General features: G+C 42.9%; 1 protein-coding gene across 1 annotated transcript; it reads left to right on the forward strand.

Annotated features, from left to right (window-relative positions):
* Positions 1-6,300: 6,300 nt before the first annotated feature.
* On the forward strand, positions 6,301-57,043 carry LOC124021903 (neurotensin receptor type 1-like). Its single transcript, XM_046337036.1, has 4 exons — positions 6,301-7,118; positions 40,580-40,781; positions 54,463-54,544; positions 55,772-57,043. The coding sequence occupies exons 1-4, from the start codon at positions 6,345-6,347 to the stop codon at positions 56,019-56,021; spliced, it is 1,308 nt and encodes a 435-aa protein (XP_046192992.1). The 5' UTR covers positions 6,301-6,344; the 3' UTR covers positions 56,022-57,043.
* Positions 57,044-72,089: the final 15,046 nt, after the last annotated feature.

Here is a 72,089-nt window from a genome sequence, read left to right on the forward strand (position 1 = left end):
AAGCATTGGCCAATCAAAACCTAATATAAATGTGACTAACCATACAATTATTACATCTAGGCTAATTAGATCAAGATCTGTCTTTCTCATCCACAAAATCCTTGAGCCATGAATAGCTGTTAAGAAGGGCTCTTCTGCCTCTGAAGAGAAGCCATACTGTAGATAAGTACACTGGTAAATATTAACATAGGTGGTTGTGACAGACTGGGACTAGAGCCTGCAGACAGAGCAGAGCAGCCCTCCAGCGTAGCCAGGCCCTTTGATTAGCCTGGCCTGAGGACAGAAAGTCAAGAAAGACCCCCATCTCCCTCAGCAGACAACTGTCAGTTTACAGGGGTATAAGATAAGAATCCCTCATTGACAGATAGAGAGAACGTCTCAGTTTGACAAATGTGTCAATGTTAAAATTACGTCAAGCATCCATCCAGCTGAGAGCCAGCACACAATGAATGCTACAGTGTTGAATCCACACGATATAGCTCACTGCGCACTGAAGCAGATAAACAAGGATGGATTCTGAGAATTATATTTTTTAAATGCTGTATTAAAAACAACTTATGGAGATGTGTCTGAAGTGAACTGTGTGCAACGTCAGACTTGCCTGCCTCAGTGGGCTCTAAAGCAGCAGATACGACATCCCCTCGCCTTTCAGAGGCTTAGCGACATTCTTTTATTTTCTTTGAGTTTGGGTCATCATCACCAGGCGACTCACTATGTGCAATCTACCGTTTATGGTTTCCAGCTGTGAAAAAAAGTTGTTCTTTTAACCTCTGCACACAATGGGGAGAGTGTGTGTGTTATGCACCTGTAACAACATGTGTGGAGCATACCAGCGCCCACTCCTTCCCACCTATGTCATCATCAACTTTGCAACAAGATCTCACGGTTTTACCAATTTGAATTTAGATTCAGACTTTTATCCACGTTTCTCGAAAGGTTACATTTTTAAGTTGCTCCAAATGGCAAATTTGTATGTTTTTTTTCACACCCTGGGTTGCTCCTCCGCATCATTCAGAATGGCTGAGAGAGAGAGAGAGAGAGAGAGAGAGAGAGAGAGAGAGAGAGAGAGAGAGAGAGAGAGAGAGAGAGAGAGAGAGAGAGAGAGAGAGAGAGAGAGAGAGAGAGAGAGAGAGAGAGAGAGAGAGAGAGAGAGAGAGAGAGAGAGAGAGAGAGAGAGAGAGAGAGAGAGAGAGAGAGAGACTTTTGTTCTTTCTTTAATGAAACATTCTTTAATGAAACATTCTCATTTCATCAAAGCACCCCCCCCTAAAATAAAACAGCAAAATGTATCCTTTAGAGAGAGCTATCATCTACACACAACCCACTGGGCACACACTGCTTGAATCAACGTTGTTTACATGTCATTTCAATTCAATTATGTTGAACCGACGTGGAATATCAAATAAAATTGTATTTGTCAATACATCGAATACAACAGGTGTAGGTAGACTTTACCTTGAAATGCTTACTTACGAGGCCCTAACCAACAATGCAGTTTAAACAAATATGGATAAGAATAAGAAATAAAAGTAACAAATAATTAAAGAGTAGCAGTAAAATAGCAATAGCGAGACTACATACAGGGGGGTACAGATACATAGTCAATGTGCGGGGGCACAGGTTAGTTGAGGTAGAGTTATTAAAGTGACTTTGCATAGATGATAACAACAGAGAGTAGCAGCGGTGTAAAAGAGGGGGAGGGGGGATGCAAATAGTCCATAACCATTTGATTAGATGTTTGGGAGTCTTATGGCTTGGGGGTAGAAGCTGTTTAGAAGCCTCTTGGACCTAGACTTGGCACTCCGGTACCGCTTGCCGTGTGGTAACAGAGAGAACAGTCTATGACTAGGGTGGCTGGAGTCTTTGACAATTTTTAGGGCCTTCCTCTGACACCGCCTGGTATAGAGGGCCTTTCGCACTACCCTCTGTAGTGTCTTGCGGTCGGAGGCCTAGCAGTTGCCATATCAGGCAGTGATGCAACCATGCTCTCAATGGTGCAGCGGTAGAACCTTATGAGGACCCATGCCAAATCTTTTCAGTCTCCTGAGGGGGAATATATTTTGTCATGCCCGCTTCATGATTGTCTTGGTGTGCTTGGATCATGTTAGTTTGTTGGTGATGTGGACACCAAGAAACTTGAAGCTCTCAACCTGCTTCACTGCAGCCCTGTCGATGAGAATGGGGGTGTGTTCGGTCCTCTTTTTCCTGTAGTCCACAATCATCTCCTTTGTCTTAATCACGTTGAGGGAGAGGTTGTTGTCCTGGTACCACACGGCCAGGTCTTTGACCTCCTCCCTACAGGCTGTCTCATCATTGTCGGTGATCAGGCCTACCACTGTTGTGTCATTGGCAAACTTAATGATGCTGTTGGAGTCGTGCCTGGCCGTGTAGTCATGAGTGAACAGGGAGTACAGGAGAGGACTGAGCACGCACCCCTGAGGGGCCCCTGTGTTGAGGATCAGCATGGTGGATGTGTTGTTACCTACCCTTACCACCATGACCAGCCTTTCAAAGCACTTCATGGCTACAGACATGAGTGCAATGGGTCGGTAATCATTTAGGCAGGTTGCCTTAGTGTTCTTGGGCACAGGCATTATGGTGGTCTGCTTAAAACATGTTGGTATTACAGACTCGGACAGGGAGAGGTTGAAAATGTCACTTGCCAGTTGGTCAACCTAAATACAATTAACAATGGTGTGTGTAGTCAGTAATCAGCAGTGTAAGTGAGTGGTTGCGTGCATAGATGTGATAGTGAGGGGTGTTGAAAGGTGTCAAAGCAAACAAACAAAACGGCCAAACAACCAAACTCTAACAGTGTGTCTGCATGGAGAGAGTCTCAATGAATGGGGAAGAGGTGTATTTATCCCAGGACACACCCGATCCCAGGTGTGTCCCATTTCGCTGACAACCCTCCCGGCTCCGCCCACCGGTCGAACAGGCGGTCGAACAAGGCTTGAATACGGACAGATATTCCTCCCAAGTATCTACATCGTCCAGATCAACAGTGCACCCGGCCAGACTGGAGACAACCCTGTTCATTAGTCGCTGAAAAGTGTCAGGTGCATTACGCAGGCTGAAACTCATAACCGAATATGAGTACAGACCAGAGATTTCATGTGCCCTACTCATCAGTGGCATCTGCCAGTAGCCCTTTAACAGGTCAAATTTTCTTACTAACTTAGCCGCTCCGACTTGATCAACGTAGTCCTCCATCCGACGAAGAGGAAATTAATCTGTTTTAGTGACACTGTTTGCCTTACCGTAGTCTGTAGAAAATCTGTTTATCTCATCTGGTTTACTGACCAAGATACAGGGAGAAGCCCAACTGGAGAAAGAAAGCGCTGCTATATCACTCTCCAGCATGTACCTGACCTCAGCATCCAGACAAAGCAGTTACTCTGAAGAAACTCTATAGAACCACGGACGAATGGGGTCAGCATCCCCAACGTCAATATCGTGTTGTATTAAGTTTGTACGTGTAGGTGTATCAGAAAACAAACCTTGAAATCTCTGAATCAAACCAACCATCTCTTCCCGCCCATCAACATGTAGGTGAGCGCGAAGGCTGTCTAAAACATCCAGTGTCTCTGAATTGTTCAACCTACAGGTACTTTGTTTTCATCTTTTGTTACAGCTTTTGAGTTGTAAATGTTTGGTAGGCCCAGTGTTAGTTGCCTTTGTCTGTTTGGTAAACTTGCCATTGTGGTGGATAGCTTGTTCTGTGCTGCGTTGGAGAGAGTACATTGGTTAGTTTCCAGGCTCCTGCCCAGGCTGGAAGCTCTTTCTCTACTCGCTGTTGGGACATTGGTCTGAGGTGAGTACAATCCTCTGTGTACCTCAGTGGGAGATTTGGGTAGGGTACTGACACTTGCTACCTGGAGCTATAGCCTTTCTTTTTCCCCTGTTAGGTTTAGCGACGTGTTTCATTTTGGAATACGTTGGACATGGTAATTTTGTTTGTTATTTTTGTGTGGTGTCCGTGGACTGAACAATTGTCTCGGGGGAACATCCATGCCTTTGGGGAATCTGCCAGCGTGCTGGGTGTTTTTTTCCTTGCCAGCGGGCTACAGTGCGTAATTACCCACCGCAAATCCGCACAAAGACTAGGGCTCCGCCCACTGACATCCTCTTAAGGAAAACAAGCAAAGAGAAAGCTATATATATTTTGTTACCTTTATTTAACTGGGCAAGTCAGTTAAGAACAAACTCTTATTTTCAATGACGGCCAAGGAACAGTGGGTTAACTGCCTGTTCAGGGGTAGAACGACAGATTTGTACCTTGTCAGCTCAGGGATCATCGATGCACTTATTGTTGAATTCCAGTCTGTGCTAGCAAAACAGTCCTGTAGCTTAGCATCAGCTTCATCTGAACACTTTTTTATTGATCTAGTCACTGGTCCATCCTGCTTTAATTTTTGCTTGTAAGTAGGAATCAGGAGGATAGAGTTATGGTCAGATTTGCCAAAAGGAGGGAGAGGGAGAGCTTTGTACACATCTAGGCGTGGAGTAAATGTGGTCTAGAATTATTTTCCCTCTGGTTGCACATTTAACACGCTGATAGAAATTAGGTAAAACTGATTTAAGTTTCCCTGCATTAAAGTCTCCGTCCACTAGGAGCATCGCCTCTGGATGAGCATTTTCCTGTTTGCTTATGGCGGAATACAGCTCATTCAATTCTGTCTTAGTGCCAGCCTCTGTCTGTGGTGGTATGTAAACAGCTACGAAAAATACAGAAACTCTCTAGGTAGAAAGTGTGGTCTACACCTTATCATGAGATACTCTACCTCAGGCGAGCAATAGCTCGAGACTTCCTTAGATATTGTGCACCAGCTGTTAGTTACAAAAATACATAGTCCGCCGCCACTTGTCTTACCAGACGCTGCTGTTCTATCCTGCCGATACAGCGTAAAACCAGCCAGCTGTATGTTGATAGTGTCGTCGCTCAGCCACGATGCTGTGAAGCATAAGATATTACAGTTTTGAATGTCCCATTGGTAGTTTAATCTTCCGCGAAGGTAATCTATTTTATTCTTGCACATTTGATAGCAGAATGGAAGGGAGGATTATTCGATCGCCTACGAATTCTGAGAAGGTAGCCCGCCCTCTGGCCCCTTTTTTTCCACCTCCTCTTCATGCAAATCACAGGGATCTAGGCCTGTTCCCGAGAAAGCAGTATATAATTCGCGTCGGGCTCGTTAAAGGAAAACAAGGATTCTGCCAGTCCGTGGGGAGTAATCGTAGTCCTGATGTCCAGAAGTTGTTTTCGGTCATAAGAGACAGTAACGGCAACATTATGTACAAAATAAGTAAAGAAATACGTTGCAAATAAATGAACAGAAAACACAATCGGTTGGGGACACGTAAAACGTCAGCCTTCTTCTCCGGCGCCATTGTTACCATAGACACTAAATTGACATCTGTCCCCAGTGGAAAGCTTCTAAGGATGTGGTAGCTTAAATCTTCTCCATGGGGCCCTGTGTAGAAAGATGTAGGAGGAGAGGGAGTCGGCACCTTCTCCAACACAAAATCCATTCAAAAAGATTTAGGTGCTTCTATATCCCATTAGCAATAAGGCTGTACAAAGAACCCTATATAAACTAATGCATGCAATCATTGTCTGCTTAGTTGATTACATTTTTGTTTACATTTTCTTTTTTTGCTGCTGTATATTTCACATTGATTAGGCATTATCCTCTGCTCTGCTGCTCTCCATACAGATGTGTGTTACAGTAACCATTCATCATGAATCTTTCTCTTGGGTGCGCACACACACACACACACACACACACACACACACACACACACACACACACACACACACACACACACACACACACACACACACACACACACACACACACACACACACACACACACACACACACACACACACACACACACACACACACACACACACACACACACACACACACAGTCTGGCTGTCTCTGATACAAAGAGTGGTTAAGCACACCCAAGCACTCTAATTTTCTAAAACTATTACATATCAAAATCCAGAGATCACTTGTCATTTTCATTCCGTCATTTCAATGTAAATTTTTTCCCCCCAAATATGTTTGTCCAATAGCCAATGATATTTCAGTCAACATTTATAGACATAGATGAAGGCTATCTACTTTCTAAAGCCATTAATGGAAATAATCCGTTTATAATGATCAAGTATTTTTTTTACTGAATGCCACTGCGTCATCGTACAAGGTTTCGAGTCAAAGCACGCCTCCTCCTGTGCCAGATATAAAATCATCACAACTTGCCTCCTGGGCTCTAATCCGTACTCTCGCATTGCTGCTTTTACGCGCAAACTCACTTCCCTCACTAACGCTACATGTGTTTTCTCAACAGGATTTTTTATGTTTTGCAGTCTTTAACAAGTGATTCTAAGAGTAAATTATTTACATTACACAATATGGAGGGTAATTTTACACTGACAGGGCGCGACTTTCTAGATTTACGCGCGTTGGCTCGGAAACTTCTGACTCAGGGAAACAACTACTCTCTGCGTCTGGTGAACTACTCTCTGTTTGACAACGGATCGGGGTTCTATGAGGAGGACTCATTGGACGTGAACACTAACATCTACTCGAAAGTCCTGGTCACTGTGATCTATATCGCGCTCTTTGCGGTCGGTTGCTTAGGAAACTCCGTTACGCTGTACACCCTGCTGACCAAGAAGTCATTACAAAATCTCCAAAGCACTGTCCACTACCACCTAGCGAGTCTCGCCGTCTCCGACCTGCTCATACTTGTCCTTAGTATGCCCGTTGAACTCTATAACTTCATCTGGGTCCATCACCCTTGGGCGTTCGGAGGAGTCGTTTGTAAAGGTTACTATTTCATTCGGGATGCTTGCTCTTATGCCACAGCATTCAATATCGCCAGCCTCAGCGTGGAGCGTTATATGGCAATTTGCCACCCTTTCAAGGCGAAGAGCATCATGTCGCGCAGCCGCACCAAGAAGCTGATCAGCGGGATGTGGGTGGCTTCGTTCCTCCTGGCCTCTCCGATGCTCTTCACCATGGGCCAGAAGTACCATGGGCCCCAAAGGGAGAAGATATGCACCACAATCGTGTCACCTGTCTTATTGAAGATAGTGATTCAGGTGGGTTTGAAACGCCTCCTTATTTCACAACAATCAGTTGAGTCGTGCACAGGAGGTTGGCCCGTACCTTAATTGGGGAGGACAGGCTTGTGGTAATGGCTGGAGCAGAATGAGTGGAAAGGTATAAAATACATCAAAGACATGGAAACCATGTGTTTGATGCCATTCCATTTACTCCGTTCCAGCCATTATAATGAGCCATCCTCCCCTCAGCAGCCTCCACTGCACAGCACACACACAGAGAGAGAGAGAGAGGGGGGGAGAAATGGTGCAGGAGAGTAGGATGAGAGAGATACAGAAACAGAGATGAATACCCAATAATCAGAACATTTTCATTAATTTCCCCACTCATGAGAGGCCTGGTGGTATATTTTGGAGATGCAATACGTAATACTGTTGAGGGGTCCTTGGATGGAAGTGGTCTGGTTGTCATGGTGATGGGCTGCTGCAGTTGTTTGTGGAAGTGTGTGACTGGTGATATTGTGGCATCAAGTAGCCTAGTGACTAAAAAAAGCGGCCAGCAACTGGAGGGTTGCTGGTTAGAATCCTAGCTCAGAAGATCTATTGCAGAGGGTTGCTGGCATTATCCCAAATTCTATTACCTGCTGTTGTGCATCTAAACTAGGCACTTAACCACCTATAATTGCTGCACTGTGATTGCTTCCCACCACTTGGCATATGTGTGTGTCTCAGGGGGTTGGGTTGTGCATAAAGATATGTTTCCGATCCCTGTACATTAATGCACTATAAAGTACATATAATCTTGTCCCTCCTTGCAATGTCCCCACACCCCCTACTTCCATCCTCACATATCATTGTCATATACAAAAACTGAGAGAACAGCAAGCAAATACAGGAAATTCTGTCTTCTAAGGGTGCTGTTGCTGCGCAACATATTTCTTCAGAATGAATGGTATAGCAAGGTCGAGCTCGGAGCTTGATGGAATGGCACCATAAATTGTATGAATTTTGCGCTTCCACAGAATTTACCATAATCTCCAAACTCATAAGAATTGCATTACCAGAGCTGTCAGTTTTTTCTTTCCACTTCTCTTTTCCCTACATGACCATTTCTTACATCATGTAATTTCACTTCTTCTCCTCCTCCTACGCATAGGGATGTCATTACACATGCTGCAGGAACACACACTCTCCTCCGCAACAAACCATGTGTAGCCTAGGATACCTGGAGGGCAGCCTCAAATGTCTTCGCTTATTTGATTTTGTTGGGCATAAATACTGACATTGTCAAGCATCAGGATACGGGAGGCAGTTTATCAACCTAAGGAATGGTGATAAAAGGGGAGTCTCCACCACTACACTAGTTGTGTGTGCATGTGTCAGAGATGTATTAGTGACTCCCATTTCAGAAGCAACTGAACTAATAAGTCTGTTGACCTTTCAGTTTAGCTTCCTGCTGTTTGGTAGTGCAGGGCCCTATACCACTTCATCCACCAGTTTGATCACTACAGAGAAAGAAAGAGAGTCAGATATTTGCTCCACCAGCTGCCCACAGATGTTTTTGTGTGTGGAGGAAAAGTAGCCCTCTAAAATTGTTGATATTTGTTTGTCAGTGTATACGTGCATGTTTGTGTGTATGTGTGTCAGTGTTTGTGTGTTTGTGTATGTGGGCGTGTGCAATATTACTTAGTTTTTGGCATAGAGCACCACAGAATAATAGGGGAACTCCGGGATTAACATGAGTGGTGTCCCTCTGTGCAGGGAACTCTCTGGTTGTATTTCTGGAGAAGTCCATGCTGTGTGAAACACTTGGGATTGTGGTCTTTCTTATTCCAACCACCTCAGCCTGCTGTGACGCCACTGGGAAACAAATCAAACTCTAACACTCATGGCTGATGACAGAACCGTGGCACAGCTTTCTGTGCCTTCCAGGTAACACCTCACAAACTCAGCCAAGGCTCGACATGAGTCTTAAAGTGTCTTGCTGCTTTTAGGCAGCCCAATTCTGATCTTTTGCCCAAGTATTGGCCAAAGATCTGATCTGATTGCTCAAAAGACCAATTAGTGAAATTGGTCTGCCTGTGCACTGTATAAAAGTTATTGAGATTCAGTCAAAATGTCTCATCTTATCAAGCCAAGTCAACAAAATTAGGAAAATGTTAAGTTGAATCACTGAGAAAAAAAAAAAATGAATCCAGTTGAGTAAACAAAAACAATGTGTTTACTCAACTTAGAAGTACACAGCCATGAAGTCAAAGAAACTGAAGCAACATACATTTTGTTGACTAAAAATGTGACTGACTGGCTCAAATCAGTCTAATGTAGCAAAAATTTAAATTGTGTTTTTTACATTGGAAAAAAGTAGAGACTCAGAGGTACAAAATGGTATACCATGCACTACAGTTAAGGAACAATGGGGAAGTAATTATGCTTTGAAAGTTGATAAACTTGTGAACTCAGTTTTGAGGAAATGGATTTAAAAATGTTTTGGTACTACTACTGGAGAGCTGTTCTTTATCTACACCCATTCAGCATCGTTCACACCCTCTTAAGCTTTAACCCCACCCATCTCGGTAAGGGTTGATCCCAGCATTCTGTACTAACAGCAGTCAAGCACCCAAGCTAACTTTCTAGCTACGTCCAAACACAAATGAGAGAACATCTCAATTGACATTACTCGCCCTAGCAGAGCTGGTTAGGTTGTCATAATATCTAGAGCGTTGGTGCCTGCAACTGTGCTGTCAGATTGTCCGTTTGTAAATTCAGAGCATTTCACTCTCGGAGCATTCAGAGCGCACACTGGACGCTCTGGTCGATGAGTAGGGTTGATCCGAACGGTCTGACCTCACAATCAATCAAATGTATTTATGAAGCCCTTTTTACATCAGCCAATGTCACAAAGTGCTATACAGAAACCCAGCCTAAAACTCCAAACAGCAAGCAATGCAGATGAAGGAGCGCGGTGGCTAGAAAAAACTCCCTAGAAAGGCAGAAATCTAGGAAGAAACCTATGGCTCTGAGATACGAATAATAAGATCATACGCGAAACAATACACTAACTTGAAATGAAACCATTTTTATTTCAAAATTAGTCATGTGTAATATCTGTAAATGTAGCTAGCTAGACTATCTTACCCATATACATCATTCATAGATTGATGTGTCTCCTGTCGGATGCCATGGTTGCCCTTAGTTTGAAGATGTAATCCCGAGACAGGTGTTTTCTCCAACTCCTTAGCTATCATACTCAAATTCCACTGATTTAAAAAACTTGGTCCTCTAGAATGTGGAAAGTGACACTTATGCAGTTTTACTCCACTATACATTTTTTTAAGCTGCGTTATACAGGATTTACTAGACATACTGACCAACTCAAATAGACATTTTGATATAAAAAAAAGTTTAAGTTCAAATGGCTCTCCTGTGAAGTAGTGACCCACGACATGTGCCTAGTTTCTTGAAAGGGGTCACAAATGTCAAGTTAAAGATGACTTAAATTTGTCTAATTGTCTAGACTTAGGAACTAATTTGAATCAATGAATACAACGTGTTTACTCAACTTAGAAATACACAACCAAAAACTAAAATCCTCTAAAACAACAGAACAGCTCTATTGACAAAAAAATGTCAAGTTCAGGGGATCTCAATTTATTTATTTGGGGGGGGGGTAGCTCATTAGAATAATGCCTAGCAATCTTTGAAACTGTTTAATTTGAACATTTACAAAATGGTCATTTAGCAGATGCTTTTATCCAGAATGACTACAGTTAGTGCATTAAAGTAGAGTTAGAACAATGTATTTAATGTTACTCCACAATGATGCAATAATACAATATATATATATATTTTAAAGAACACATTGTGGACCACTCAAATTGAGTTGAGACACTAGCAACAATCAGTCAAACATCGTACAGGCATCATCTACAGTGCATTCGGAAAGTATTCAGACCCCTTGACTTTTTCCAAATCTTGTTACGTTACATGCTTATTCTAAAATTAATTAAATTGTTGTTTTCCCTCATCAATCTACACACAATATCCCATAATGAAAAAGAAAAAACAGGATTTTAGAAATGTTTGCAAATGTGTGTGTACATACAGTGCCTTGCGAAAGTATTCGGCCCCCTTGAACTTTGCGACCTTTTGCCACATTTCAGGCTTCAAACATAAAGATATAAAACTGTATTTTTTTGTGAAGAATCAACAACAAATGGGACACAATCATGAAGTGGAACGACATTTATTGGAAATTTCAAACTTTTTTAACATATCAAAAACTGAAAAATTGGGCGTGCAAAATTATTCAGCTCCCTTAAGTTAATACTTTGTAGCGCCACCTTTTGCTGCGATTACAGCTGTAACTCGCTTGTGGTATGTCTCTATCAGTTTTACACATCGAGAGACTGAAATTTTTTCCCATTCCTCCTTGCAAAACAGCTCAAGCTCAGTGAGGTTGGATGGAGAGCATTTGTGAACAGCAGTTTTCAGTTCTTTCCACAGATTCTCAATTGGATTCAGGTCTGGACTTTGACTTGGCCATTCTAACACCTGGATATGTTTATTTTTGAACCATTCCATTGTAGATTTTGCTTTATATTTTGGATCATTGTCTTGTTGGAAGACAAATCTCCGTCCCAGTCTCAGGTCTTTTGCAGACTCCATCAGGTTTTCTTCCAGAATGGTCCTGTATTTGTTTCCATCCATCTTCCCATCAATTTTAACCATCTTCCCTGTCCCTGCTGAAGAAAAGCAGGCCCAAACCATGATGCTGCCACCACCATGTTTGACAGTGGGGATAGGGGGTTCAGGGTGATGAGCTGTGTTGCTTTTACGCCAAACATAACGTTTTGCATTGTTGCCAAAAAGTTTAATTTTGGTTTCATCTGACCAGAGCACCTTCTTCCACACGTTTGGTGTGTCTCCCAGGTGGCTTGTGGCAAACTTTAAACAACACTTTTTATTGATATCTTTAAGAAATGGCTTTCTTCTTGCCACTCTTGCATAAAGGCCAGATTTGTGCAATATACGACTGATTGTTGTCCTATGGACAGAGTCTCCCACCTCAGCTGTAGATCTCTGCAGTTCATCCTGAGTGATCATGGGCCTCTTGGCTGCATCTCCGATCAAATCAAATCAAATCAAATGTATTTATATAGCCCTTCGTACATCAGCTGATATCTCAAAGTGCTGTACAGAAACCCAGCCTAAAACCCCAAACAGCAAGCAATGCAGGTGTAGAAGCACGGTGGCTAGGAAAAACTCCCTAGAAAGGCCAAAACTTAGGAAGAAACCTAGAGAGGAACCAGGCTATGTGGGGTGGCCAGTCCTCTTCTGGCTGTGCCAGGTGGAGATTATAACAGAACATGGCCAAGATTTGTAAGTCGCTCTGGATAAGAGCGTCTGCTAAATGACTTAAATGTAAATGTAAATGTTCAAATGTTCATGAATGACCAGCATAGTCGAATAATAACAAGGCAGAACAGTTGAAACTCAAAATCAAATCAAATTTTATTTGTCACATACACATGGTTAGCAGATGTTAATGCGAGTGTAGCGAAATGCTTGTGCTTCTAGTTCCGACAATGCAGTGATAACCAACAAGTAATCTAACTAACAATTCCAAAACTACTGTCTTATACACAGTGTAAGGGGATAAGGAACATGTACATAAGGATATATGAATGAGTGATGGTACAGAGCAGCATACAGTAGATGGTATCGAGTACAGTATATACATATGAGATGAGTGTGTAGACAAAGTAAACAAAGTGGCATAGTTAAAGTGGCTAGTGATACATGTGTTACATAAGGATGCAGTCGATGGTGTAGAGTACAGTATATACATATGCATATGAGATGAATAATGTAGGGTAAGTAACATTATATACGGTAGCATTGTTTAAAGTGGCTAGTGATATATTTACATCATTTCCCATCAATTCCCATTATTAAAATGGCTGGAGTTGGGTCAGTGTCAATGACAGTGTGTTGGCAGCAGCCACTCAGTGTTAGTGGTGGCTGTTTAACAGTCTGATGGCCTTGAGATAGAAGCTGTTTTTCAGTCTCTCGGTCCCAGCTTTGATGCACCTGTACTGACCTCGCCTTCTGGATGATAGCGGGGTGAACAGGCAGTGGTTCGGGTGGTTGATGTCCTTGATGATCTTTATGGCCTTCCTGTAACAACGGGTGGTGTAGGTGTCCTGGAGGGCAGGTAGTTTGCCCCGGTGATGCGTTGTGCAGTCCTCACTACCCTCTGGAGAGCCTTACGGTTGAGGGCGGAGCAGTTGCCGTACCAGGCGGTGATACAGCCCGCCAGGATGCTCTCGATTGTGCATCTGTAGAAGTTTGTGAGTGCTTTTGGTGACAAGCCGAATTTCTTCAGCCTCCTGAGGTTGAATAGGCGCTGCTGCGCCTTCTTCACGACGCTGTCAGTGTGAGTGGACCAATTCAGTTTGTCTGTGATGTGTATGCCGAGGAACTTAAAACTAGCTACCCTCTCCACTACTGTTCCATCGATGTGGATAGGGGGGTGTTCCCTCTGCTGTTTCCTGAAGTCCACAATCATCTCCTTAGTTTTGTTGACGTTGAGTGTGAGGTTATTTTCCTGACACCACACTCTAGGGTGTCAGGTAGGGTGGAGGTGATATGGTCCTTGACTAGTCTCTCAAAGCACTTCATGATGACGGAAGTGAGTGCTACGGGGCGGTAGTCGTTTAGCTCAGTTACCTTAGCTTTCTTGGGAACAGGAACAATGGTGGCCCTCTTGAAGCATGTGGGAACAGCAGACTGGTATAGGGATTGATTGAATATGTCCGTAAACACACCGGCCAGCTGGTCTGCGCATGCTCTGAGGGCGCGGCTGGGGATGCCGTCTGGGCCTGCAGCCTTGCGAGGGTTAACACGTTTAAATGTCTTACTCACCTCGGCTGCAGTGAAGGAGAGACCGCATGTTTCCGTTGCAGGCCGTGTCAGTGGCACTGTATTGTCCTCAAAGCGGGCAAAAAAGTTATTTAGTCTGCCTGGGAGCAAGACATCCTGGTCCGTGACTGGGCTGGATTTCATCTTGTAGTCCGTGATTGACTGTAGACCCTGCCACATGCCTCTTGTGTCTGAGCCATTGAATTGAGATTCCACTTTGTCTCTGTACTGACGCTTAGCTTGTTTAATAGCCTTACGGAGGGAATAGCTGCACTGTTTGTATTCAGTCATGTTGCCAGACACCTTGCCCTGGTTAAAAGCAGTGGTTCGCGCTTTCAGTTTCACGCGGCTGCTGCCATCAATCCACGGTTTCTGGTTAGGGAATGTTTTTATCGTTGCTATGGGAACGACATCTTCGACGCACGTTCTAATGAACTCGCACACCGAATCAGCGTATTCGTCAATATTCCCATCTGACGCAATACGAAACATGTCCCAGTCCACGTGATGGAAGCAGTCTTGGAGTGTAGAGTCAGCTTGGTCTGACCAGCGTTGGACAGACCTCAGCGTGGGAGCCTCTTGTTTTAATTTCTGCCTGTAGGCAGGGATCAGCAAAATGGAGTCGTGGTCAGCTTTTCCGAAAGGGGGGCGGGGCAAGGCCTTATATGCGTCGCGGAAGTTAGAGTAACAATGATCCAAGGTTTTACCACCCCTGGTTGCGCAATCGATATGCTGATAAAATTTAGGGAGTCTTGTTTTCAGATTGGCTTTGTTAAAATCCCCAGCTACAATGAATGCAGCCTCCGGATAAATGTTTTCCAGTTTGCAAAGAGTTAAATAAAGTTCGTTCAGAGCCATCGATGTGTCTGCTTGGGGGGGATATATACGGCTGTGATTATAATCGAAGAGAATTCTCTTGGAAGATAATGCGGTCTACATTTGATTGTGAGGAATTCTAAATCAGGTGAACAGAAGGATTTGAGTTCCTGTATGTTTCCTTCATCACACCATGTCCCGTTAGTCATGAGGCATACGCCCCGCCACTCTTCTTACCAGAGAGATGTTTGTTTCTGTCGGCGCGATGCGTGGAGAAACCCGTTGGCTGCACCGCCCTGGATAGCGTTTTCCCAGTAAGCCATGTCTCCGTAAAGCAAAGAACGTTGCAGTCTCTGATGTCCCTCTGGAATGCCACCCTTGCTCGGATTTCATCAACCTTGTTGTCGAGAGACTGGACATTGGCAAGAAGAATACTGGGAAGTGGTGCGCGATGTGCCCTTTTTCGGAGTCTGACCAGAACACCGCCGCGTTTCCCTCTTTTTCGGAGTCGTTTCCTTGGGTCGCTGCATGCGATCCATTCCGTTGTCCTGTTTGTAAGGCAGAACACAGGATCCGCGTCGCGGAAAACATATTCTTGGTCGTACTGATGGTGAGTTGACGCTGATCTTATATTCAGTAGTTCTTCTCGACTGTATGTAATGAAACCTAAGATGACCTGGGGTACTAATGTAAGAAATAACACGTAAAAAAACAAAAAACTGCATAGTTTCCTAGGAACGCGAAGCGAGGCGGCCATCTCAGTCGGCGCCGGAAGTCCAACTGGAGCAGCAGCACAGTCAGGTGGACCGGGGACAGCAAGGAGTCATCATGTCAGGTAGCCCTGGGGCACGGTCCTAGGGCTCAGGTCCTCCGAGAGAGAGAAAGAAAGAATTAGAGAGAGCATATGTGGGGTGGCCCGTCCTCTTCTGGCTGTGCCGGGTGCAGATTATAACAGAACATGGCCAATCAGTCTTCTCCTTGTATGAGCTGAAAGTTTAGAGGGACGGCCAGGTTTTGGTAGATTTGCAGTTGCCTGATACTCCTTCCATTTCAATATTATTGCTTGCACAGTGCTCCTTGGGATGTTTAAAGCTTGGGAAATCTTTTTGTATCCAAATCCGAATTTAAACTTCTTCACAACAGTATCTCGGACCTGCCTGGTGTGTTCCTTGTTCTTCATGATGCTCTCTGCGCTTTTAACGGACCTCTGAGACTATCACAGTGCAGGTGCATTTATACGGAGACTTGATTACACACAGGTGGATTGTATTTATCATCATTAGTCATTTAGGTCAACATTGGATCATTCAGAGATCCTCACTGAACTTCCGGAGAGAGTTTGCTGCACTGAAAGTAAAGGGGCTGAATAATTTTGCACGCCCAATTTTTCAGTTTTTGATTTGTTAAAAAAGTTTGAAATATCCAATAAATGTTGTTCCACTTCATGATTGTGTCCCACTTGTTGTTGATTCTTCACAAAAATGTACAGTTTTATATCTTTATGTTTGAAGCCTGAAATGTGGCAAAAGGTCGCAAAGTTCAAGGGGGCCGAATACTTTCGCAAGGCACTGTATATATATATGAAATCACATTTACATACACTACCAGTCAAAAGTTTGGACACACCTACTGATTCAAGGGTTTTTCTTTATTTTTACTATGTTCTACATTGTAGAATAATAGTGAAGTCATCACAACTATGAAATAACGCATCTGCACTTGAAGAGACTTTCAAAGTTCTTGACATTTTCCGGATTGAATAACCTCCATGTCTTACAGTAATGATGGACTGTCATTTCTCTTATTTGAGCTGTTCTTGCCACAATATGGACTTGGTCTTTTACCAAATAGGGATATCTTCTGTATACCACCCCTACCTTGTCACAACACAACTGATTGGCTCAAATGCATTAAGAGGGAAAAAAATTCCACAAATGAACTTTTAACGAGCACACCTGTTAATTGACATGCATTCCAGGTGACTAAATCATGAAGCTGGTTGAGAGAATGCCAAGAGGATGCAAAGCTGTCATCAAGGAAAAGGGGGGCTATTTGAAGAATCTCAAATATAAAATATATTTGGATTTGTTTGTTACTTTTTGTGTACTACATGATTCCAAATGTGTTACTTTGATGTCTTCACTGTTATTCTACAATGTAAAAACAAATACTAAAAATAAAGAAAAACCCTTGAATGAGTAGGTGTGTCCAAACTATTGACTGGTACTGTATATGCAGGTATAGTCTATTTAAATTGATAGTAAATTAGATTAATTGAAAATGTGAAGTTCTCTACCAAAACATTAATTGATTCAACTATAAATAGCAGGTTGTACTGAAACTGTAAAGTTGATTTGACTTTCTTTTATTAGTCAAAGTAAATTTGGTGTTAGTTTGGAAAACTCTACATTTAAAGTTATAACTAAAATTGACTAGGAAAATTGTAGGTTATACTGTCAAATGGGGCGAACAGACATGGTCACCCTGCTTCTAGCTCCTAACCAACTTTGCATTATTATTTTTGTTGTTTTGTTATTTCTTACATTATTTGCTCAGAACATTTCTAGTACTATTACCTACAGCTGAAAATAATAATGATAATAATAATTTGGATATTAGATCAACGGTCACTTACCTACATAAGGGACACCAATGGCAGCTCCCGTATGGTTGATGAGCAATTTTACAAGGCATGACTTCCCTTACCAGAAATTTCCCTTTGTTTGAACTGCCCGAGTCAGCCCCATTCATCCCCGGGATACTCCAAAACGTCACCGCCGGAGAAGTGGGGTCTTAGTCAGACTCGGGAAGCAGGCATACCACTCACCGCTTCTGAGTATATTACTCTCAGGGTGAAGATCTCCTTCCAGAGCTACATAAAGGACTAACATACTCTGTTTTACGGAATTGTGTCGCTCTCTGGATATATTGTCCCCGTCCATACAACCAGCGGGGTTCTCCATTCATTGCACGGACAGGAACAACAAACTCACCGGGAAACACAGACTCATGGTGTGATTGGGGTAACGTACAGAAACTCATCCTTTTATTGTCCCGATCTGGAATACCTCACCATCAAATGCAGACCACATTACCCCTCGATAATTTTCTTCCATTATAGTCACTGCCATGCACATTCCCCCACAAGCTGACACCGACCCGGCTCTCAGGGAACAACACTGTACTGGGCGGCAGGTAGCCTAGTGGTTAACCTGTCTGGGAACGGGGTTCCGCTAGCGCCAACAGCCAATGAAATTGCAGGGCGCCAAATACAAATCAACAGAAATCTCATAAATCAAAATTCTCAAACATAAAAGTATTAGGCACCATTTTAAAGATAAAATTCTCATTAATCCAGCCACAATGTCTGATTTAAAAAATGCTTTACAGTGAAAGCTCCACAAGAAAATCCTAGCCATTTTTCCAGCCAAAGAGAGGAGTCACAAAAAGCACAAATAGAGATAAAATTAATCACTAACTTTTGATGATCTTCATCAGATGACACAATACATGTATGTTTTGTTCGATAAAGTGCATATTTATATCCAAAAAAATTAATTTTACATTGGCATGTTATGTTCAGTAATGTTTTGCTTCCAAAACATGCGGTGATTTTGCAGAGAGCCACATCAATTTACAGAAATACTCATTATAAACGTTGATGAAAATACAACTGTTATGCATGGAACTTTAGATATAGTTCTCCTTAATGCAACTGCTGTGTCAGATTTCAAAAAACCTTTACGGAAAAAGCATACCATGCAATAATCTGTGTACGGAGCTCAGAGCCCAAACCAGCCCCAAAAAATATCCGCCATGTTGCACAGTCAACATTAGTCAGAAATAGCATTATAAATATTCATTTACCTTTGATGATCTTCATCAGAATGCACTCCCAGGAATCCCAGTTCCACAATAAATGTTTGATTTGTTCGATAAAGTTAATCATTTATGTCCATATTCCTGCGTTTGGTAAACAAATCGAAACGCGGGTGCTTCCAGCAGAAAGGTCAGACGAAAATTTCCACTACAGTTAGATTACTGGTCGTAGAAGCATATCAAACATTGTATGGAATCAATCTTTAGGATGTTTTTATCATGAATGTTCAATAATGTTCCAACCGGAGAATTCCATTGTCTGTAGAAAAGCCATGGAATGAGAGCTAACTCTGTGACACTCTGCCAGAGCACTGACTCAAAGAGCCCTCATTCCCCCCTCCTTTATAGTAGAAGACGGTTGACATCTAATGGAAGACTTAGGAGGTGCAATTTGACCCCATAGACACTGTGTATTCGATAGGCCAAGCTTTGAAAAACTACAAACCTCAGATTTCCCACTTCCTGGTTGGATTTTTCTCTGGTTTTCGCCTGCCATATGAGTTATGTTATACTCACCGACATCATTCAAACAGTTTCAGAAACTTTAGAGTGTTTTCTATCCAAATCAATCTACTAATATTATGCATCTATTAGCATCTGGGACTGATTAGGAGGCAGTTTATTCTGCAGTGGAAAGGGTCAAAAGCTTCAAGTTACTCGGCATGCACATCATTAACGACCTGAAATGGTCCCTTCACACCGACAGTGTGGTGAAGAAGGCGCAACAGCGCCTCTTCAACCTCAGGATTTTGCTTGGCCCCTAAGGCCCTCACAAACTTCTACAGATTGAGAGCAACCCGTCGGGTTGAGAGCAACCATTTAGAGCAACCTGTCAGGCTGTATCACCACCTGGTACAGCAATTGCACCGTACGCAACCACAGGCCTCTTCAGAGGGTGGTGCCCTCCAGGTCATCTACAGCAGCTGGTGTCACAGGAAGGCCAAGAAGATCATCAAGGACCTAAGCCATGGCCTGTTGACCCCCACTACCATCTAGAAAATGGAGACAGTACAGGTGCATCAAAGCTGGGACCGAGTGACAAACAGCTTCTATCCCCAGGCCATCACACTGTTAAACAGCCACCACTAGACAGACTCCGCCTATTACCCTGCCCTCTGCCCAGTACGCTGCTCCTCAGTCACTGTCACTAGCCGGCTACCATCGGGTACTCTACCCTGCACCTTAGGGACTGCTGTCCCACAGAATGTACATAGCCATTGAACACTAGTCATTTTAATATTGTTTACATACTATTGATATATCTGCTGCTGTACTAAACCTTTGATCATTTTTTTATTTTGTATTATTGTGTGCTTATTGACATTTACTTTTTCACTTTATTGATTGATAGGTACTAGGAGCATAAGCATTTCGCTGCAGCCACCACAACACCTGCTATACTGTGTATGGGACCAATACATACAATTATTTTATATTTTATTAGTACATTTTGTGTAAGTCAAGTTGATCGAGCTTGAAAGAGTCCATGCAACTTTACGAATGGAAATAATAAGTTGAAACAACAAATACTTTTTTAAAGTGGTCTAAACAGCCTATTAGTGACTATTGCTGTGAATTGCAAACATACTCCATCTGCCTTATCACCAAAGCTTACATTCGGCACAGAAACACTCTCACAGAGAGAGTTGGGAGGATGGACACTAACACCCGTTTGGCTCTCTGGCCTGCTGGCATGTGCTCCTGGCACCACTCCCCTTGGAGAGAGAGCCTGTGCTGGGGTCTGGACACTGGTTTCCTGGCCCGTCTGGTCCACCTAACTGCTGGCTAGCTGGTGATGTGACGACTCCTCTATCCCCACTCCTTCCCTCCTACATCCCTTCCCAACACTCAGGCTCAGAAAGAAGAAGAAATTTGGATTGAGAATTTGAAAACTTACAATATGGCCAACATGAACTAGTCCAAGCCTTGTGTAAAAAGTAGATCAACTTTCTCAATGCAACCTAATCAACTTTTATATTTTGTGATTATTCAGACCAAAGCATATTTTCTCCCATGTGTTTGTATTGTAGGCTTCTGGCCTCAAACTCAGATACAATAACACATGATAAAGAGTTAACAACACCGCAGGGAAGGCAGTACCCAGACTCCTGTTTCCACTGTTCCATCTCTGAGGCTGGAATTCAGCACAAACTTGGCTGACAGGCAAACATTGTTTTCAACCAAAGCAATTGAGAATAAACAAAATAAACTGAGTTTAAACTGAGAGTAGTTTGGGTCTCATGTTGGTGATGCCTGTGGTTTTGTTTTGTTCATGCCAGTTTGGCGGTGCCAACAAGTTTATTTGGGTGCCTTTTCCAAACTAGCCAAAGCAAAATATAAATGCCATTGTGGTGAGGTTGGCATGCTCATGTGTGAGGGGGAGGATATTTGGAAGGGTTGCGCTTCCCGATGTATGGTCATCTCTGACTCTAGAATTACTTCGACAACGGATGATCAGTGAACTGCTGTTCAATGTGCCCTCATAGGAGAGGGAGGGGACACATTGTAAATGATCATATGGATTGAACCTTGGGGCTAAGAGTTAATTTCTTTATTACAAAGGTATTACATTTTTTGGAATCCCATACCCAGGGCATAGGTATCAAAAACATTCATCATTTGTAATTTGCTCTCCATCACCCAGAGAGCTTCTAGACACCAGGTGAATTGAATCTCATTTCAGCTCCAGACTAAAAGCTATATCAATAGCATGAGTTACACCATTCAGAGAACTGCTCAGCTTAGTGTGCCTACGTGACCCAGGGACCCAGGAATGTTTTGGCACACTAAGGGCTATGCTGGCCATAAGATTAACAGTGAGGTAATCACCACCTACAGTTAATTAATGAATTGATCTTCTATAGGGCAAACAGTAAGAGTTATTGCTTTTTTGGAGTGTGTAATAGCCTGCTAAATCCTTGAATAAATATCCAATCTATCCTGGTGCCATTCTAGTGATTTAGTTTTAGATTCAAATAAGAAAATCTAACAGAATAGCAAATGACAGTTTTCTTGGCTCATCTATGTATATTGTTATGGCTCAGAGAGCTGTCCAGTTGATTCCCTTGCTCTGTCCATCCACCAGGAAGAGACAGAGATCGTGAGCAAAGTATGTGAGCGGAGCATGCCCAATTTGACTTGAGTGCGGAGCGAGTTTCCCAAAGGCTGGAGCGTAGGCCTTCTCGCCCTCTCCAATTTCACTCCAGTAGTGCTCACTTCACTTTATGAGTTCAGGGCATACCCAGCATGTATTTGTAGGCTACTTGTGTGCTGCTATAACCCCTGTCATGGAGTTTGCTAAATATTTAAATAAATAAACTGATAAAAAAACACAGGTTCAAAATCAAGGTGACTTACAAAGATGAAGTGGATCTAAAGCAAGGGAGGGAGTGCAGTGATGTAGTGCCCACAACAAAATAATCATTGTGGAATCGAGACGCGTATTCCTAAAAGCGTGATGCTATACTACATGTACATGCTAACCGAAAGGAGTGAGATGGGTAGCCAACTAAGTGTGTCATTTGAGCAAAGTATTTTATAAGCAAACAATCAGATCTCTTAAAAGTTGTTAATTTTCGTTCTATTATCTATACAATAGGCTATCATTGATTTTGGCCCAATAGGCCTGGCATATGACCTCTTTCAAGGAGCTTTCCGTTTCTATTGGGTTATTTTGCCTGAAAACCTTTAGGCCTACCTACAGAAAAAAACTCTGCATCCCTGCCCATTCTGGGAAGAGTGGCCTGAAGGGTGTTAAACATCTCCAGTGGCTCTGCAAGCACAGAGATGGTTTTCTCTGCTGCTGGCCTGCTTTCCAGGCACCATCGCATGAGCCTGAAGCCACAGACTCTGGCCAAACCCCTCTTTCTAAAAGTTCACTCAAAGGAATGTTTTATTTAATTGAGCCTAATATGGCATTTCGTAAATGTTTTATTTAATTCTAAGTAAGTCACAGCCTATTTGCGTGATTTATAGACTCTAATAATTTACTACAGGCCAGGGTGTGACATGGGTTTATATGTTGTATTTCGTATTGGGGTTTGTATTAATTGGGATTGTGTATGATTAGGGGTGTGTCTAGTTAGGCTTGGCTGCCTGAGGCGATTCTCAATTGGAGTCAGCTGTTTCTCATTGTCTCGGATAGGGAACCGTATTTAGGTAGCCTGAGTGCTCGTTGTATTTTGTGGGTGATTGTACCTGTCTCTGTGTTAGTCACCAGATAGGCTGTAATTAGTTCATGTTCCGTTTGTTGTTTTCTTCTTCAGTTATTTCATGTATCTTCATTTATCTTCATTAAAGTCATGAGTAACCTACACGCTGCATTTCGGTCTGACTCTCTTCATTCAACAGACAAACTTCGTTACAAAATGTTCCATTATCGGGAAAACACCATTATCAAAAGTGACCACAAATGTGACTGACCGGCTCAAATCGGTCTTATGAAATTGTGTTTTTTTACGTTGGATAAAAGTAGAGACTCAGAGCTACAACATTATATATCATACACTACATTTGAGGAACAATGGGAAAGTAATTCTGCTTTGAAAGTTGATAAACTTGTAAACTCACGTTTGAAAAAATTTGCCGATGTTTACTGACACAGGACATATTCAACGGGTGTTGTTGCATTCGTAAATTCATCAGTTATTCTGAGCCCTGGCATACTCAAACTGAATTTACCAATGCAGCCGAAATGGTTACTTGCAAAGTGGAGTCTTTTGTTAAGACATGTAGCTAGCCAGCTAGGTAAACAATGTGTAAGATCGTCACTGGGGCCAAGCTTCCTGCCATGTTCTGTTGAATTCACGTTAGTTGCCAACTCAACTAAACCTAAATCAAAACTAGATGTTGAAATTGGGTCACATCAACTTGTGGTCACAGTGAGTCACAGTAAGCAGTCAGTATACCCCCCCCCCCCCAATCTGTATCTGTATCGTTGAAGTGTTACAGATAGCACACTAGAAATGTAAAGGTAATTTCCGATTGAGCCAACATATGCAGCGTTTACCGTGAATGCACGGTTCCTGCTAACGCGGGAACATTGCCTTAAATTTCAATCACGCTGTAACACTGAACTTCTGTTTATGGATTGAATAGAGCCCAAGTCATAGTGACCCATAGGGCAGGAGTACCCCCTGTTTCTGTAGCGAGTGTCACGCCCTGACCTTAGAGAGCCTTTTTATGTCTCTATTTGGTTTGGTCATGGTGTGATTTGGGTGGGCATTCTATGTTTTGTATTTCTTTGCGTTTGGCCGAGGGTGGTTCCCAATCAGAGGCCGCTGTCTATTGTTGTCTCTGATTGGGAATCATACTTAGGTAGCCTTTTTTCCAACCTAAGTTGTGGGATCTTGTCCTTGTATTGTTGCAGTTGAGCCCTTCAAGGCTGTAGGTTTCGTTGGTTTTCTCTTTCTTGTTGTTCCTAGTTATCATTAAATTATGAGTAACCTACCTCACGCTTCATCTTGGTCCACTTCTTCAGACGAGCGTTACAGCGAGAGACAGCTTGGTGTACAAGTACGCCCCCTGGATAGAACGCTAGACAGGATGCTAGTCTGTCACAGGGCTTTACCCCTAATTCATCTCCTTAATGCTGAGTGCCAATCAGAGAGGGATATGTTGGAGTCTTTGGTATGACTCGACCGAGGATCCAACTCCCAACCCGCCGATCGAACACCCAACCTTCCGATCACCTTACTTTCCACAACTTTTTTTTAACCTAAAAAGTCAGACCCCCACATACTGAGAACAGAATAATCACACATTTCATTAGGATCTTCAATAGACAAATCTGATTATTTAATGAGTCAATTTAATTTGTCAAGACATTGTCTAATGCAATGTACCTGGCTGTTATGGACACACATGTTTATAGAACACTGCTGAACTATAAATCAAATTTGATTTCACATACACATGGTTAGCAGATGTTAATGCGTGTAGCGAAATGCTATAGCTATATGGTTTAGTGGTATTCATATCATAATTACATTATAGTATAGAGTGAGGGTTTCAAGGGAATTCATAATTAATATTTTCTTATCATGAAGCCTTTATTCAGGTCTGTGGGCACAAAAACTCAAAATTGGCCTGGTCATAAAAGGGTGGTCAAAACAGCCAAACTAAGAAAGGTTCACACAACACCCACAATAAGGGAATGGATAGAGAGAAAAAAGGGTAAAGAACTGTGAAATTAATTGCTACAGAAATTACGAAAAGAGACTTACAAAAAACATCTGTTAATTAAAGAGAAACGTGGTTAGCAGCGTTTGAGTTTGGATCAGAAGCAGGAGGACTGACACAAAGGGACAGAATATGGCTTCCCAGGACCAGTCATCATCAGAGCAACAGCCAATACTGCTGTTGGTAATCATGCAGTTTCCACACATTGTATTTCCAAACGGAGCCAAAGTGTGTTTGATTAGTCCTGCTGGGTCCCTGTATGCGTAACGCCACAGAGCCAATAGCCTGACGTCAGCTGTCCTCTGATCATAAACAAAATTATTTTTCATTGTACTTAATGAGATTGGAGAGGAAAGGAAACATGCCACTACACATCAAGATACTTTCATCTACTTCTAAAAAAAAAAAAATCCTCTCCCTATCTGTACCTGCATAATTTTATGTATATGAGAGAGAGAGCGAGAGAGAGCAAGAGAGAAAATTGAATGCATGGGTGTTCCCGGGAGGAGTGTTTTCATGGTGCTGAGGTTGCTGGGCAGGTATTCTTTGTTTTGTGTGTGAGACTGGCCTTGAGCCCAGAGCAGAATGCTCTCCCTGGGACCCAGTCAGAGACAGCACCGGGGTTAAACCCAGGGGCAAACCCAGAGCCAGCCTGTCAGATGCTCAATGGACTCGCACATTCCACAGACTGCAAAACAAACAAAAAATGTGTGTGTGCGTATGAAAAGCTACAATCATCGCCCAGCATTGACAATGCAATCTAACTCAACTGTATACCCACAAATGACAACTGGACGCCCACAGAGGAAGTTTCTGAAAGGTAGCGTTCATGACATTGCATTAAACAGTTAACATAGTACCAAAATAAAGCTGTTTTGGCTTTTCATTTACTGGAGGCTAGGAGCTGCTGTGGCTGGAACATACTGTATTGATCTTGGGACAGACAGAGACACCATATGATTTAGAGATGTTTTATAGTTTAGACAGGTGTCCTCAGATTCATGATCCTTCCCTTAATCATTTCAGTTCCGCTGAACAAATGGGGAATGCTTAACGAGTGATACAGTATATGCTCTGAAGTTCAAAGGTCTGCTAAAGCTACAGAGTGCTAATAACATGGCATTCTCAAAGCATGCAACAGAGCATGCGAGCAAATTGTTTAAATCCTAATTTAGCCTATTTTTTTCTCACAAAGTACAAGTTCAGAGAAAAAAATATATAATTAGAAAGCTCTAATCATTGAAAGCTGTCATTGAAAGTGGCTCAGACTGGCTGCAGCTCGTTAGGGTCTTGTCTCCTCTAATTGCCTGCCCCAGCTTAGCCTCGTTAAGGCCATGCAATCAGACGGTTCATGTTTTCCCAAAGCATGTTCTGCCCTGCCGTTTCTGACCCTGTTCATTACGCACACTAAGTCCTCTCAGGTTTTCAGAAGGGGGAGCTTTTACACCAATTTCCCTGGCAGACAGACCAACCACCTAATTTCCAGTCATCTGTCTAAAAGCAGGAGGGCAGAACAGGGCAAAGGGAAACCCCAAACTCCTAGGGACCATTGCCAAGACAACAGACTTAGGCCGTGTCTGAATAATTGCATTCTAAATAGTAGGCATATTGGGTATGCGAAAAAATTGTTTTACGAGAAATGTAGAATTGTTTTTAGGTTTTAAATGCCAGGATATCATACTCATGTTGTCTTTCAATCTATCAGAATTCGCTGCACACTTGAGGATGATAATCATCTTCAGAAACCCATGTGTGTCTGACAACATCTAATAATCAGCTGAGGAGATGCACTGTACCAAAATGAATGAATGGCGGGACACAACCTTTGGAGTGTAGGGGTATAAAAAAAACTATGTACTGGCTGATCCTACTTTCAGTCATGTTAAATAGAAGTCACAGGCTCTCTGATTTTCAAGGTCACAGGTGTTTTGAGGGTCCATACTGCTGTCCTGTCTTTGGCATCATTAAAACTGAAGACTTATTTATCAAATAAGTCTCTGTAATTATTATTACTCGATGTAACTGTAATTAACTAGGAAGTCGGGGCACCAAGGAAAATATTCAGATTAGAAAGTTATCTTCCTAATATCTGATCAATTAGTCTTCAAATTAATGAATGGGGAGTTGGACGTGAATGAATTTGCAAAAGCAAATTAAATTAATTGATAATGATTCATCATGCCTGGATAGGCTATCTGGGAAGTTGGTTCATCTAGGTTACTATTGCAAAGTTTAAGATGAGATGTCTCATTTAATTGAAGGAACCTAGAAAGGTATGTTCGACAATTTAAATAAATTCAATGAGATGATGATACCCAATTGAGATTGCTGGATTATCATAAAAGTAATGTTAGGTACATTCACCACTATGGTATAATTTCCCCTCAGGTCACAGCCATATGGGATTCCCGCTGGAGGCGGGACAGATTGTTTGTGCTTTGCAAAAGTAGATTTTACTGATTGATCAAACCTGTAAAGGATATCTGGGAATTAAACTTTAAATTAACCTGAGAGCTTCATCTAAGTTAAAACTTCTTAGGGCTGCAATCCTGTTCACGGGATGATATGATAACAGCCAGTGAAAGTGCAGGGCGCCAAATTCAAAACAACAGAAATCTCATAATTAAAATTCCTCAAACATACATGTATCTTATACTGTTTTAAATGTAATCTTGTTGTTAATCCCACCACAGTGTCTGATTTCAAATATGCTTTACAGCGAAAGCACCACAAACGATTATGTTAGGTCACCACCAAGCCACAGAATAAACATAGCCATTTTCCAGCCAAAGATAGGAGTCACAAAAAGCACAAATAGAGATAAAATTCATCACTAACCTTTGATTATCTTCATCAGATGACACTCATAGGACTTCATGTTACACAATACATGTATGTTTTTTTTGTTAAAGTTCATATTTATATTTTAAAAAATCTGAGTTTACATTGGCGCGTTATGTTCACTAGTTCCAAAAACATCCAGTGATTTTGCATAGCCACATCAATTCAACAGAAATATTAATAATGTAAATGATAATACAAGTTATACACATTGAATTATAGATATACCTCTCCTTAATGCAACCGCTGTGTCAGATTTGTAAAAAATTACAATAATCTGAGACGGCACTCAGAAATATAATACAATTAGCCGCCATGTCGGAGTCAACAAAAAAACAGAAATTACATGATAAATATTCCCTTACATTTGATGATCTTCATCAGAATGCACTCCCAGGAATCCCAGGTCCACAATAAATGCTTGATTTGTTCGATAATGTCCGTTATTTATGTCCAATTAGCTACTTTTGTTTGCGAGTTTGGTATACATATCCAAAACGCTTGTGCATTTCTTCGGACAAAAACTTCAAAAAGTTATATTACAGGTCGAAAAAGCATTTCAAACTAAGTACATAATCAATCATTAGGATGTTTTTATCATAAATCTTCAATAAAGTTCCAACCGGAGAATTCCTTTGTGTCTTGAGGAGGAATGGAACGCAAGTCGATATCACGTGGAATACGCGTGACCAGGAAATGGCTCTCTGCCAGTAAGCTGACTCATTCAGCTCTTATTCAGACCCACAACACAGTAGAATCCTCATTCAAGTTTCGAAAGACGGTTGACATCTAGTGGAATCCCTAGGAAGTGCAACTTCATTCATATCCCAATGTGAATTCAATTGGGCCTGGTTTGAAAATCCACCAACCTCAGATTTCTCACTTCCTGTTTGGATTTCTTCTCAGGTTTTTGCCTGCCATATGAGTTATCTTATACTCACAGACATCATTCAAAGAAACTTCAACTTCTATCCAATACTAATAATAATATGCATATATTAGCAACTGAGACTGAGGAGCAGGCCGTTTACTCTGGGCACCTCTGGGCACCTTTCATCCAAGCTACTCAATAGTGCCCCTGCAGCCAAAAGAAGTTAATGTGGAAAACGTTAATATTGTCTCATTGTAGAAGCCCAATAAAATTGGATATTATTTAAAAGGTAAATCTGTCAATTTCACTTGTTAGTTAAATTGAATGAAACATCGATATCCAGTCAATTGCGATTGGCTGGATATCTTAACGTGATGCACGTTTGGATTTACCCTACTTCTTTTAAGAGATGTACTTGCGATTCTTCACCACCAGTGATGCAGAATGCTGAAATCAAACGGAAGTACAAAGGGCTGGACTTCCATCGCGCAAGGCGGAGGAATTTAAATGGACACAGGAAATAATGTTTCAATTTTGTTAGCTTAGCATCCCGTGCAAGCTAATCCTACGTTGTTGAGAAATATGACTTCCAAGCACAAAATAGGGTCCTCTCACCATGGAAAGGGTGGGTTTACTAATGACGTCTCACATTAACCCATTCGGCATAGCGTTATGTTTATATGCCTGTGGTCTGCCCACACTTGCTTAGTGCGGTAGGAGGACAGAATACTCTGGCTCGGTCACGGAACAGATATCTTCTCATTTCTAACCTTACTGGCTCTATGTACTTGCTCTAGAAGTTAATATTGACCGACAGAAATAGTACCGTTTGGCCTAACGGACTAAATCTGGAATGTTTCAGTCATTGCTCTGACGCTAACGACACACGACCGGAGGCGCTCCGTAATAGCTTGTTCCAATTTGGGAATACAAAGCACAACCAATTTGTATAGAAAGCAGTCTGTTTGTACAATTCTGTTTGCACAATTGATATATAGAATACCACAGCTGTCACGCCCTGACCTTAGAGATCCTTTTTAGGTCTCTATTTTGGTTTGGTCTTGGCGTGAGTTGGGGTGGGCATTCCATGTTTTGTGTTTCTATGATTTTCTATTTCTACGTTTTGGCCGGGTATGGTTCTCAATCAGGGACAGATGTCTATCATTGTCTTTGATTGGGAACCATACTTAGGTACCCTTTTTCCCACTTGTGTTTGTGGGAAGTTAACTTTGTTTGATGGCACATAGTCTGAAGCTTCATGGTTTGTTTTGTATTGTTTGTTTTGTCGGCGTCATTTCGAATAAAAGAGAAAATGTACGTTTACCACGCTGCACCTTGCTCCAGTTCCTTCAACAGCCGTGACAACAGCAAAGTCTAATTCTATTTTAGAATCCTCGCACGGGGGCATCAAACATGTCGTGTCTTTGGCATCATTAAAACTGAAGACTTATTTATCAAATAACTCTCTGTAATTATTATTATGTGATTAAACTGATTAATCATGTAACTGTAATTAACTAGGAAGTCATTACCTCATTCCAAACGTTGCACGAACCCAGTCTTCACTATGAGTCATCCATACATCAATTGTCTTAAAATTATTTATTTACTAACTAAGTACTCACAGAAATGCACAACAAAGTAGATATGGTTACAAGGAAATTATAGGAGAATGTGCCCTAGTGGACTAAACCGGCATGGTGGCTTGTAAGAGACAAAAGGGGAGTAGGGGGGGGTCAGCTGAGAAGGCACTACAGAGTTGATAATTATAACCATTGAAATGCTAATCCTTTGCACATGAACGCTCACTCATTCTGAAATAATTGCAATCAATATATACAGTGGGGCAAAAAAGTATTTAGTCATCCACAAATTGTGCAAGTTCTTCCACTTAAAAAGATGAGAGAGGCCTGTAATTTTCATCATAGGTACACTTCAATTATGACAGACAAAATGAGAAAAACAAATCCAGAAAATCACATTGTAGGATTTTTTATGAATTTATTTGCAAATTATGGTGGAAAATAAGTATTTGGTCAATAACAAAAGTTTCTCTCAATAGTTTGTTATATACACTTTGTTGGCAATGACAGAGGTCAAATGTTTTCTGTCTTCACAAGGTTTTCACACACTGTTGCTGGTATTTTGGCCCATTCCTCCATGCAGATCTCCTCTAGAGCAGTGATGTTTTGGGGCTGTTGCTGGGCAACACGGACTTTCAACTCCCTCCAAAGATTTTCTATGGGGTTGAGATCTGGAGACTGGCTAGGCCACTCCAGGACCTTGAAATGCTTCTTACGAAGCCACTCCTTCGTTGACCGGGCGGTGTGTTTGGGATCATTGTCATGCTGAAAGACCCAGCCACATTTCATCTTCAATGCCCTTGCTGATGGAAGGAGGTTTTCACTCAAAATCTCACGATACATGGCCCCATTCATTCTTTCCTTTACACGGATCAGTCGTCCTGGTCCCTTTGCAGAAAAACAGCCCCAAAGCATGATGTTTCCACCCCCATGGTTCACAGTAGGTATGGTGTTCTTTGGATGCAACTCAGCATTCTTTGTCCTCCAAACACAACAAGTTGAGTTTTTACCAAAAAGTTCTATTTTGGTTTCATCTGACCATATGACATTCTCCCAATCTTCTTCTGGATCATCCAAATGCTCTCTAGCAAACTTCAGACGGGCCTGGACATGTACTGGCTTAAGCAGGTGGACACGTCTGGCACTGCAGGATTTGAGTCCCTGGCGGCGTAGTGTGTTTCTGATGGTAGGCTTTGTTACTTTGGTCCCAGCTCTCTGCAGGTCATTCACTAGGTCCCCCCATGTAGTTCTGGGATTTTTGCTCACCGTTCTTGTGATCATTTTGACCCCACGAGGTGAGATCTTGCGTGGAGCCCCAGATCGAGGGAGATTATCAGTGGTCTTATATGTCTTTCATTTCCTAATAATTGCTCCCACAGTTGATTTCTTCAAACCAAGCTTCAAACCAAGTCTTCCCAGCCTGGTGCAGGTCTACAATTTTGTAAGATTACGAATGGAGGACAGAGGAGCCTTTTAAAGAATAAGTTACAGGTCTGTGAGAGCCATAAATCTTCCATGTTTGTAGGTGACCAAATACTTATTTTCCACCATAATTTGCAAATACATTCATTTAAAATCCTACAATGTGATTTTTTTTATTTTTTTTTTCTCTCATTTTGTCTGTCATAGTTGAAGTGTACCTATGATGAAAATTACAGGCCTCCTCTTTTTTAAGTGGGAGAACTTGCACAATTGGTGGCTGACTAAATAGTTTTTTGCCCCATTGTATGCTGAATGGGTGTGGACAAAGAAGAGCTATCCAGTAGGTTTACCAATTCATTCAAGGGCCATTTTCTCAAAACTGGGGTTACAAGTTTATCAATTTTCAAAGCAGAATTACTTTCCCATTTCTTCTCAACTTTAGTGTATAATATACCATTTTCTAGCTCTGAGTCCCTACTTTTATCCAATGTAAAAAACATAATTTCAAACGTTGCTACTTAAATCCGAATTGAGCAGGTCGGTCACATCAGAATTGTTTTTCAAAAAATGTGCAAACATTTCTAAAACCCTGTTTTTGCTTTGTCATTATGGGGTATTGTGTGTAGCTTGATGAGGGGGAAAACAACGCTTTTAATACATTTTAGAATGAGGCAGTTGCATAACAAAATGTGGAAAAAGTTTGTTATTATGTGTTATTGTGTGTAGATGGGTGAGCTGTTTTAATTATTTAATAAATTTGGAATTCAGGCTGTAACACAACAAACTGTAGAATTAGTCAAGGGGTATGAATACTTTCTGAAGGCACTGTAAGAGCGAGGAGTGTAATTCGACCAGATACAATTTTTCTCTAGGCCTGCTCTACCTAGCATTTTTCATTTCCTTTATAACTATTATTTCAATTGGCCTATTCGGCTGTAATTATTTAGCCCACCCCACCCTCATTAGCCAGTATCTAGTTTATATTCTACTTTATAACATTATGATATGTCGTTTCTATTTTAAAGGAATTCAAATCTATTAACAAATGTTTTAGGTAGGAAAGACATAGGCTACTGTAAAATGTAATTGAATTTCTCTTGGAATAGAAGCACCATAATATAAATTAAATCCTGTCTCGGTGCTCTGCAGACAATTGCTTCGACCTCATGGCTTGATTTTTTTCTCTGACACGCACTGTCAACTGTGGGACCTTATATAGACAGGTGTGTGCCTTTCCAAATCATGTCCAATCATTTGAATTTACCACAGGTGGACTCCAAGTTGTTGAAACAACTCATGTATGATCAATGGAAACAGGATTCACCTGCGCTCAATTTTGAGTCTCATAGCAAAGGGTCTGAATACTTATCTAAATTATGTATTTCTGTAGTTATTTTTAAATTTTATAAATGTGCAAAATAAAACAATTACAACCCTTTTCGCTTTGTCATTATGGGGAATTGTGTGTAGATTGATGCGGGGGATTAAAATAATTTAATACATTTTAGGATAAGGCTGTAATGTAACAAAATGTGGCAAAAGTCAAGGGGTCTGAATACACTTCTTATGTGTGGGCATGTGGACTCAACAGACCAAAAACATAAAGCATGGCACGTCTTTGTACTTGAGCGGCTGTGCTTTTTAGGTCTTCTTAGCTCAAACTTCTCTCCTAATGTGCATTATGTCATTATACATACATTGAAGAAAGACTGACAGTTAAGTACTGTGGTCAGTTTGTATTACCTTATAAATTAAAGTATAGTGGCTGTTGGGGTCTAATTTGGGAGAGAGGGTCCACCTAGAGACTGAAATGGGATCAGTGGAGGCACCACACACGCCTAAGAGAAATGTCCGATGCCCGCCCAGTCACCCCAACCCAATCCCCTGGCTAAAGCCCCTCTCTATTCTCACCAATAACCACCACTGAACCTTTGTTATTATGACAAGCAATGTATAATAATGATTAAACATCCTTTCTTTACTGTCCAGAACTCTTATTCATTTTACAATGGGTTTGCAAGTCACCCAAAAAAAGCATTGTAGTATATAATGAAGTCCTTCCTTCTCACTTTCTCTCTCTATCCCAAACCAAATCCATCCCTCTCCACCACCCCTCCCAGTTCTCCTCCCTTTACTCCACCCAAGTTTATTTCAACCTCACATTTGTACTTTTTCCACCCTCCCATACATGTCTGTCATGTATTGTATTGTCATGTCTTGTCCCTGTGCTTTCTCTTCTCTTCGTTTCCCCCTGCTGGTCGTATTAGGTTTCTTTCTCTCTCTTTATCCCTCTCTCTCTCTATCTTCCGTTCCTGCTTCCAGCTGTTCCTCATTCTCCTAACGACCTCGTTTACTCTTTCACACCTGTCCCCTATTTTGCCCTCTGATTAAGTCTCTATTTCTCTCTGTGTTTCTGCTTCTGTCCTTGTCGGATTCTTGTTTGCTTTGCCTTTGTTCCGTCCTGTTGTATTCTGCCTCGTCATCAGATACTGCGTGTGAGCAGGTGTCTCTATCCTCTACGGGCCGCGCCTACCCGAAGGGACCTGCAGTCTGTTGCCGCTAGCCCTGCAACTCTCCTCAACAACTAGAAGGGGGACTCTCCTGTTAAACTAGAGGATTTGTGTTTTCCCTGTTTGGACTTCCCCTGTATGATTGAGGATTTATGTTTTCCCTGTTTGGACATTAAAAGACTCTGTTTCTGTTATATCGCTTTTGGGTCCTCACTCACCTGCATAACAGAAGAATCCGACCAAGAATGGACCCAGCGATTTCGGATTCTCTCTACTCAGCCGTCGAGTTCCAGGGAGCGATGCTAGGCAGACACGAACAGGAATTGTCTGCTGCTCGACATGCCGTTGAGACCCTGGCTGCCCAAGTCTCCGGCCTCTCGGAGGATATTCACAATCTCCGCCTCGATCCATCGGTTACCTCCTGGGCTTCCGGGTCTCCGGAGCCCAGAATTAATAACCCACCGTGTTACTCTGGGGAGCCCACTGAATGTCGCTCGTTCCTTACCCAGTGTGATATTGTGTTCTCTCTCCAGCCCAACACGTACTCCAGGGGTACTGCTCGTATCGCCTACGTCATATCTCTCCTTACTGGACGGGCTCGTGAGTGGGGCACGGCAATCTGGGAGGCAAGGGCTGGGTGTACTAACCAGTATCAGAACTTTAAGGAGGAGATGATACGGGTTTTTGATCGTTCTGTTTCAGGGAAAGAAGCTTCCTGGGCCCTGTCTTCCCTATGTCAAGGTAAACGATCCATAACGGATTACTCTATAGAGTTTCGCACTCTTGCTGCCTCCAGTGACTGGAACGAGCCGGCGTTGCTCGCTCGTTTTCTGGAGGGTCTCCACGCTGAGGTAAAGGATGAGATTCTCTCCCGGGAGGTTCCTTCCAGCGTGGATTCTTTGATTGAACTCGCTATTCGCATAGAACGACGGGTAGATCTTCGTCACCGAGCTCATGGAAGAGAGCTCGCGTTAACAGTGTCCCCCCTCTCCGCATCACTACCATCTCCCCCCACTGGCTCAGGTGTTGAGCCCATGCAGCTGGGGGGTATTCACATCTCGACTAAGGAGAGGGAACGGAGAATCACCAACCGCCTCTGTCTCTATTGCGGTTCCGCTGGTCATTTTGTCATTTCATGTCCAGTAAAGGCCAGAGCTCATCAGTAAGCGGAGGGCTACTGGTGAGCGCTACTACTCTGGTCTCTCCGTCAAGTTCCTGTACTACCTTGTCGGTCCATCTACGCTGGACCGGTTCGGCAGCTTCCTGCAGTGCATTAATAGACTCTGGGGCGGAGGGCTGTTTTATGGACGAAGCCTGGGCTCGGGAACATGACATTCCTCTTAGGCAGTTAGGGGAGCCCACGGCTATGTTCGCCTTGGATGGTAGTCCTCTCCCCAGGATTCAGCGTGAAACGCTACCTTTAACCCTCACTGTCTCTGGTAATCATAGTGAAACCATTTCTTTTTTGATTTTTTGTTCACCTTTTACACCTGTTGTTTTGGGCCATCCCTGGCTAGTGTGTCATAATCCTTCTATTAATTGGTCTAGTAATTCTATCCTCTCCTGGAACGTCTCTTGTCATGTTAAGTGTTTAGTGTCTGCTATCCCTCCTGTTTCTTCTGCCCCCTCTTCACAGGAGGAGCCTGGTGATTTGACAGGGGTGCCGGAAGAATATCATGATCTGCGCACGGTTTTCAGTCGGTCCAGGGCCACCTCCCTTCCTCCTCACCGGTCGTATGATTGTTGTATTGATCTCCTTCCGGGTACCACTCCCCCACGGGGTAGACTAGACTCTCTGTTGGCTACCGAACGTAAGGCTCTCGAAGATTATTTGTCTGTAGCTCTCGACGCCGGTACCGTGGTCCCTTCCTCCTTTCCCGCCGAAGCGGGGTTCTTTTTTTGTTAAGGAAGAGGACGGGACCCTGCGCCCATGCGTGGATTATCGAGGGCTGAATGACATAACGGTTAAGAATCGTTATCCGCTTCCCCTTATGTCTTCAGTTTTCGAGATTCTGCAGGGAGCCAGGTTCTTTACTAAGTTGGACCTTCATAACGCTTACCATCTCGTGCGCATCAGGGAGGGGGACGAGTGGAAAACGGCGTTTAACACTCCGTTAGGGCATTTTGAATACCGGGTTCTGCCGTTCGGTCTTGCTAATGCTCCAGCTGTCTTTCAGGCATTAGTGAATGATGTACTGAGTGACATGCTGAACATCTTTGTTTTCGTTTACCTTGACGATATCCTGATTTTTTCACCGTCACTCCAGATTCATGTTCAGCACGTTCGACGTGTTCTCCAGCGCCTTTTAGAGAATTGTCTTTATGTGAAGGCTGAGAAGTGCGCTTTTCATGTCTCCTCCGTCACATTTCTCGGTTCTGTTATTTCCGCTGAAGGCATTCAGATGGATCCCGCTAAGGTCCATGCTGTCAGCGATTGGCCCGTCCCTAAGTCACGTGTCGAGCTGCAGCGCTTTCTCGGTTTCGCGAATTTCTATCGGCGATTCATTCGTAATTTCGGTCAAGTAGTAGCTCCTCTCACAGCCCTTACTTCTGTCAAGACGTGCTTTAAGTGGTCCGTTTCTGCCCAGGGAGCTTTTGATCTCCTCAAGAAACGTTTTACATCCGGTCCTATCCTTGTTACTCCTGACGTCACTAAACAATTCATTGTCGAGGTTGACGCGTCAGAGGTGGGCGTGGGAGCCATTCTGTCCCAGCGCTCCCATTCTGACGATAAGGTCCACCCTTGCGCGTATTTTTCTCATCGCCTGTCGCCGTCGGAACGTAACTATGATGTGGGAAACCGCGAACTGCTCGCCATCCGCTTAGCCCTAGGCGAATGGCGACAGTGGTTGGAGGGGGCGACTGTTCCTTTTGTCGTTTGGACTGACCATAAGAACCTTGAGTACATCCGTTCTGCCAAACGACTCAATGCGCGTCAGGCTCGTTGGGCGCTGTATTTCGCTCGTTTCAAGTTCGTTATTTCTTATCGTCCGGGCTCAAGGAACACCAAGCCTGATGCTTTATCCCGTCTCTTCAGTTCTTCAGTAGCCTCCACCGACCCCGAGGGGAGATTCCTTGAGGGGCGTGTTGTCGGGTTGACTGTCTGGGGAATTGAGAGGCAGGTAAAGCAAGCACTCACTCACACTCCGTCTCCGCGCGCTTGTCCTAGGAACCTTCTTTTCGTTCCCGTTCCTACTCGTCTGACCGTTCGTCAGTGGGCTCACTCTGCCAAGTTAGCCGGCCACCTCGGCGTTCGGGGTACGCTTGCTTCTATTCGCCAGCGTTTTTGGTGGCCCACTCAGGAGCGTGACACGCGTCGTTTCGTGGCTGCTTGTTCGGACTGCGCGCAGACTAAGTCCGGTAACTCTCTTCCTGCTTCTGCTCCTGGCCTTGCTGCGTCTAAGTCTGTCCCCAGCCACCGCATCTCTCCTGGTCCTGCTCCTGCACTTGCTGTGTCTCAGTTTGTCCTCAGCCACCGCCTCTCTCCTGTTCCTGGTCTCAGCCTTGCTGTGTCTCAGTCTGTCCCTAGTTGTTACTCTCCTGGCCTGTTTGGTCCTGATTGCTCAAACTCTTACAGTTCTCTACCCGTGTCTCATTTTTATAATAATAATTGCACTAAGATTCCCTCTTCATCGTTTCCCGTTACGGTCCTGAGGAGAGGAGTTGGGTTCCATCTCGGGACGTGCTGGACCGTTCGCTGATCGATGATTTCCTCCGTTGCCGCCAGGTTTACTCCTCGAGTGCGCCAGGAGGCGCTCGGTGAGTGGGGGGGTACTGTCATGTATTGTATTGTCATGTCTTGTCCCTGTGCTTTCTCTTCTCTTCGTTTCCCCCTGCTGGTCGTATTAGGTTTCTTTCTCTCTCTTTATCCCTCTCTCTCTCTATCGTTCCGTTCCTGCTTCCAGCTGTTCCTCATTCTCCTAAAGACCTTGTTTACTCTTTCACACCTGTCCCCTATTTTGCCATCTGATTAAGTCTCTATTTCTCTCTCTGTTTCTGCTTCTGTTCTTGTCGGATTCTTGTTTGCTTTGCCTTTGTTCCGTCCTGTTGTATTCTGCCTCGTCATCAGATACTGCGTGTGAGCAGGTGTCTCTATCCTCTACGGGCCGCGCCTACCCGAAGGGACCTGCAGTCTGTTGCCGCTAGCCCTGCAACTCTCCTCAACAACTAGAAGGGGGACTCTCCTGTTAAACTAGAGGATTTGTGTTTTCCCTGTTTGGACTTCCCCTGTATGATTGAGGATTTATGTTTTCCCTGTTTGGACATTAAAAGACTCTGTTTCTGTTATATCGCTTTTGGGTCCTCACTCACCTGCATAACAATGTCCTGTCTTTACCCACCTAGGGCAAGTTTATCCCAACATCCATCTTTTCCCCCCTCCCTTCTTCTCAGACACGTCTACACCCCTCTCTACATCTACTTACTCATCCATTCTCCTTCATTCACACACAACACACAGAGGGTACAAAACATTAAGGACTTTGCATGACAGACTGACCAGGTGAAAGCTAGTATCCCTTATTGATTTCACTTGTTAAATACACTTCAATCAGTGTATATGAAGGGGTGGAGACAGGCTATAGAAGGATTTTTAAGCCTAGAGACAATTGAGACATGAATTGTGTATTTGTGCCATCCAGAAGGTGAATGGGCAAGTTGAAATATTTAAGTTCCTTTGAACAGGGTTTGGTAGTAGGTGCCGGGTACACTGGTTTGTGTACAGAACTGCAACGCTGCTGGGTTTTTCATGTCCAACAGTTTCCCGTGTGTATCAAGAATGGTCCACCACCCAAAAAACATCCAGCCAACTTGAAGCAACGGTGGGAGAATTGGAGTCAACATGGGAATGCTTTTGACACCTTGTAGAGTCCATGCCCTGATGAATTGAGGCTGTTCTGAGGGCAAAAGTGGGGGATGGGGAGAGACTCAATATTCCTAATGTTTGGTATACTCAGTGTATACCCATTTGCACATACACCCACTCACACCCTCTCTCCCACACAAACAGGTCAATTATTGACAATTACTAACATACATGCTATATTTCCCATTTATATTGTGTTTCAGTGTCCATGTATCTCATTGGCATTGGCTAATTCCATCCCTACTTCCTAAAGAAGAACAGTTACTTGGGGACAAAAGATTGACTCTAGATTGTATTGGAGGAGGGAGAAAGAATATTGTCTGAACTGGTCTTGGGCATCAGTGTATGTAGCCTAGTATGCTTATCACTTCTTCCTCTCCTTAGGGCATTGGGCTCTCAACTGGAAAGATTTCCTGCAACCTGTTCAGGGCTTCTGTTCAGGGTGAATGTGAACTCCATCCTCTGTGTTCCCTTCCATACCCACAGCACTGCCGGGAATCGGAATTGAGTCTTTATTCCTTTTTCCTCCCGTGACTGTTTGAACAGAAGGAATTGCTTACGTTTTTCCCTCGGTTTAGCAGACAGATCCTAGATGAATCAAATGGACTGGCCATGGATTTTAATCTCCTTTCCCCCTTGTCTTCAGAATATTGACTTTGGTCGCATAGTTTCACAGCTTACAGATGACCATGCAAGGGTATTTAGCATTCTTCTGTTTAATGCCAATCTGATGGCATCGCTCCAGATCCTCCGGTGATACATCCACACCAAGCTCCTCCGATAGTTTGTGTTCCTTTTGGGTACTTTTGTTTTTGGGTTGCTTTGGGTACTTTTGGGTTGTTCTGCATATCTGTTTTGGGTACCTGTTTTGGGTTGTTTGCGGTGATTTAGTTGGACCCCCTATCTCCCCCCATGAGCACAACAAAGTGCATGACACAAATAATTATCCAAAGGTTTAGCTTGGGCACACATTACAGCACCAGCTTTGCAAAAGCACTTTCCCAAATTATTATTTTGACAGCATACCATGGCATTATCCGTTTTCTCCCATTTCAAGCCTAATCAGTATGTAATCTAGGCAAACTGAGAGCCGCTAAAATTCTGAAATCTGTTAATTAAGACGATTTACATCTTTCATCCTAAATTATCGTTGCGCTTGAAAAAGCAATGGAAGCGGTGCAAGGCAGGGACTGTGGGGGCACAGCAGGTAGGGCGGGGTGGGGATAGGGGTTCCCAGAATACTAATGACGAAAAGCATATTGTTCAAGCACCACCACTGATATTAAAGGACAGCAGCTAATAAGAGAGGGGAACATGGCTGAAACTTCTGGTCTGTCTGGTGTAGCATTCAGATATCAGATAACATATAACTAATTATTTCCAGACACAGGTACAGGGCCATCTTCCACATTGTCCTCTCCTTTACTGTTTACTCTCTCTCTTTCAGACCAACTGTTAAACAGACTTAAAATGAATCAATATGTCTTTTGATCGTTGATGATTGCATTTCCAAAACTGTTTGAGGCAAATACTATATTGGCTCATTGGCAGAATTCCAAAAAGTACACAGTCTTAATAATTTTATCTCACTGCCCCTCCCTTTCTCTGGACAGGTGAATGTGTTCCTGTCCTTTGTGGTTCCCATGGTAGCCATATCTGCTCTGAATGGGGTCATCGCCAGTCAGCTGCTGCGTATGTTCAGAGAGACGAAGCAGGATGCCCGTATCTGCATCATTGAAGGCAACCCTACCATGCTGAGTATCGCTGTGGAGCCAAACCGCACACAGTCGCTGCGTCATGGAGTCATGGTTCTACGTAAGTATACAATGCTCACTTGTGTACACATACATGCACGCACGCACACACACACACAGCTATGAAGAGTTAAACACAAGACTATGCCTTTTAACTGGCAGAAATGCTTAAACCGGTATGTGCAGTTGAAGTCGGAAGTTTACATACACTTTGGTTGGAGTCATTAAAACTCATTTTTCAACCACTCCACAAATTTATTGTTAAAGAACTACAGTTTTGGCAATTTCTAGAAAATGATGTCATGGCTTTAGAAGCTTCTGATAGGCTAATTGACATAATTTGAGTCAATTGGATGTGTACCTGTGGATATATTTCATGGCCTACCTTCAAACTCAGTGACTCTTTGCTTGACATCGATGGAAAATCAAAAGAAATCAGCCAAGACCTTAGAAAAAGAATATGTAGGCCTCCACAAGTCTGGGTCATCCTTGGGAGTAATTTCTAAACAGCTGAAGGTACCACGTTCATCTGTACAAACACTCATGCGCAAGTATAAACACCATGGGACCATGCAGCCGTCATACCGCTCAGGAAGGAGACACGTTCTGTCTCCTAGAGATGAACGTACTTTGCTGCGAAAAGTGCAAATCAATCCACAGAACAACAGCAAAGGACCTTGTGAAGATGCTGGAGGAAACAGGTACAAAAGTATCGATATTCACAGTAAAACGAATCCTACATCAACATAACCTGAAAGGCCTCTCAGCAAGGAAGAAGCCACTGCTCCAAAACCGCCATAATAAAAATATACTACGGTTTGCATCTGCACATGGGGACCAAGATCGTACTTTTTGGAGAAATGTCCTCTAGTCTGATGAAACAAAAATAGAACTGTTTGGCAATAATGACCATCGTTATGTTTGGAGGAAAAAGGGGGATGCTTGCAAGTTGAAGAACACCATCCTAACTGTGAAGCACAGGGGTGGCAGCATCATGTTGTGTTGGTTCTTTGCTGCAGGAGGGACTGGTGCACTTCACATAATAGATGGCATCATGAGGAGGGACATTTATGTGGATATATTGAAGCAACATCGCAAGACATCAGTCAGGAAGTTAAAGCTTGGTCGCAAATGGGTCTTCCAAATGGACAATGACCCCAAGCATACTTCTAAAGTTGTGGCAAAACGGCTTAAGGACAACAAAGTCGAGGTATTGGAGTGGCCATCACAAAGCCCTGACCTCAATCCTATAGAAAATTTGTGGGCAGAACTGAAAAAGTGTGTGCGAGCAAGGAGGCCTACAAACCTGACTCGGTTACACCAGCTGTCAGGAGAAATGGGCCAAAATTCACCCAACTTGTTGTGGGAAGCTTGTGTAAGGCTTCCCAAAATGTTTGACCCAAGTTAAACAATTTAAAGGCAATGCTACCAAATACTAATTGAGTGTATGTAAACTTCTCACCCACTGGAAATGTGATGAAATAAATAAAAGCTGAAATAAATCATTCTCTCTACAATTATTCTGACATTTCACATTCTTAAAATAAAGTGGTGATCCTAACTGAACTAAGACAGGGCATTTTTACTGGGATTAAATGTAAGGAATTGTGATAAACTGAGTTTAAATGTATTTGGCTAAGGTGTGTGTAAACTTCCGACTTCAACTGTATGTATGTATTATGTATGTATGTTTGTAAGAACTACTACATACCGAAGAACAGTCATAAACATTAGACGATGGGGTCTCAACTTTTGTGAGACCCCATCTCCAAGCCAATAAATAACATATTGGTAACAACTGAGATTAAGGTTGTTTATGTCCTGATAAAATTGTACGTAGCCTTGCACAAGCAATAACAGCTCATAGGAACAGTAGTATGTCCTATTTCTGTAGTGTGAGCCGGCTTGATGTACAAGTAAAACCCCTGGACAGGACGCTATCCAAGGACGCCAAAGTAGTCCTCCCTCCCATGACAAATATGCGTAAAGATGTTTAAAAGAACAGACGCCGGCCCATCCAGCCTGAGCCTCACTCTTCATATCTCTAAGCACCACTGATTTCATTTGCAGTAAGGGACACTATCTAAGAGAGAACCTGCAGCCAAATCTACTACCTGAATAAATCCTTTCCATTAGCTAGGTTTCCATCTAATTGGTGACAAATTTTCATGTGAATATCCCAAAATATGCATACAGAAAATATGCAAATCTTCCCACAGTGGCGTTTCCAACAAATGGACTTGTTACAGAAAACAGTGTGTGAGGATGTAGTGCACACAAAATGTACTTTTTCGCTTAAATTTTCATGTACTAAATAAAATCTGAAGTTCAATGTGTTTCCATCGCATTTTCAACTCTACTTAGAGATTTGTCACAAAAACTCTGGTCTTGGCACGTGCACGCTAGCCAGCAGCTGGAGATACAGGTAGTCTACATAATTCAATTATTATAGATCAGAGCAAGAATATACAATACCAATCAAATGTTTGGACACACCTACTCATTCAAGGGTTTTTCTTTATTTTTACAATTTTCTATATTGTAGAATAATAGTGAATACATAAAGTATAAAATAACACATGGAATCATGTAATAACAAAAAAAAGTGTTAAACAAATCAAAATATATGCTTTTCAAACAGTCTTTAAGGAGTTCCCACATATTGTTGGCTGCTTTTCCTTCACTCTGCGGTCCAACTCATCCCAAACCATCTCAATTGGATTGAGGTTGGGTGATTGTAGAGGCCAGGTCATTTTCCTTTAATATTTTCCCCTAGCCCTACCACCCCTCCCCTAACAACAACACTTAGGCTTCTACTTCCAGCTTATACTGTACATACTATGTACATTTTATGGACAATGTATTTTACAATAGTTATATTTTGTTTGTTTTTAACTCCGTCCTTCAACTACGTACAGTGCCTTGCAAAAGTATTCATCCCCTATTGCCGTTTTTCCTATTTTGTTGCATTACTACCTGTATTTTAAATTGATTTTTAATTGGATTTCATATAATGAACATACACAAAATAGTCCAAATTTGTGAAGTGAAAATAAATAAATAACTTGTTTAAAAAATAAATAAAAAAGTGGAAAGGTGGTGCGTGCATGTGTATTCACCCCATTTGCTATGAAGACCCTAAATAAGATCTGGTGCAACCAATTACCTTTAGAAGTCACATAATTAGTTAAATAAAGTCCACTTGCATCCAATCTAAGTGTCACATGATCTGTCACATGATCTCAGTATATATACACCTGTTCTGAAAGACCCCAGTGTCTGCATCACCACTAAGCAAGAGGCACCACCAAGCAAGCAGCACCATAAAGACCACCATTAAATCTATTATTAAAAAATGGAAAGAATATGGCACCACAACAAACTGCTAAGAGAGGGCCATCCACCAAAACTCACAGACTAGGCAAGGACGGCATTAATCAGAGATGCAGCAAAGAGACCAAAGATAACCCTGAGCTGCAAAGCTCCACAGCGGAGATTGGAGTATCTGTCCGTAGGAACACTTTAAGCCGTACACTGCACAGAGCTGGGCTTTACGGAAGAGTGGCAAGAATCTAGCCATTGCTTTAAAAAATAAATATGCAAACACGTTTGGTGTTTGCCAAAAGGCATGTGGGAGACTCCCCAAACAAATGGAAGAAGTTACTCTGATCAGATGAGACTAAAATGTAGCTTTTTGGCCATCAAGGAAAATGTTATGTCTGGCGCAAACCCAACACCTCTCATCACCCCGAGAATCTCATCCCCACAGTGAAGCATTGTGGTGGCAGATGGGGATGTTTTTCATCAACAGGGACTGGGAAACTGGTTAGAATTGAAGGAGTGATGGATGGCGCTAAATATTTTTGTTAGTTGCATGTGTGACAACTCTACCAGTCTTATTTATGATATAATTGACAAAGATTATACCTTTTTATAAAAAAATGTTGGAGCGAGCGGTCGCATCCGCATTTCGCTCCGCAGGTAGTATAACTTTTTCATTACATTTCATTATAGTACAACGGTTTGATTTGTCTAATCTTAGCAATTTCTTCTTAGCTAGCTACATAGCCGTCTTTGTATCAAAGATAATTGCGTAATTATCGTATTTCGTCGTCCTAACGTAGTCTTCACTGCTCTGCCCAGCAGCTAGCCAGCTAGCAAACGTCCACCGATTAGCAGCACTGTAGAAACTATTACACTCAACTGAACGACTTGATTAGTGTAGTGTTAGCTAGCTACATAGCTGTCTTTGCTGTCTTCGTATCCAAGATAATTGTGTAGCTTAGAGTGTGTAGTCTTAGAGTGATTATCTTAATTTACCGAGGTTAGCTAGCCAGCTATTTGTCGTCCTTAACGTAGGAGACACTGCTAGCTAGCCATCAGCTAGCCAACGTCTTCCGAACAGAACTCAACAATCCGGTCGCATTCCGCTTCGCTCCACAGGTAGTATCACATTTTCACTTCATTTCATTACAGTACAACGGTTTGATTTGTTTGATCATAGCTAGCTACATAGCCGTCTTTGTATCAAAGATAATTGTGTAGTCTAGAGCGACTTTCTAGGTTAGCTAGCCAGCTATTGTCGTTCTTTTAACGCAATGTAACGTAAACAACGCAGCCACTGCCAGCTAGCCTACAAAGTCAACAACGCAGCCACTGCCAGCTAGCCTACTTCAGCAGTACTGTATCATTTTAATCATTTTAGTCAATAAGATTCTTGCTACGTAAGCTTAACTTTCTGAACATTCGAGACGTGTAGTCCACTTGTCATTCCAATCTCCTTTGCATTAGCGTAGCCTCTTCTGTAGCCTGTCAACTATGTGTCTGTCTATCCCTGTTCTCTCCTCTCTGCACAGACCATACAAACGCTCCACACCGCGTGGCCGCGGCCACCCTAATCTGGTGGTCCCAGCGCGCACGACCCACGTGGAGTTCCAGGTCTCCGGTAGCCTCTGGAACTGCCAATCTGCGGCCAACAAGGCAGAGTTCATCTCAGCCTATGCCTCCCTCCAGTCCCTCGACTTCTTGGCACTGACGGAAACATGGATCACCACAGATAACACTGCCACTCCTACTGCTCTCTCTTCGTCCGCCCACGTGTTCTCGCACACCCCGAGAGCTTCTGGTCAGCGGGGTGGTGGCACCGGGATCCTCATCTCTCCCAAGTGGTCATTCTCTCTTTCTCCCCTTACCCATCTGTCTATCACCTCCTTTGAATTCCATGCTGTCACAGTTACCAGCCCTTTCAAGCTTAACATCCTTATCATTTATCGCCCTCCAGGTTCCCTCGGAGAGTTCATCAATGAGCTTGATGCCTTGATAAGCTCCTTTCCTGAGGACGGCTCACCTCTCACAGTTCTGGGCGACTTTAACCTCCCCACGTCTACCTTTGACTCATTCCTCTCTGCCTCCTTCTTTCCACTCCTCTCCTCTTTTGACCTCACCCTCTCACCTTCCCCCCCTACTCACAAGACAGGCAATACGCTCGACCTCATCTTTACTAGATGCTGTTCTTCCACTAACCTCATTGCAACTCCCCTCCAAGTCTCCGACCACTACCTTGTATCCTTTTCCCTCTCGCTCTCATCCAACACTTCCCACACTGCCCCTACTCGGATGGTATCGCGCCGTCCCAACCTTAGCTCTCTCTCCCCGCTACTCTCTCCTCTTCCATCCTATCATCTCTTCCCTCTGCTCAAACCTTCTCCAACCTATCTCCTGATTCTGCCTCCTCAACCCTCCTCTCCTCCCTTTCTGCATCCTTTGACTCTCTATGCCCCCTATCCTCCAGGCCGGCTCGGTCCTCCCCTCCCGCTCCGTGGCTCGACGACTCATTGCGAGCTCACAGAACAGGACTCCGGGCAGCCGAGCGGAAATGGAGGAAAACTCGCCTCCCTGCGGACCTGGCATCCTTTCGCTCCCTCCTCTCTACATTTTCCTCTTCTGTCTCTGCTGCTAAAGCCACTTTCTACCACTCTAAATTCCAAGCTTCTGCCTCTAACCCTAGGAAGCTCTTTGCCACCTTCTCCTCCCTCCTGAATCCTCCTCCCCCTCCCCCCTCCTCCCTCTCTGCAGATGACTTCGTCAACCATTTTGAAAAGAAGGTCGACGACATCCGATCCTCGTTTGCTAAGTCAAACGACACCGCTGGTTCTGCTCACACTGCCCTACCCTGTGCTCTGACCTCTTTCTCCCTCTCTCTCCAGATGAAATCTCGCGTCTTGTGACGGCCGGCCGCCCAACAACCTGCCCGCTTGACCCTATCCCCTCCTCTCTTCTCCAGACCATTTCCGGAGACCTTCTCCCTTACCTCACCTCGCTCATCAACTCATCCCTGACCGCTGGCTACGTCCCTTCCGTCTTCAAGAGAGCGAGAGTTGCACCCCTTCTGAAAAAACCTACACTCGATCCCTCCGATGTCAACAACTACAGACCAGTATCCCTTCTTTCTTTTCTCTCCAAAACTCTTGAACGTGCCGTCCTTGGCCAGCTCTCCCGCTATCTCTCTGAATGACCTTCTTGATCCAAATCAGTCAGGTTTCAAGACTAATCATTCAACTGAGACTGCTCTTCTCTGTATCACGGAGGCGCTCCGCACCGCTAAAGCTAACTCTCTCTCCTCTGCTCTCATCCTTCTAGACCTATCGGCTGCCTTCAATACTGTGAACCATCAGATCCTCCTCTCCTGGACAACACCCTGTCGTTCTCAACTAACATCAAGGCGGTGGCCCGTTCCTGTAGGTTCATGCTCTACAACATCCGCAGATTACGACCCTGCCTCACACAGGAAGCGGCGCAGGTCCTAATCCAGGCACTTGTCATCTCCCGTCTGGATTACTGCAACTCGCTGTTGGCTGGGCTCCCTGCCTGTGCCATTAAACCCCTACAACTCATCCAGAACGCCGCAGCCCGTCTGGTGTTCAACCTTCCCAAGTTCTATCACGTCACCCCGCTCCTCCGCTCTCTCCACTGGCTTCCAGTTGAAGCTCGCATCCGCTACAAGACCATGGTGCTTGCCTACGGAGCTGTGAGGGGAACGGCACCTCAGTACCTCCAGGCTCTGATCAGGCCCTACACCCAAACAAGGGCACTGCGTTCATCCACCTCTGGCCTGCTCGCCTCCCTACCACTGAGGAAGTACAGTTCCCGCTCAGCCCAGTCTAAACTGTTCGCTGCTCTGGCCCCCCAATGGTGGAACAAACTCTCTCACGACGCCAGGACAGCGGAGTCAATCACCACCTTCCGGAGACACCTGAAACCCCACCTCTTTAAGGAATACCTAGGATAGGATAAGTAATCCTTCTCACCCCCGCCCCCTTTAAGATTTAGATGCACTATTGTAAAGTGACTGTTCCACTGGATGTAATAAGGTGAATGCACCAATTTGTAAGTCGCTCTGGATAAGAGCGTCTGCTAAATGACTTAAATGTAATGTAAATGATATATTAATTTTTGTTGATCAATTAGTATATTTGAGTTTAACCATAATATTTGCTGTATTATTTGTTATGTCTTGTCTGGTGGATTAAACTGAAATTGCAACCAACTTTCTATCGCTTGTTTTAAAAAATAGTGATATTTTGGAGATGATTTCAATAAAAAAAGAATGAAAGTGAGATATTGTAATCTGAATAAAGGGAAAAAGGCAATTCTTGAACATGGGGTGAGACATTCTTACTAATCTACCTGAGAACCAGTTTGGATTTAAGTATGACTGAAGCCTTTTGTGAGAGGTCTAATGCTTTAATATTTAGTCATTTCTTCCCCCGGAAATTATATTCACTATATAAACAGGCCTGTTTAATTATGTCTTGCTTGCCGTTCCAAATCAAATGTAATATTTTTAGCTCATATAATAAAATAACAGGTTGGTAGGTGTAGGCAAGGCCACAAGCAAATAGGTAAACTGGGATACGACTAAAGAGTGAATCAGGGTGATTCTTTTTCTTCACAAATAGACAGGTATTTTTCTTTCCATGGTAGCAAGATCTTATCTATTTTTTGTAACTTTCTATTAAAATGTATTGTAGTGATAATTTCTTTTGGGATATGAATATCGAGTATGTCCACATCACCGTCAGACCATTTTATTGGTAAACTACATGCTAATGTAAAAGTTGTCTTTTTTTGTGATCCAATATGTAATATAGTACACTACAATACACTCTGAGGCTGTTCAGGGATCCAAATTGTGGATTTAAAATAAAACATGAACCATCCGCGTACAATGACACCTTTGTTTTTAAGCCCTGGATTTCTAGCCCCTTGATATTATTGTTGAATCTGATTTTAATAGCTACGATGTTGATGGCCATAATAAATAGATATGCCAATAGTGGACAACCTTGTTTTACTCCTCTTTGACAGTTTAATACTTTCGGAGAAAAAGCAATTATTTACTATTTTACAACTTGAGTTACTATAGATAACTTTAACCCATTGTATGTAGATTTTCTCCAAAATGTATATATTTCAGGCATTTATACTGTATATAAATTCCAGTCGTACTTTATCAAAAGCAATTTTCCGCTAAGTCCGCTATGAACACCATTGCCTGGTTTCCCAAATTTCTCATTGTATTCTAATTGTTTCCAATACTTGTCTTATATTATCTCCAATGTAGAATCATTTTTGGGCTGGAATTTTTTTGTTGTCAAACTGCAGTCAATTATGGATCATCATGTCACCAGAATCAGACCCTCGAGATTTATTGGAAAGGAGCATCAAGATCACCGTGCACTTTCACCGCAATGTGAAGTTCATAAGTTATTTAATCTGTAGCCTAATAAACTGCATGGTTTCCCTAGTCGTAGTGGGAGGACCACACAACATATCATTGCGTGACTCCAAGTTTGCTTCGATATGATGGTCTGTATATCAATAGTTGCGCATAAATTACCAATCTATTACAAATCTCGCATAGTTAATTTTACCGACACAGAAAGATCCCACCATGTCGAACGAAGGAATTATCTTTCTGCATTTATAAAATTGTACCGAAGCGTCCTATTTCCATCCCAGCTGTCATTATTTATTTTTTCTAAGTTGTGACTTTACTCACCTAAAAACTGTGTATGGAAATGTGGTTAATGAAGTACCAAAAAGGAGAATAGTATCTCACAGCTTTCTCCATCTGCTGTGGCTAGTTGGGTAGACACATGACCAAAGTCTTCAAAGGACAAGTTAACCTCCTTCAACTCCTGATTACCATAATAATAGGATGGAGTTGTTTCTTTATGCCTGGCGTCAGGCTGTCAGCATTATTAGCTCAATGCCTCCTCCTCCTAGAGGGGAAGACGGACGGACGCCACTCAGTGATTACATGCACTTGAAACAGTAGTGGACCATAATCATCAGCCTCTGTCCTCTTAGTGAACTAGCTGCCCACTGATAAATACAGGCAAAGGGAATCTTTCTGAAAATCTCCCATATAGTAGTAGGACAAGGCCATTACTGTTGGCACTTAACCTCAGTGACAGCACTCAGAGTCCCACTCAAACTGATGCAACTGGCTTGTTTTGGTAACAGACATTAACCTCCCCTGAACACACTAGCTCATGCCTGTCACTCCGGCCTCTGATCACAATCATGACAGGAAAAATTGAAAGGCCCCTTCTTAATTGATTGGCAATCACAAAGTGGAAGTAAGTGGACTTAATGTGAGTTAATGTGTGTGTATGACGCGTTCAGAAATGAACAAACCCTGGAGAAAATCAGAGGTTTTAATCACTGTGCCAGTATTATCCAGTCTGTCCGAGCTGTGTCACTGAGAAATGACTGTTTTACTCTCTCATGTTTATTTGCTCTGTGTTCATGTTCAAGTGTGTGTCTTTGCCCGCCTGCTGCTTCGTGTTGCTAACGGCTGGATGGTGGGGTTAAATAGACTTTGATCAGAGCCACAGTGGAGCTCCACATGGAGACAGACAGCGCTCTGACTCACAAAACTACAGCGAGATGCTCTATCATCTCTTTCATGAGCTAATGAGCCAACATGATATCACATGCCATTTGTAAAGGTAAGACAATTTCAACCTGCAGCGTTCATAGACTCAAAGCACTCTTAGCTGAACTCTGTATTGTAGACTTTCCAGGGAAATATGTGTCTCGCAAGGAATTCCACCACTGGACCAATGGATAAAATTCCATACAGTCCATCATAGTTCCTGTAAAAATTGTGAAAGCATATGTGCAGACATGCAAGTTTGCTAATTAGACACAGGTGTTAATCTTGACAATAAGATAAAGACCCACATACACAGAAACAGACTGGGTTTACACATCCATATCTGTATACTACTGTATATTCTGTGAACTTGATAGCACTGCTATCTGATAATCCTAACAGTTATCATAATTTAATTCATCCTCTGAGATTCAAGTTTTGTCATTTTCCTCGCTATTAGATCATCAAGGACAATAAAACAAATATATGAATGAATTGGAAATAGATGTTAATTGTGATTTACAGATACAATAAGCTTGACCATAATAAGGCTCCAGCATCTCTAATCATCCTTTCTGGTCCATGACTAAAGCCAGGGCTCTGATTCAACCAGGGTATGTCACTGACACTGCCTAATGGACACCCATCTGAGGTAACGTTTCAACCCTTGTAAATATCCAATTAAAATAGTTAAATTATTTTTGAATTTGGACCCCAGATCAGCGTTCTCTTGGCACTAATCTTGGCACTTGGCACTTGGCACTAATCTTGGCACTGAGAACCAATTCTCATGTGTGACATCACATCTGTCACAAGAGACGAGTAAAAACAGCAAACTTGATTTTAAATTGTAAAGTAATTTCGTATAGGGACAAACTTTTCTGCTCTGTTTCACACAAATGTTCAACTGCTTCCACGGACCACAACAGGGTGGTCATTGTGTGGGTGTCCAGACTGAGGAAGAGAGATTGGCTTGGACTGAGAGCAGGAGTGAAACCGCCAGCCTGTAATGTACTCATCATGACAAAATGTGACCGACAGAAACACAAATGTAAAGAAGAAACAAAGGATGTCTCCATGAAACTGATGTACTCCCACAGCGCAGAGACACATTGAAGACTATGGAAAAGGACAAATTCACACATATTGGTTGTCACGTCTACTCCCGCTCCTTCCCTCCGGCGTTTGACGTTGCCGGAATACTAACCCCCGGTCCTGGGATCCATCATTACGCACACCTGCACGTCCTCATCAGACACACCTGGACTCCATTACCTCCCTTATTACCACCCCTATAGCTGGCACTCCTTCAGGTTCTTTCCCCAGTCAGTATTCTTCCTGTGTTTATGCGTAGGCACTAGTGTTATGTTGTCTCGTTCCAAGTTTGTTGTTTTATTAAATGTTTCACCTGCATCTCAACTCTTAGCATCTCCGTTACAACGGTGGTTGTCAATAAATATCATGGTTCACGGGATCTGTTCAATTTCGGAATTGACTGGCATCGATGTGGAATTGACTCAAATTCCAAGGGACAATGGTCTGATCATGAGAAGTTGTGTTGAATTGCATTGAACATACTTGGTAATTTGTTACACATTTGCTGGCTATCATCACATGAGAAAGAATGTTCTGTTCAAAGAGACCATTACAAAGTACACAGACGCTCCCCTTTTAAAACATCCCTCAATAAAATGTAGTCTTTGACCACACCACACACCCACGTCAATGTCCCAGTTTAGGCCCATGTCCCACAGTACCTGGATAGGGAAGATGGGGCAGGTGATCCCTATGGCCCTACAGTCCCTGACAAACTTGAGGAAGGGGTCGATACGGAAAAAGTGTTGCTACAGCTCTCAACATCACTGCGCAGAATTTAGCTATCGACAGATCCGTGGGAAAATTTATGGTGGACCACTTTCTGAACACGGTCAGTGTTCAGAACTGGAGCTGGAGCAACTTGACACAACAACGGGCCAGGTAGCCTAGTAGAGCGGCAGGTAGCCTAGTGGTTAAAGCGTTGGGCCAGTAAAAAGGTCCAGCAAAAGGTTGCTGGATTGAATCCTCAAGCTGACAAGGTAAAAATCTGTTGTTCTGCCCCTGAACAAGGCAGTTGTTCCCCGGTAGGCCGTCATTGTAAATAAGAGTTTGTTCTTAACCGACTTGCCTAGAAAGTTTAAAAAATTCAAACTAAAAAACAGGCTGTAGCTATCTACAAACCAAAATGGAAAAGACACGCTGCCGTGAAGCGTTCATCCATATATACGGATAACAGTCTAGCTACATTTTCAGATATTGCACATTTCTAATTTTGTCAGAAAGTAATTTCATTGCAAGTTAAAGTGTACTGTTCGCTAGCTACATGTCTAAAGAAAAGACTTCACTTTTTCAGAGGATTACATGACCCATCAAGTTAGCCAGGTGTGTCTAGGGGGGATTATGGCAATCTATTATATTTCATGAACATGTGTACAGTACCAATCTAGTATATTTCATGAACAAGTGTACAGTACCAATCTATTATTTCATGAACAAGTGTACAGTACCAATCTATTATATTTCATGAACAAGTGTACAGTACCAATCTATTATATTTCATGAACAAGTGTACAGTACCAATCTATTATATTTCATGAACATGTGTACAGTACCAATCTATTATATTTCATGAACAAGTGTACAGTACCAATCTATTATATTTCATGAACGTTTACAGTACCAATCTATTATATTTCATGAACGTGTGTACAGTACCAATCTATTATATTTCATGAACATGTGTACAGTATCAGTCAATAGTTTGGACACACCTACTCATTCCAGGGTTTTTCTTTGTTTGTACTATTTTCTACATTGTAGAATAATAGTGAAGACCTCAAAACTATGCAATAACAGATGTGGAATCATATGGGGCGGTAGGCTCACGTCACTAGGCAGCTCACGGATGTGTTTCCCTTTTGTAATGCATTATCATTTTCAAGGCCTGCCACATCCAACGAGCATCAGAGCCGGCGTACTAGAATTTGATCTTAGTCCTGTATTGACGCTTTGTCTGTTTGATTGGTCGTCGGAGATCATAGCGTTATTTTACAGAAGCGTCCAAATTAGTGGAGTCTGTAAAATGGCTGCTATCTACTGCAGCGCCATCTCACCCTGTAACAATTAAGCTAATTAGTCTTTGGTTTATTTAGTAGCATGTCAAATACCTACAGCGCGGTTCCCCAACTGGCGGTCCGCGGCCTGTGTGTGGCCCCCCAAGTTTTTAGAGCCTTTTTTAAATTATTTTTTATTTCAACCACTGGGAAATCAGCGATTTTTATTGAAGAAATCTGTATTCCCACGCATAATTTAAGAGAAGTGATCGTATACAAATGTGAGCAAGGTTCTAAATTATTTTGTTTTAGTTAAACATCTGTTTGGGCTTCTTGCAGTCAATTTGCAGTCTACAAACTATTTGTAATTATGTTGCGAGCTCCCGACCATCTGCTCAAGAGAAAATCGTCCCGCGGCTGAATCTATTTGATGATCCCTGACCTATAGTATACTGCTATGTACTGCTATTGTAACTGTGAAAGCAATGTTTGTGTTAGACCCACTGCACCTAATTCAACTGTGCAGGCTTTGATCATGTGTTACCCTGATGACAGAGATTCACACTCTGGTTTTGTCCCAAATGGCTTCCTATCACTATAGTGCACTATATAAGGGATAGGGTACCATTTCAGATGGAGCGTCTGTCTCTGCCTGAATAGTATAACATGTCTTTACATCTCTCTCTCTCTCTCTCTCTCTCTCTCGGCAGGGGCTGTGGTTGTTGCCTTTGTGGTGTGCTATCTACCATATTATGTACGGCGCCTCATGTACTGTTACGCAGAGTTCACAGAGTGAGTAACATGCAGACATTTCAATGGGTACACATACCAGTAAATAAGTGTTTTGTATACTTTATTTCATACATAGTACAGGAGTTCAGAGTTCAGCCACCCATTCAGAGTAGATAGATCTCCCTGATTAAATTAGCTAAGTCTTTCTCTTGCCAATGTCCAAACGATCGCCTGACTACTATCCATATATGTTTTTTTAATTGAACCAAATGCACACCATTGAGTAAGTGACTGCAGAAGGGAGTTTAAAGCTAAGGAAGCACATCCCAGAAAGGATTCAAATAAAACTTCACAGATGGAGAAGGTGGTTGTGTGTGTATATATATATATATATATATATATATATATATATATATATATATATATATATATATATATATATATATATATATACTGAGTGTACAAAACATTAGTCATGCCTTACTAATATTGAGTTGCACCCCCTTTTGCCCACAGAACAGCCTCAATTCGTGAGGCATGGACTCTACAAGGTGTTGAAAACGTTCCACAGGGATGCTGGCCCATGTTGACTCCAATGCTTCCCACAGTTGTATCAAGTTGGCAGGATGTCCTTTGGGTAGTGGAACATTCTTGGTACACACGGGAAACTGTTGAGCGTGAAAAACCCAGCAGCATTGCAGTTCTTGACACACACAAACCAGTGCGCCTGGCACCTACTACCATGCCCAGTTCAAAGGCACTTAAATATTTTGTCTTGGCCGCTCACCCTCTGAACGGCACACATTCACAATCCATGTCTCAATCGTCTCCAGGCTTAAAAATCCTTCTTTAACCTGTCTTCTCTCCTTCATCTACACTGATTGGAGTGGATTTGACAGGTAACATCAATAAGGGATAATAGCTTTCACCTGGTCAGTTTGTCATGGGAAGAGCAGGTGTTCCTTATGTTTTGTACACTCGGCGTGTACACCTTCTGTAAACAAGGTTTCCCATCTGACATTCTTCAATGGTTTACTTCACCCCTCTATCATCTGAGACCTAATGCTCAATTTAAACACATTTGTCTTGGAGAGGACAGTAGAAGTACATTTTGTTAACAGTTGTGGTTAATAAAGAGGAAAACTATGGGCAAACAATTATTCAAATTTACAATGACACATTAATTGGCATACATGTTGGTGATATGAAGCTTCTCAGTATTGCATCAGTCAATGAAAACCACTGATTGTTCCTCCCTGTGCTCCCCTCCCTCCACCTCCCCGACAGGGAAGGGTATGATTACTACCACTACTTCTTCATGGTGACCAACGTCCTCTTCTATGTGAGCTCAGCCATCAACCCAGTCCTCTACAACCTGGTCTCAGCCAACTACCGGGAGATCTTCTTCAACACGCTCCGCTGCCTCTGCCTACCATGTCGTCGCAAGAAACAGAGACGTCCTCTGACCAGACACTCCATCAGCATCTGCAGTAACCACACCTTCTCCTCCAACATCATCAAGGAGACCGTCTACTGACCACGACAGAACCACACCCCTGATAACATTCCATTTCAGAACTGCAATGTATGTATTCTAGTACTCGGCAGGACTAAATATGGGCTTGATGGGGACTCTGGCACTTTGAATCACTGACACGTTGTGCTACATAGGCTACACACACAGAACATATCCTAAATGTGATATTGGTATGATTAATAGAAAGAAATGTGTTGGATGTAATAGTCTTTAACGCTGTAAATAATGTAAAATCTATGTACATTCTGATTTTTATAGAACTATCAATGCTACTCGGTTTTAACCACACAGTAGTTTATAAAATTATATGATGACGCTCAGAACACGTATCTTTGAAGTAGGAGGCAAAAAACTTTACGCTGTGACAGTTACCAGGAAGTGACTTCCCCTCAGTTTTTGAACATTGTAAGCTTTTTAATTGGTCTTCAATGGGGAAAAACTAAGAGCAATGGTGTTTCAAGGGCAAAAACATAATAAAAGGCATCTGGCAGAAGTAAATTCATCCACATACACAAATATGTGTATGTATATTTATCTTTAATGCGTTTTCACGAATTGTATGTAATAATCGTAAAGCCAGTGCATAAGATTAGGGGACATGACGCGGCAGTAAAGTGGAAGGAGCGGTGTTATCCAACTCTTTTTTGGGATACAGAGAATGGTGATCAAATGAACCACCATGTCTTATCTGCTGAGGAACTAATGCCTGGAAAGAGTATTGATGAAAACAAAATGTCTGGTCATTAAAAAATGTAAATGCTCTGCTTGAACTGTGAATGTTAATGAAATGCTGAGAGAAGATGTGATATTGTGAGGAGGAGATGTCAGTTACAGTTCATGGATGATCTGCTGAGGGGTTGAGCCCGATAGGCTGATCTAGTATGCCAACTCCTGACCAATTACAGCAACACAGTTGAAGTCAGAAGTTTACATACACCTCAGCCAAATACATTTCAACTCAGTTCTTCACAATTCCTGACATTTCATCCTAGTTAAAATTCCCCTTCTTAGGTCAGTTAGGATCACCACTTTATTATAAGAATGTTCCCAGTGGGTCAGAAGTTTACATACACTCAATTAGTATTTAGTAGCATTGCCTTTAAATGGTTTAACTTGGGTCAAATATTTTGGGTAGCCTTCCACAAGCTTCCCACAACAAGTTGGATGAATTTTGTCCCATTCCTACTGACAGAGCTGGTGTAACTGAGTTAGGTTTGTAGGCCTCCTTGCTCGCACATGCTTTTTCAGTTCTGCCCACACATTTTCTATAGGATTGAGGTCAGGGCTTTGTGATGGCCACTCCAATACCTTGACTTTGTTGTCCTTAAGCTGTTTTGCCACAACTTTGGAAGTATGCTTGGGGTCATTGTCCATTTGGAAGACCCATTTGCCACCAAGCTTTAACTTCCTGACTGATGTCTTGCGATGTTGCTTCAATATATCCACGTAATTTTCCCTCCTAAAGATGACATTATTTTGTGAAGTGCACCAGTCCCTCCTGCAGCAAAGCGCCAACACAACATGATGCTGCCACCCCGTGCTTCATGGTTGGGATGGTGTTCTTCAGCTTGCGTCCCCCTTTTTCCTCCAAACATAACGATGGTCATTATGGCCAAATAGTTATATTTTTGTTTATTCAGACCAGGGGACATTTCTCCAAAAAGTACAATCTTTGTCCCCATGTGCAGTTGTAAACCGTAGTCTGGCTTTTTTTATGGCAGTTTTGGAGCAGCGACTTCTTCCTTGCTGAGCGGCCTTTCAGCTCATGATGATATAGGACTCGTTTTACTGTGGATATAGATACTTTTGTACCCATTTCCTCCAGCATATTTGTGGAGTTGTTGAAAAACGAATTTGAATGACTCCAACCTAAGTGTATGTAAACTTCTGACTTCAACTGTATTTTGTAGGGCTGGTTTTGGAATCATTTGGGTGTATCACATCACTACACACATGGCGTCAATTGGTCAAGTAACCAATATTATTCCTACTGAGGCTTTTATCTAACTGTGATTTAACTTACCTTTAACTGTGTTTTATTTGAAATAATAATGTTTAAGAGGCTTGTATGAAATGAATGCTGTATTACAAAACGGAGAACTATGGACACAATATGGACTCTGGTCTTTGAAGCATGGAGAGAGCACTGTAGCTAACCTGGGTGTAGTTTACACCACACTGTCATGACCGCTGAGTGTCTTTACAATATGTTGTGTACCATGGAGAATGGCGAACATTTCAGAAATGGAGACAGTGAGTCAGAAACTGATCACGCTGTTCCAATCAATCAAACACATGAAAGAAGAAAAGTCCATTTAAAGTGGATGCAGGAAATCGACCAGATTATTTTTTAGGACAAAGGAGGGGAAATAAGTGTATTCTCCTGGACAGAGGGAAGGTCCACTCAAATCAAAATCAAATGTATTTGTCAGAGACTTGTCCCGATCCACAACCTGCGTTGTCTTGGCTTTGTGCTTAGGGTCGTTGTAATTTTTGTCCTCATCAATCTACACCCAATAACGCATAACGACAAAGTGAAAACAGATTTTGACATTTTTGCAAATGTATTAAAAATAAATAGAAAACATACCTTATTTACATAAGTATTCAGAACCTTTGATATCAGACTCAAAATTAAACTCAGATGCATCCTGCTTCCATTGATCATCCTTGATATGTTTCTACGACATGATTGGAGTCCACCTGTGGTAAATTCAATTGATTCTACGTGATTTGGAAAGGCACACACCTGTCTATGTAAGGTCTCACAGTTGACAGTGCTTGTCATAGCGAAAACCAAGCCATGATGTCGAAGGAACTGTCCGCAGAGCTCCGAGACAGGATTATGTCGAGGCACAGATTTGGAGAAGGATACCAAAACATTTCTGCACCATTGAAGTTCCCCCAAGAACACATCATTCTTAAATGGAAGAAGTTTGGAACCAGCAAGACTCTTCCTAGAGCTGGCGGCCTGGCCAAACTGAGCAATCGGAGGATGGTCACTTTGACAGAGCTCTAGAGTTCCTCTGTGGAGATGGGAGAACCTTCCAGTAAGACAACCATCTCTGTAGCCCCATTGAAGCCACTCCTCAGTAAAAGGCCCCTAAAGGACTCTCAGACCATGAGAAACAAGCTTCTCTAGTCTGAACGAAAACCAAGATTTAACTCTTTGGCCTGAATGCCAAGCGTCACGTCTGGAGGAAGCCTGGCACCATCCCTACAGTGAATCACAGTGGTGGCAGCATCATGGTGTGGGGATGTTTTTTAGCAGCATGGACTGGAAGACTAGCCAGAATCAAGGGAAAGATTAATAGAGCCAAGTACAGAGAGATTCTTGTTGAAAACCTGCTCCAGAGCACTCAGGACCTCAGACTGGGGTGAAGGTTCACCTTCCAACAGTACAACGACCCTAACCACACAGCCAAGACAACTGAGGAGTGGCTTCCGGACAAATCTCTGAATGTCCTTGAGTGGCCCAGCCAGAGCCCGGACTTGAATCCAATCGAAGAGACGTGAAAATAGCTGTGCAGCGACGCTCTCATTCAACCTGACAGAGCTCAAGAGGATCTGGTGAAAAGAATGGGAGAAACTCCCCAAATTCAGGTGTGCCAAGCTTGTAGCGTCATACCCAAGAAGAGGCTGTAATCGGTGCCAAAGGTGCTTCAACAAAGTACAGAATAAAGGGTCTGAATACTTATGTAAATGTGATATTTCAGTTGTTTTTTGTATACATTTGCAAAAATGTCTGACAAACAGTTTTTAATTTGTCATTATGGAGTATTGTGTGTAGATTGAGGGGAAAAAACAATTTAATCAATTTTAGAATAAGGCTGTAACCTAAGAAAATGTGGAAACGGTCAAGGGGTCTGAATACTTTCCAATGGCACTGTTTTAAGTGCATTAATGACAGAGTAACAGTTTGTTGTACAAGGCTATGCTCAGGATATCTAGGCACAAATCTATTACCACTTTCCCAGCCATTGCCATGGTGATGGTTTAATGTGATCCTAATTAGAACACGAAAGTTGTGTTTTTCTCCCCAAAGATAGCTTGGATATGAGGTGAATGTAGTCAACAGTAGCACAGCATAGCCTAAATGTTTAAGTCTGGAATCCTAAATCAAAATAATGAGTAATGCTTTAATTCTTTGAATAACGATAATCAAATTCCTGAACTGAAAGTGGGTGCAGTATGAACAAGCATGCCCCTCTTCAACGTTGCCGGTTAGCAACACTCAGGTGTGCAGGTTCCACAGCTTAGTATGCACCAACAAACGCCTTGTAGCCTTCAATATAGTTTGGAGTTTCAACGTTTATTCCCCACATGCAACAGGTGTAAATAGTACAGTGAAATTTTTCGTGGCTAAGGAGGGTGTGTCACGCACCTCAATATGCCACAGTACATCGAAAGAGATCCCAACCCTGAACCATGGTACTTACCTACTGGGCAGAAACTGGTTAAATCAATTGTTTTCACGTCATTTCAACCCCCCAAAAAATCAATGTGATGTTGTTAAATCAACGCGGAAAACTCATTGCATTTGCAAAAAGTCATCAACGTAAGGGCATTTAAAATATTTTTCACGTAGCTTTTAACCTAAATCTAATGACATGGTGGCATGTTTTGTTCATGTCACATTGAATTCACAATAGTTGACATTTCAACCAAATGTATATCAAAACTAGATGTTGAAATGACTTCTGTGTCCAGTGTGTAGCTTCTGACAGGTGCTGTTGTACGTATTCATACCGTTTACCTAAGTATTTGCTCATGATGTACCCCTGCAGCTTACTGTAACTACTGTGCTCTATGCCAATGGTGATGTCTGAGTTCTGTTATGGAAAATGGAGGCTTATTTCTGCTTTATCTAAGAGTTATATACTGTATAGATGGCTCTGCTTAATAAATGTTTGAAAATAAATAGTTCCATCTCATTTTGCTATATATGAATAAAAGAGTGAATATAGTCATATCAGTTTTATTGCTCTGTTGTTCATGATCTTCCACACACACAGGCACACCAAGTACACACACACACAGGCACACCGTGCATTCATACTGCCACACAGACAGGCACACACTCGCGCACCAAGTACACACACTCCCAGATGGATACACCAAGCACACACACAGAGGCAGGCACATGCACCATTTAGCACAGATGTGTCTGACCTTCTCTAAAGTGTACCCTGGTGGCTTATCAGCTCTGCCTTTACAATGGAGCTGTCAATCACGGGGGTCATGGGACAAGCTGAGAGAGTGTGTTCTTCATCCACCTAGCCCGTTGAGTGTTTTGTGGTGGTGAAAGTCCTCAGCCATAACTACAGTTGAAGTCGGAAGTTTACATACACCTTAGCCAAATACATTTAAACTCAGTTTTTCACAATTCCTCACATTTAATCTTAGCAAAAATTCCCTGGTCAGTTATAACCACCACTTTATTTTAAGAATGTTAAATGTCAGAATAATAGTAGAGAGAATGATTTAGTTCAGGTTTATTTCTTTCATCACATTCCCAGTGGGTCAGAAGTTTACATACACTCAATTAGTATTTGGTAGCATTGCCTTTCAATTGTTTAACTTGGATCAAATGTTTTGGGTAGCCTTCCACAAGCTTCCCACAATAAGTTGGGTGAATTTTGGCCCATTCCTCCTGACACAGCCAGATTTCTAGGCCTCCTTGCTCAAACACGCTTTTTCAGTTCTGACCCCAAATGTCTATTGGATTAAGGTCAGGGCTTTGTGATGGTCACTCTAATACCTTGACTTTGTTGTCCTTAAGCCTTTTTGCCATAACTTTGGAAGTATACTTGGGGTCATTGTCCATTTGGAAGACTCATTTGCGACAAAGCTTTAACTTCCTGACTGATGTCTTGAGATGTTGCTTCAATATATCCACATCTTTTTCAATACTCATGATGCCATCTATTTTGTGAAGTGCACCAGTCCCTCCTGCAGCAAAGCACCCCCACAACATGATGCTGCCACCCTCATGCTTCACAGTTGGGAGGATGTTCTTCAGCTTGCAAGCCTCCCCCTTTTTCATCCAAACATAACAATGGTCATTATGGCCAAACAGTTCTACTTTTCTTTCATCAGACCAGAGGACATTTCTCCAAAAAGTACAATGTCGTCCCCATGTGCAGTTGCAAACCGTAGTCTGGCTTTTTTATGGCAGTTTTGGAGCACTGGCTTCTTCCTTGCTTAGCAGCCTTTCAAGTTATGTCGATATCGGACTCGTTTTACTGTGGATATAGATACTTTGTACCTGTTCCTCCAGCATCTTCACAAGGTCCTTTGCCGTTGTTCTGGAATTGATTTGCACTTTTTGCACCAAAATACGTTGATCTCTAGGAGACAGAACGCGTCTCCTTCCTGAGCGGTATAACGGCTGCATGGTCCCATGGTGTTTATACTTGCGTACAATTGTTTGTACAGATGAACGTGGTACCTTCAGGTATTTGGAAAGTGCTCCCAAGGATGAACCAGACTTGTGGAGGTCTACAATTTTTTTGGAGGTCTTGACTGATTTCTTTGGATTTTCCCATGATGTCAAGCAAAGAGGCACTGAGTTTGAAAGTAGGCCTTGAAATACATCCACAAGTACACATCCAATTGACTCAAATGATGTCAATTATCCTATCAGAAGTTTCTGAAGCCATGACATCATTTTCGGGAATTTTCCAAGTTGTTTAAAGGGACAGTCAACTTAGTGTATGTAAACTTCTGACCCACTGGAATTGTGATACACTGAATTATAAGTGAAATAATCTGCCTGTAAACAATATTTGCTTGTGTCATGCGCAAAGTAGATGTCCTAACAGACTTGCCAAAACTATAGTTTGTTAACAAGAAATTTGTGGAGTGGTTGAAAAACGAGTTTTAATCACTCCAACCTATGTGTATGTAAACTTCCGACTTCAAATGTACCTCTATGTGATGAACAAAGAAGGCAGTACATCACTTATTAAGATTTGTTTAGCAAGTGATAAAGCTGTTGTAAGGCATTGAACATGCAGGCAGCTGCCTTGAGTTTATTTTCAAGTGCTTTCCCTGTTTCACTAGTCTACCCTATACCGTACTGTCTCAGAGATACAGATGCAGTACACTGTCACTCAAGATAACTCCCTATTCATTTGAATACCAAATGAACAGTGCAGAAGTTTACAGTTTGTAAAGCCTTTTTCTGAGAGCAATAGCTTTCTGAAAGTCCAACCCTGATGCAGCTTAATGTTCATGCCATTTCACCCATCTGTGCTGTTCGTCCTCACCCAATTCCTTACTCCCTTCTGCCTCTCTCTCTCTCTCACTCCATTTTCACTCTCTCTCTCTCTCTCTCTCTCTCTCTCTCTGCCTGTCCTGTCTCTTCTCTCTCCAGCAGGTCCTTGTTAGGGTTCAAGGAAACAGTTACCCTATTGGGCAAAAACTGGTTGAATCAACATTTTTCCACGTTATTTCAACCAAAAAATGTATGTGTTGGTGTTGAATCACTGTGGAAAACTGATTTGATTGGCAAAAAGTAAAGGCATTTACTCTTTTCACCAAACTTTTACCCTAAATCCAATGACATGGTGACATTTGTTGTTGATTTCACGTTGAATTCACGGTTAGTTTTGACAACTCAACTAAATGTAAATCAAACCTAGAAGTCGAACTGATGTCTGTGCCCAGTGGGATGGCTCTGCCTTTCTCTCTCTGTCCAGAGGGCTGAGTCACCCCCCTCATGATTATGTCACGAAGGCAGGACTTGATTTACAGCAGGTGTTGGGGGATTGCACAAAATAGGAACATGTGGATTAAAACAACCGGCATGGCACACCGGGTAGAGTTCACCTCAGTGACCAGCCTTCTCTTCTCAGGAAATCATGCAACATAAATCATAATCTCCTCTCATTTCTGCTCTGTCACCCGCTTGGCTACTCCCGTTCAGGGAGGGAGAGGAGCTTACAAGATTCCTGCCTGGCAGAGTGGAGAGAGAATAACTTGCAGACTGAATAATTCACTACAGCCAGGTTATGTTCGTTTTGTTTTCAAACTGGAACCCAAGGGATTGTCTATTCCTGTAAACTCAATCTCCTTACTCTCACTAACGATAAATGCAGTGATCAGATGACAGCCTGAGTTAAGGAATGCATATAAGATAGAAAATCATCTAAGACTTGCTTCATCTAAGACAGGTGCAGAAGATCATCGATATTACCAGTGGCGTCATTCCCATAGGGAACACAAGGGAATGTGCCCCCTCAGATATTGTTTTGTTTTTTGTGTTCAACTAACTACTAAACTTCATTTTTAAGCCCACGGTTTATCAGAATTATTTATAAAAAGATCTCTCAACAGTATTTTAGGTAGGGGGCACACTGACTGGAACCTCCCCCCCCTATTCTCCCTAGTATGTGGTTCCTTCCAAGGTGCACAAAGGAGCATAGGCTGGACGCTGGCATATCTGAGAGAGAGAGTATTGTCAGTGGAGGTAGCGTTTGATTGTTTTAGCTGCCGGTGATGGGAAGGACTCGCAAGATGTATGTTTTTAAATTAATTTGATCAAGCTATGTAGCCTATTAATTCATTTTTGTTGAATAAAAAAAAATGTTTTGTTATTTCTCTGTAATACTAGCCACCTACTGTAGCAATTTTATGAAGTTGGCTTTAGCTAGCCAGCTATATAAGTTCCCAATCTCCCAACTCCATATCTAGCAACCAATACAATTCAGGCTATCAATCAAGTAGAGAACCTATCTTAGCCGGCATGCCTGTTTGCAAGGTTGCTACATTAGAAAAGTAATCCTCTACTAAATGTACTGAAATAGACTCACATTCCTTTCAATCTATTACCCAGATTTTAGCAGAGATGCAGGGAAGTATATTTACAGTGCCTTGCAAAAGTATTCACCCCCCTTGTTTTTTTTCCTAATTTGTTGCATTACAAACTGTAACTTCAATTTATTTTTATTTGGATTTCATGTAATGAACATACACAAAATAGTCCAAATTGGTGAAGTGAAATGAAACAAATAACTTTTAAAAAATTCTACAAAAAACAAAACGGAAAAGTGGTGCATGCATATGTATTCACCCCCTTGCTATGAAGCCCCTAAATAAGATCTGGTGCAACCAATTACCTTCAGAAGTCAGATAATTAGTTAAATAAAGTCCACCTGTGTGCAATCTAAGTGTCACATGATCTGTCACATGATCTCAGAATATATACACCTGTTCTGAAAGTCCCCAGAGTCTGCAACACCACTAAGCAAGGGGCACCACCAAGCAAGCGGCACCATGAAGACAAAGGAGCTCTCCAGGTCAGAGACAAAGTTGTGGAAAAGTATAGATCAGGTTTGGGTTATAAAAAAATATCCAAAACTTTGAACATCCCACAGAGCACCATTAAATCCATTATTAAAAAATGGAAAGAATATGGCACTACAACAAACCTGCCAAGAGAGGGCCGCCCACCAAAACTCACGGACCAGTCAAGGAGTGCATTAATCAGAGAAGCAACAAATAGACCAAAGATAACCCTGAAGGAGCTGCAAAGATCCACAGTGGAGATTGGATTATCTGTCCATAAGACCACTTTAAGTTGTACACACCACAGAGCTGGGCTTTACAGAAGAGTGGCCAGAAAAAATAAGCAAACATTGTTGTTCGCCAAAAGGCATGTGGGAGACTCCCCAAACATATGGAACAGGTACTCTGTTCAGATGAGACTGAAATTGAGCTTTTTGCCCATCAAGGAAAACGCTATGTCTGGCACAAACCCAACACCTCTCATCACCCCAAGAATACCATCCCTACAGTGAAACATGGTGATGGCAGCATCATGCTGTGGGGATATTTTCATCGGCAGGGACTGGGAAACGGGTCAGAATTGAAGGAATGATGGATTGCGCTAAATACAGGGAAATTATTGAGAGAGAGATTTGAGACTGGGATGGAGGTTCACCTTCCAGCAGGACAATGACCCTAAGCATACTTCTTAAGCAACACTTGAGTGGTTTAAGGGGAAAAATTTAGATGTCTTGGAATGGCCTAGTCAAAACCCAGTCCTCAGTCCAATTGAGAATCTGTGGTATGACTTGCTGTACCCCAAGAGACTTGCAGCTGTAATTACTGCAAAAGGTGGCTCTACAAAGTATTGACTTTGGGGGATTGGGGTGGTGAATAGTTATGCACACTTTTTTTGTCTTATTTCTTGTTTGTTTCATAATAAAACATATATTTTGCATCTTCAAAGTGTGTAAATGTTGTGTAAATCAAATGATACAAACCACCCCAAAAATACATTTTAATTTCAGGTTGTAAGGCAGAAAAATAGGAAAAATGCCAAGGGGGTGAATACTTTCGCAAGCCATTGTAGTTTCTTAAGAAAAAGAACCACCAGTCAGAAGGATACAGATATGCTTCGATATGCAGAAAAATACTTGGTTTATATGTACAGTAGCCTGGCACCTTAATTAAGATATTATCATGATATGTGTGCATTTATTATGATGCCATGACATGTGCATGTATTGATGATGTGTGTTATGATATCATGTATGGTGTTGTCATTTGGATGGAATATTCTAGGCATGTTAGTGCAGTATATTGAGTGATTTAGGAATGGTCAGAATGACAATTGAACAGGTAAAGAGGTATGATTAGAAAAATGTACATTTTTTACACAAAATTAGGCATAATGATTATGGTTCTTGTCAGGCATATGTGTATAGGTGGCAGGGAAGTCAGGCGCAGGAGAGTCAAACGGAGTGTAAAATGGAGTCTTTTAATAATGTCCTAGTAACATGCTCCATAACACTAAACAGGAAAAGAACATAAACAAAATATGGGAACGAAGAACCGTCGCGCACCTATACAACAAACAACACTACACTGACAATAAACAATCTCTGACAAAGACATGAGGGGAAACAGAGGGTTAAATACACAACAGGTAATGGATGGGATTGAAAACAGGTGTGTGGGAAGACAAGACAAAACAAATGGAAAATTAAAAATGGATCAATGATGGCTAGAAGATCGGTGACGTCGAACGCACCGCCCGAACAAGCACCGCCCGAACAAGCACCGCCCGAACAAGGAGAGGCAACGACTTCGGCAGAAGTCGTGACAGTTCTGGATTGCAGGTGTTTGAAAAAAATAATATTCTCCAACTTCTTCATACTCAAGTACTTCGTGGCCCCTCTAAAATAAGGATGCATGACACCCCTGGATATCCCGCATAGAAAAGTAGGTGAAAGGTTGTGCTATTCATGTTTATGGCAATGTTCTGTCATGCAGGTGATAGAGGACCCAAAAGCGACTTAACAGAAACAGAGTTTATTTAAATCCAAACAGGGAATAACAAAAATCCTCTAGTCTGTAGAGGGGAATAACTAGAGAAGCGGCCACAGACTGCAGGTCGCTTCGGGTAGGCGCAGGCCGTAGTTGATAGAGCCACCTGCTCACACGCAGCATCTGATGAAGGCAAAAACACGACAGGACAGGGCGAAACACAATCACAGCATGGTGAATACAAAACAAGGAACCGACGGGACAGGAACGGAACACAAAGGAATAAATAGGGACTCTAATCAGGGGAAAGGATCGGGAACAGGTGTGGGAAGACTAAATGATGATTAGGGGAATAGGAACAGCTGGGAGCAGGAACGGAACGATAGAGAGAGGAGAGAGAGGGAGGGGGAGAGAGAGGGATAGAAAAAGGGAACGAACCTAATAAGACCAGCAGGGGGAAACGAACAGAAGGAAAAGCAAAATGACAAGATGATATAAGACAAAACATGACAGTACCCCCCCCCACTCACCGAGCGCCTCCTGGCGCTCTCGAGGAGGAACACTGGCGGCAACGGAGGAAATCATAGACCAAACGGTCCAGCACGTCCCGAGAAAGAACCCAACTCCTCTCCTCAGGACCGTAACGAAAAACGATAAAAAGGGAAACTAGGGTACTACTCTAAAAAAAAAATGAGAACTAGGGACAGACTGAGACAGGGCAGGAACAAGAACAGGAGAGATGCGATGGCAGGGAACAGACTGAGACCCAGCAAGACCAGGAGCAGAAGCAGAAAAAAAAATTACCAGACTTCTTCTGCGCGCAGTCTGAACACGCAGCCACGAAACGGCGCGTGTCACGCTCCTGAGTCGGCCACCAAAAGCGCTGGCGAATAGACGCAAGAGTGCCTCGAACACCGGGATGACCAGCTAACTTGGCAGAGTGAGCCCACTGAAGAACAGCCAGACGAGTGGAAACAGGAACGAAAAGGAGGTTACTAGGACAAGCGCGCGGCGACGCAGTGTGCGTGAGTGCTTGCTTAACCTGTCTTTCAATTCCCCAGACTGTCAACCCGACAACACGCCCATAAGGAAGAATCCCTCGAGATCAGTAGAAGCCACAGAAGAACTAAACAGACGGGATAAGGCATCAGGCTTGGTGTTCTTGCTACCCGGACGGTAAGAAATCACAAACTCGAAACGAGCGAAAAACAACGCCCAACGAGCTTGACGGGCATTAAGTCGTTTGGCAGAACGGATGTACTCAAGGTTCTTATGGTCTGTCCAAACGACAAAAGGAACGGTCGCCCCCTCCAACCACTGTCGCCATTCGCCTAGGGCTAAGCGGATGGCGAGCAGTTCACGGTTACCCACATCATAGTTGCGCTCAGATGGCGACAGGCGATGAGAAAATAAGCGCAAGGATGAACCTTATCGTCAGACTGGAAGCGCTGGGATAGAATGGCTCCCACGCCTACCTCTGAAGCGTCAACCTCGACAATGAATTGTCTAGTGACGTCAGGAGTAACGAGGATAGGAGCGGACGTAAAACGTTCTTTTAGAAGATCAAAAGCTCCCTGGGCGGAACCGGACCACTTAAAACACGTCTTGACAGAAGTAAGAGCTGTGAGAGGGGCAGCAACTTGACCGAAATTACGAATGAAACGCCGATAGAAATTAGCGAAACCTAAAAAGCGCTGCAACTCGACACGTGACCTTGGAACGGGCCAATCACTGACAGCTTGGACCTTAGCGGAATCCATCTGAATGCCTTCAGCGGAAATAACGGAACCGAGAAAAGTAACGGAGGAGACATGAAAAGAGCACTTCTCAGCCTTTACGTAGAGACAATTCTCTAAAAGGCGCTGTAGAACACGTCGAACGTGCTGAACATGAATCTCGAGTGACGGAGAAAAAATCAGGATATCGTCAAGATAGACAAAAACAAAAATGTTCAGCATGTCTCTCAGAACATCATTAACTAATGCCTGAAAAACAGCTGGCGCATTGGCGAGACCGAACGGCAGAACCCGGTACTCAAAATGCCCTAACGGAGTGTTAAACGCCGTTTTCCACTCGTCCCCCTCTCTGATGCGCACGAGATGGTAAGCGTTACGAAGGTCCAACTTAGTAAAGCACCTGGCTCCCTGCAGAATCTCGAAGGCTGATGACATAAGGGGAAGCGGATAACGATTCTTAACCGTTATGTCATTCAGCCCTCGATAATCCACGCAGGGGCGCAGAGTACCGTCCTTCTTCTTAACAAAAAGAACCCCGCCCCGGCCGGAGAAGAAGAAGGCACTATGGTACCGGCGTCAAGAGACACAGACAAATAATCCTCGAGAGCCTTACGTTCGGGAGCCGACAGAGAGTATAGTCTACCTCGAGGAGGAGTGGTCCCCGGAAGGAGATCAATACTACAATCATACGACCGGTGAGGAGGAAGGGAGTTGGCTCGGGACCGACTGAAGACCGTGCGCAGATCATGATATTCCTCCGGCACTCCTGTCAAATCGCCAGGTTCCTCCTGGGAAGTAGGGACAGAAGAAACGGGAGGGATGGCAGACATTAAACACTTCACATGACAAGAAACGTTCCAGGATAGGATAGAATTACTAGACCAATTAATAGAAGGATTATGACATACTAGCCAGGGATGACCCAAAACAACAGGTGTAAACGGTGAACGGAAAATCAAAAAAGAAATAGTCTCACTGTGGTTACCAGATACTGTGAGGGTTAAAGGTAGTGTCTCAAATCTGATACTGGGAAGATGACTACCATCTAAGGCAAACATGGGCGTAGGCTTGTCTAACGGTCTGAAAGGAATGTTATGTTTCCGAACCCATGCTTCGTCCATGAAACAACCCTCAGCCCCAGAGTCAATCAAGGCACTGCATGTAGCACCCGAACCGGTCCAGCGTAGATGGACCGACATAGTAGTACAAGATCTAGATGAAGAGACCAGAGTAGTAGCGCTCACCAGTAGCCCTCCGCTTACTGATGGGCTCTGGCCTCTTACTGGACATGAATTAACAAAATGTCCAGCAACTCCGCAATAGAGGCACAGGCGGTTGGTGATCCTCCGTTCCCTCTCCTTAGTCGAGATGCGAATCCCTCCCAGCTGCATGGGCTCAGTCTCAAAGCCAGAGGAGGGAGATGGTTGCGATGCGGAGCAGGGAAACACCGTTGATGCGAGCTCTCTTCCACGAGCCCGGTGACGAAGATCTACCCGTCGTTCTATGCGGATGGCGAGAGCAATCAAAGAGTCCACATCTGAAGGAACCTCCCGGGAGAGAATCTCATCCTTAACCACTGCGTGGAGTCCCTCCAGAAAACGAGCGAGCAGCGCCGGCTCGTTCCACTCACTAGAGGCAGCAAGAGTGAGAAACTCAATAGAATAATCCGTTATGGACCGTTCACCTTGGCATAAGGAAGCCAGGGCCCTAGAAGCCTCCCTACCAAAAACTGAACGGTCAAAAACCCGAATCATCTCCTCTTTAAAGTTCTGGAACTTGTTAGAGCAATCAGCCCTTGCCTCCCAGATAGCTGTGCCCCATTCTCGAGCCCGGCCAGTAAGGAGTGAAATGACGTAAGCAACCCTAGCTCTCTCTCTAGAGTATGTGTGGGGTTGGAGAGAGAACACAATCTCACACTGCGTGAGAAAGGAGCGGCACTCAGTGGGCTGCCCGGAGTAGCAAGGTGGGTTATTAACCCTAGGTTCTGGAGGCTCGGCAGGCCAGGAAGTAACAGGTGGCACGAGACGTAGACTCTGGAACTGTCCAGAGAGGTCGGAAACCTGAGCGGCCAGGTTCTCCACGGCATGGCGAGCAGCAGACAATTCCTGCTCGTGTCTGCCGAGCATGGCTCCTTGGATCTCGACGGCAGTGTAACGAGCGTCTGAAGTCGCTGGGTCCATTACTTGGTCGGTTCCTTCTGTCATGCAGGTGATAGAGGACCCAAAAGCGACTTAACAGAAACAGAGTTTATTTAAATCCAAACAGGGAATAACAAAAATCCTCTAGTCTGTAGAGGGGAATAACTAGAGAAGCGGCCACAGACTGCAGGTCGCTTTTCGGGTAGGCGCAGGCCGTAGTTGATAGAGCCACCTGCTCACACGCAGCATCTGATGAAGGCAAAAACACGACAGGACAGGGCGAAACACAATCACAGCATGGTGAATACAAAACAAGGAACCGACGGGACAGGAACGGAACACAAAGGAATAAATAGGGACTCTAATCAGGGGAAAGGATCGGGAACAGGTGTGGGAAGACTAAATGATGATTAGGGGAATAGGAACAGCTGGGAGCAGGAACGGAACGATAGAGAGAGGAGAGAGAGGGAGGGGGAGAGAGAGGGATAGAAAAAGGGAACGAACCTAATAAGACCAGCAGGGGGGAAACGAACAGAAGGAAAAGCAAAATGACAAGATGATATAAGACAAAACATGACATGTTCACTAGTCACGGTTGGGAACACAATGTACTGATATGTATATTGCATTTCCCTTTTCTCCGTGCAGTGAGCATATAAGGGAATTCATGTGTAAAACTAAAACGATACATCAACACATTATTGGATGCAAACCAATCTGTTTGAAATGCAAGGTCATCTGGTCATAATGTGAAGTGTGGCTCTCATCTTGTCCCAGTCCATTGATGAAAGGTCATAGCCAGGTCACGTTTGTTTCCCAAGCACAGTCCTTACTCTAGAAATGGCACCATTGGTTTCTTTCTGTGCTTTTCTCTCCCCATTGCTCTTTCACATTTATTTTTCTGTCCTCAGTGTTGT

This window comes from Oncorhynchus gorbuscha, linkage group LG03, assembly GCF_021184085.1.
Source record: "Oncorhynchus gorbuscha isolate QuinsamMale2020 ecotype Even-year linkage group LG03, OgorEven_v1.0, whole genome shotgun sequence".
Taxonomy (NCBI): domain Eukaryota; kingdom Metazoa; phylum Chordata; class Actinopteri; order Salmoniformes; family Salmonidae; genus Oncorhynchus; species Oncorhynchus gorbuscha.

Coding starts and splice junctions, on each gene's coding strand:
- LOC124021903 (XM_046337036.1), top strand. CDS start 6,345: ATGTGTTTTCTCAACAGGATTTTTTATGTTTTGCAGTCTTTAACAAGT. Junction 7,119..40,579: donor TATTGAAGATAGTGATTCAG/GTGGGTTTGAAA, acceptor TTCTCTGGACAG/GTGAATGTGTTCCTGTCCTT. Junction 40,782..54,462: donor TCATGGAGTCATGGTTCTAC/GTAAGTATACAA, acceptor CTCTCTCGGCAG/GGGCTGTGGTTGTTGCCTTT.